General features: G+C 45.0%; 1 protein-coding gene across 1 annotated transcript; it reads left to right on the top strand.

Annotated features, from left to right (window-relative positions):
- The first annotated feature begins 13,945 nt into the window (after positions 1-13,945).
- RYBP (RING1 and YY1 binding protein) lies at positions 13,946-60,962 on the top strand. Its single transcript, XM_055709281.1, has 5 exons — positions 13,946-14,159; positions 15,090-15,215; positions 52,267-52,443; positions 52,553-52,651; positions 56,889-60,962. Exons 1-5 carry the CDS (start codon positions 14,128-14,130, stop codon positions 57,139-57,141), a joined length of 687 nt encoding a protein of 228 aa, XP_055565256.1. The 5' UTR covers positions 13,946-14,127; the 3' UTR covers positions 57,142-60,962.
- The last annotated feature ends 10,041 nt before the right edge of the window (positions 60,963-71,003 follow it).

Here is a 71,003-nt window from a genome sequence, read left to right as displayed (position 1 = left end):
GAGATCTGCTGGAGGAAGTCGTTTGCTTCCCCTGCAAAGCAAACCCTCACTCCCTTTTCCCAGCGTACTCTGGCAGTGGCTGGGCTGCCTTCTGGGCAGGGAATCTTCTCTGCCGCAGGGTTAAAAACAAGAGAATGGATGATGTAAGAGCAGGAACTTGAGTGACAAATTTCAGGGTTGGTTTTTTTTTTAATTATTATTATTATTATTATTACAGACTTCTGCTTTATCTCACCCTGTTGGGGCTGCTGCTGTTTCCTACCTCCCCCAGCCCGGGATGGGTTCCCCCCTCCAAAAAGCAGCATGGCAGGGAGGAGCCCAGCACAAGCTGTACCATGGCACTCAGGCTTGGCTGTGGATTTTGCTCTGGTATTGCAGCGCTCTTTCATAGATATGCTCTATCTTGCTGTAGTGTCCTGTAAAGCATTAATTGCAATATGAGATTTCTTACCCGTTCCAATACACCTTCCATTTCAGGTAAGTTCTGTGGTTTTGTGCTGTTTCAATAATTCCCAGCAAGTACCTTTATTTTCCAGCTTTGGATATTTTCATGTGTGTGTTCGTTGTGGTCCCTTACAGTTTTCTTTAGTCTCATAATTACTAGATGATTGTAAGGAATTGAGTCATTTAAAGGAACTGCCTAGAAAGGGACTAATCGCAAGCAGACCTTGTTAAAATCCCGTTGCCACACCAATTCCCCACACTTACAGAACCTGACCAGAGTGTGAAAATTGATATTTATGCTGAGGAGTGTCAATGCACTGCCTGTGTGCTGTTCCCTGATTTACTGTCCTCTGGGGTTTGAACTCTGGGGCTGCAGTGAGATGCGCTGCTTGATTTCCAAGCCCTGAAAATGAAATAACTGCCCACCTGGGCCCTTCGGCACTGAATGTGATCAGCACATTAAGGCCGCTAGATTCTGCGGATGTTCAGCCTTTAGCTTTTAAGCTAAGTCGCCTGCTTTCTTGCAGTCTGATTCCTGCAAACTTGTTGAACCAGATGCAAACAGTAGCAGAGCAGCCAGATTTTGTGATAGGGATTAAAAGTCTGCTGCTGGGCATGATTTAAATTTATTCCTCTCAGCCTGTGGTCTCCCTCTGTCCTACTGGCTAATGGGGGACAGCTTCAGCGCACTGGTGACAGGTTTCCAAGGAGGCCAAAATCATTGGGGGAAGTTTTTCCAAAGGCGAGGCTACTCTCAGGGTTGTTGGGGACTGGTCTTCCCCTCCCCAGGCAGCACGTCCTGTGGCTGGTCAAAGAGAGCTCCCTCCTTGAGGCCTTGGATGTGTTTCAGAGTTTGTTGAAAGTGATAAAAATCTCTCTTAGTTACCAGTATTATGACACAACAAAATAGAAGTTTTTGTGATATTCTCTACAGTGGAAAAACTCTGTGAAAAAAGTGTCTGTTGGCTTTGAAAGTCACTTGCTCCAATACTCTTAACAGATGGATGGCTGCTTGCAGCGGTGTGCCTGGTCTGCGCTTGCAACCCTTTAGCTCCCATGGAGACATAAATGTTTTGTTAGGAAAGAGCAAGTTCTGCCTGAGATCGTGGCTGAAGCCTCTGGGGCATGGGGGGTGCAGGCAGGAAAGTGGGAGCCTGATACCCCACAGCTGGCAGGGCACAGCCTGCCCTGGTACCTGAGGCACTAGCGTGACATTTACACTCCGCAGCTCTTCCACAGGATGCTGCTAAGGCCTGGGTGGAGCATTTTGCTGAAAAGGATGCCAAGGCACACTCACTGGAGCAGGGGCAATGAGTGCTAAGAATTTTAATAATTTGGGTTTGACCAATAAGGAGACTGTTAACGTAGTCTCTGCAACTAGGAAAGACAGGTTTATTTCTGTACCTCCCAGGAGACAGGCTGAAGCTATTATAAAGTTATTAAGCTATTATTATACACAGGTATTAAGGCTGAACAAAGAAGTCGAGTGTTATGAGGGCGTATGAAAGAGAAACCTCAGAGGTGCACAGGAGAAGTTAGGGGAAGTGATGGTGAGGCCTCCGTAGCAGCAAGGGGCTGGTTTAGCTGTGGGACAACCAAAGCTAGAGAAGATAAACCATAAAACACCTTTTGAGCTCTTGACAAGGTGTGTAAAATATTTTCTTCTGCCATATGGCTGATTTGTGAGGAGTCCTATAGCAAGGTGAACAAAAGACACCAGTGGTGGACCCGGCAGTCCTGGGTTTAATGGTTGGACTTGATGATCTTGAAAGTCTTTCCCAACCTAAATGATTCTGTAAGTCTATGATTCTGAGCAAGCCCTGTGCTGAGGACATCCTACTCACCACCTCCGAAACTCAGGGAAGAGCCTGTCTGGGACTGCACTTGTTACGGGCCTCTGCAAAAATTGTGTTATAGTCTGCAGAGCTTGTGTGTTCAGTGTGAGTGAGCATGCAAAGCCTGTACGGTCCAAATTCAACCGTCTGTCTGGAGGAGGGAAGATTGGCGAGAAGGGAGGATGCTAGGTGGAGCTGGCACATGGAAAGGATGCCTCAAACCCCAGTGTAGGTAGCATCCTGGATCTGCTTAGAGCTTAGAAGCGCTAAACACAGTGGGATACAGCAGCTGGATCTTTTTCTGGCAATCTGAGCATCCACAACAGGGAGCAGAGCCAGGACTGTGACACACGAGTGCAAAACGTTAGTCAGAAAGGACAAATGGAATGTGAAAAACCACCAGAAACTGCCAAAGTGGGTCAAATTCCTTGATGCATCTAACAATAGATGTAGGATGGGAAAGACAGTGTCGGTCTGGTTGCGCACCCCCTGCACCTCCTGAAATCTGGGCTCCACTGTGAGCCTGACTTTGTCGCGGTGAAATTCAAAGCAGGTGGCTGAAATTGTGGAAGCCAGAGGCTCCGGCTGTGCCTCCTCCACCCGGGCCTGCCTGGCATAATATTAGCTTCACGCCTGAGTGAGGAGGACTTAGCTTATTAAACTTGCAAACCTGCCTTGCGCTAGCCCTTGGGTATTTAGGACTGCTGGGTCTCTGGGGCAGAATGCTCTAATGCTACTTTTACGCCACGTCTACCGCAACGAGGACTTCTTAATTGGCTTGTGGTTCCCACCAGCACTGCAAGCAAAGAACAGGCGATGGAGAAAAATCTGCTGGTATCACAGCTACCATTCGGTGTTGGTGCGTTGTTAGTTCACACGTCCTCTCTCTCACCGAAGATAATCAAATTGGGTAGCCGAAAAGGTCTGCGGGGAAGATGCACAGCAAAATCCAAGCACAAGAAATGGGAGGATACGGGCAGTCCTTGCCTGCAGGGCATTCCCCTGCCCAGTCTGGTTTCTTCCTCTCCACTGAGTCCTGAGTTTTCTGTAGCGTGGAGGGAACTTGCAGTGAAATTTTCCCTTTTTTTCCTTTTCTCTATTTTTTTTTTTTAAAAAAGCTCCCCTTCCCCCCCCCCCCTCCCCTCCCTGCTTTAATCACTTTAAAACAAGCCCTGGAGGAGTGAGACTAGGGTAAATAAATGTGGGAACCAGGGGAGTTCTTGAACTGTTAAAGAAATCAATATAAATCACAGAGTAACCTTGCCCTGATATCTTCCTTATCACCTCTGAAGCTCTACCTGCCTTTGTCTAACAACAATCTCAGTTAATTAGATAATTAATCTAATTATCTAATTAGGTGGAATTGCTAATAGCTATTCCACCTAATTAGGCCAGTGGCTGTATCTCTGCAGCGGCGGGTTCTCTCTTTCTGGCTAACCCTCCACCTTCTGCCATGCCTGAAACCAGGCTCTGACACAATTCATGGCTCTTTGTTTGCTTTAACCAAAACCACCTGGAAATGGTTTTACATTTTTACTGAGGCTTTCCCTGAATGAAAGCAAGGTGGCCAACTGGAAAGTAGAAAAGGAAGCTCTCAGCAGAAGATTAAATTTTTAGCAGTGAATGCAGGAAGCCCTTTATTTTTTTAATTCATTCTCCTGGTGTAAGATTAATTTTAGCTCTGAACACAGCAACCTGTTATGAATTGATCCTGGGGAAACATGTTGCTCCGAGGCTGGGGAAACAATATAAGTAGCTTTCTTTCCCCCCCTTATTTGGACAAGTTTAGCTAACTCATGGCTGCAGTCCCAAACGTGGTCTCTTCCCCTGCAGAAACACATCGTCTTCTTTCATTGCAGCTTTCCCAATCCATCCTTGTGCGATGGCATGAGGGAGCTGGCCAGAATTAAAACCAGCCTTAGGCTGTCGGTTCCCCTGGCAGCAGAGTCCCACTGCTCGTCTCTGCAGGGATGCTGTAGCTGGCAGCACAACGACACTAGTTTTGAACTGGTGACGGCAGCACTGCTGTCCCCTCCAGAGCTGCAGATGCCTTTGGGGCTGCAAAGCTACCATACGGCACTTGCGGGGTTTTTTTCCCCTTAATGCCTAAATTGGATTGAAGGGCATTTTTGTACGTTCCAAAACAAATTGGCAGCTGTCTGCAAAACAGGCAGCCAGACTTGGCCCTGAGGAAAGATAGGTGTGCTCACGCTTAGCATTCAGAGCTCTGCTTTCTTGGGATCTCATCTTATGCATCAGCCTAAGCACAGGAAAAGCTATTCAACATCTGAGCAGTCAAAAATTTAGACTCTTCCAGTCCTAGGAATGTTTGATGGCTGATGCCATTGTTATCCATTGCTGGAGAACCTCACTGGAGCTCCTCCGATGCCTACAGCCATGGCAGGCACCACTTGATGTGATGCTCAGGGAAGGAGGCAGTGAGCTCAGAAATCAGCACCTTGTGTCGCAGAGAGCACAGGAACCCTGGCTGGAGTCTAGATGAGGCAAATTGGCCAGGTAGGTTCTGCAAGAGCATTTCTGCAGTAGACCACTTCTCTCTCCTGGAAATGCTTCTTTCCTATGGTACTCCCAGGTTAATCTGCTGCAATAGCATCCAGACCTGTGATCTGGTTCTGGGGAGAGAGTCCTGCTCCTGCCTACATCCTCCTGCACAACGGGGATGATGGGCAACAGATGAATCCATGGCTTTTCATTTTGCTTTCTCTGTATTTTAGGGTTTTATAAATATCTCTATATAACTGAAACACCGTAAAATGTCTCCTTGGGGTATTTTGATTTTTCTTTTTTTCTTTTTTTCTTTTTTTTTTTTTTTAAAGTTATATATTATATATATAAGTTTTTGAACTGCTTGGAGCAAAGTTGTCTCAGCATTCTCATTTTGAAACCCCCATATTGAGGTGTTTATTACAGCATCATGAAAATTCACATTTAGTTGAAACTTGGCAAATGTTTTCTGGCTTGAAGCAAGTTTTCTTTTGAAGGAGTTTACTATTAAGTGTTTAAGGCATTTTTTTTCTCTTTCTGTCTTTTTTTCTTTCCAAAAAGCAACGCCTTCCTGTGTTCAGAAGCAGCAGGCCAGCTCTGCAGCAAGTGTGAAAGCTGTGAGTCAAGCACAGAGCTGCACCATTCATGCTTTTTTCTGACATCTGTTAAGGGAATGGGAGGAAGGGAATTCAGCTGTATGAGAAAAGAGGCTTTTTTGTTGTTGTTTCGGTGAGTCCTGAGTAGCTGCACTCCTACCAGATGCCAGTGATCCTAATGCCAGCTGCACAGAGCACAGCATCTCTGATTGCCTGGAGCTGGTCCCTTCAAATGCCCAGAGCAAGCCAGATTTGCTGTACCTGTAAGAAAATTGAGTGTGTGGTAGGCTTGTTGCTGTTTTATGACTTAGATGTGTATTGAACAAAAACATTCCTGGCAGGGTCTGGGATTGTGTTGTTACAATTCCACTGGAGTAAATGCAGTTACTGCTGGTCTGGTTTGTGCTATGGCCTCACTATCAATGACACAGTCTACACTCTGCTTCATACTCACATGCTTGTCTTCTTTTTCAGGTGTGCAGACCCATCTTTTTCTAATGGGTCTTCAATATGAGAATGTGCGGGTAGATAACTAGGTTTATATAACCTCTGCTAGCAAGCTGCTCATGCCATGGAGCCAAGAGCAGGAGTCATCTACGTGGTCCTCTGCTGGGCAGCAAGCCTTGCTTCATCCCTGCCCTGCACGGAGGTCTCGCTATGAGGTGGCAGGAGTGTGCGCATGGAGCTCTTGCAGGGAGCCTCTTCCACATCTCATATTTCTCTGTGCCAAGGTATGTGTATGTGCAGAACAGCCCAGGAACTGGTGTCTGGTACCAGTGGGAAATGGCTGCTGCTGACCAGCGTTGGGTCCCTGGCTGACCAGGGGAGCCCAGCAGCACAGCCAACCTCCTCTGCCCCTTTTCAGCCTGCAAGCTGTGAGATAGGTGAAGATGAGGATGGACAGAGCAGACAGCCGGTTCTCAGGCAGCGCAGCAGTAGGGCCAGCCTTAATGGCCTTGTGTCTCCATATGGAGGTGGGCAAACATCTCCAGAGAAAGCCAGGACCTCCCTGCTGCCTCAGACGGTTCCTAACCCTGAACCCAAATGGGACATCTTCTGAGATTCTGAAATACTGTAGACAGGGTTGGATTGGTTTTTTTCTTCTACTTCCAGTTTCTAGCAGCAGCCAAAAGTGGAAGTACCAATGACTTGAGAGTGAGCCTGCTTTCTCTGGCTCTATCTTGCAAACTCAGGAAGTTTTAAGAAGTCTGATAATCACCCTTATCCTTGCTTATCAGCTTAGTCTCCATCTGAGGGGGTTCCCAGTGCCCTGCCTGAGGTGGCTCTGCTCACATGGCCATGCTGGCTGGCTGCCACAGCAGTGGTCACTAGAATAGGAAAACATAGTATTGGTACTTCTGGTTCAGTCCTTCTGATGCTCTTTTTATTTTTGCTCTCCCGTTGAAGTTGCCAAACCAGAATTGTGCTTGTGCTGTGAAGATGCCAACCTATTACCACCATTTTGTATCACAGATATGACAATTGCGCTGCAATATTTAAGATGCCTTGCTGGAATACCTGCGGTTGGACAAGCGTGAATTTGGCTTTATCTGTAATGGGGCTTTTCAGCCCCTTCCACAACATGTAATTTACTTAGGTGATTGAATTGCAATGTTGACTTCCTTTTTTCCCACCTCTTGTTATCCCAAATTATATTTTTTTTATTTTGTTACATATTATTTTTTGACACTGTGCTCCCATGTACCATTGCTACACAGATGTTACACAGATCTATTTACCATTTTCCACTTGCCAAGTTTCATTAGTCTGTGCAGCAACTTAGTGTCTTTCCTTGTCGCATGCTTCAATGTTCTACAAACTGTGTGGAGTAAAAAGATCAAGGTACTTTTTCTTGGTTGCCAGCATCTAGCATAAAAGGGGAGGCAGATTTGGAGATGTTGCTTGTTTCTATGGATAATAATCAATAAGACCCATTAGGGAGACAACTACATACATCACTAAACTTTGACCTCTGCTCTCCAGAGCACTCCCAAGATGCCTATTCATATGCTGGTGACATCCAGATTGCGCTACTGCAAAAGCCTCTTTGCTTGGGAAGGGATTACAGATTTAAATTGCACAGCCTTTGCTATCTGTAGAATACAGCACGCAGGATGCTTAGCTAGAGCCTCTAGTTTTTGTTGGCTTTCTTTTTTACTCAGCCGAGTTTTATATTTAACGCTGTTGCAAGCAGAGTTTTTTATGCCTCTCTACCTTTTCAGGCAGTTTTCTACTCCTGTTTGTCTGGCATTTTAAGGGTTTGCAGACCCTGGAGATTCTTGGCACTGGCTGCTGCTTGCATATTGCTCCTCATCTTTCAGATCCTTTTTCTACTTCGTTGTTCTTCAGCAGGCTGTTTCTGATAGAAAGTTTTTTGGCTTGCTGTTTGAAGTTCCTGATAGTCAGCATTTGATCACTTGGTAATTCAGTTCTAAAACAATTTTCCAAAGAAACCATGAAAGACTGTCTATAAATAGATTATATTAAAAAAAAAAAAAAGAAAAAAAGAAAAAGAAAGAAAGAAAACTTTAAAAATGCCCTTATTTTACTGAATAGAGGAAGTTTTAAGTTTTCCAGGAGGAAAATTTAGAAGCAAGTCGGAAATCCCTGGGTGCTTGAGAAATCCATCTCTAGGCACAAAAGCTGGATGAAGAGTTTTCTTCTCCCTTTCCCTTGAGGGAGCATCTACTGAAATCTGTTGGCTGGAAACAAGACAGATAAGATTGTTTAGTGTGGGTGGGTGAGGAGGGAGAGTCAGGGCTCCGATGACAGCAGTAGGGTCTGACCTCAGCAGGATCACAGGGGCAGGAGGGACTGCGTGAGCTGCTCCACTCCATGATTCCTTCTGTAAGCGATCAAGATTCATCTTTACATTGAGTGCCTTTGCTCCTCCCATTGCAAAGATGTTTCTGTTCCTTGTTCCTCTGAAGGTTAGAATCAGATGTCTAGTTTCCAGCCTACATGTCCAGCATAGATCAGTTGTGCTCTTCATTCTTGTCTACTAGCTCTTTTACCGCTGCATGTGCTGCTTCCTTCCCCGCTGTATTTTAAAGAGTGGTCGTATCTCCTCCCAGCCTTTGTTTCCCTAGGCTGAACAAGTTGAATCTATAGAAACTTCTGTCACAGAACAGGCTTGCCATTCCTCTGGCCATCCTAGAAACTCTTCTCCATGCTTGTCCCAGCTTGAATGCATTTTTTTCTTCATCTGGAGAATGGTAATTCCAACAAGATCTTGCCTGTGCACCAGACAGTGCCATTATATGCTTCCCTGTCTCTGTTCATTGGTACTTCTTCTGATACCCTCTGCTTGACATTGCCCTTTTCAGGAGCTAAGTCACACCGGTGGCACAGAAACGCCTGACACAGGTCTTCTCCCTCCTGTGTGCCATATCAACGAGCTTCTGCTCTAAGTCAGAAAGTTTTAGTACAAGCGCCCAGCTGCCTAAGTCAGTAACACTGTATTTCATCCCATTTCCATTTTGCCCTCCCTCTCTCTCGCTCTCAAACTTATCCTCTTCCAACATGACATTCTGCTTCTCATCTTCAGGTTATGAGCACAATCACCCCCCTTTTCCTAATGGGGTCATGAAGGAAAATATCAAGTAATGTTCATCTCCAGGCATTTTTTTGAGGAGCTCTGCCAACAATCTTCCTTCAGCCCCATGGCTCTCCTTGCTCCATCCCTTGCCTGCTTTGCCACGACTGGGCTCCCAGCACAGCTAAAAACACCCCATCTGACCATGCATCTGAGTCTTTACTGAAGTCTGGAAAATGGAACGCTGTGTAGTAACTCTTCCTTATCATTTGTTTCTCTCCCACAATTATCAGCAAAGTCTCTTAGTGTCCCTGTACTAATCTGAGAGGCTTGTTAATTCAGTATGTTTTGCTGGAGCATGCATAAATCTCTATGGTGCACCAGGGCCATCCATCATCCAGTTCTGCATTTACACAATCCCTAACACAATGCATTTCCCCAAAAGCTTAAGAACTCGGCTTGGGCCATCTTTTCAAAGGTGCTGTCAAGTGCTAAGTGCGACTTCCAAGAGCAGTTTCCTCCTGACTTCTCGCTGGCATCGGCACCTGAAGCCGACGGCAGTTAATGCTGTGCTTTGAAAGCAAGAGAGAGTGTGGTTAGCTGGCCACCAGTGTCTGGCCAACGCATGCTTTCTGGTTTGGTATTTTGTTTTGTGGTGAAGGCTTCCAGGCTTTTGAGTATTTCCTCCTGCTTCCCTTGCCAAGGGTGCTTTTATGACATGGCAAACATGCTGCTTTGTGTGAAGTCTGCCGGCCTTCACACAGCCTCTTTTTCTCCCACCCCTTTGTATCTTCTCTTCATCCTGAAAATCTGGGGAGGCCAAACACATTTAATCCCCTTCAGCAGGAGACAGTGAAATGAATGCTGACTGTTAAGGTGCTCTAGTGTAGCTGGTTCACCATTTCTACCCTCAGTTGCTAATTTCCCTTTCCACCCACTTCTATGAAAAGGTGCTAATCGTGTGGTGATACACAACTTTCCTGCCCCAGAGAGCATCATCATCACTTCTGATCCTTTTAAAGCTGTGGCTGAACTAATAGAGAGACCTGTGTCCTGAGCCTGATTCCAACTCCTGTGTAACAAATTCCTTATTAAATCCACAGAAAAGTAATTTACTAGTGGTTAGACTTTGGGCTGTTCAGGGCAGCAGTCACTTCTGAGAAGTTACGCACATTGATGCAAAATTACAAAAATGTGTATTTACCACAGTGACCAATGGGGCTGAGAAGCTCAAGTTAATATTTATATTTGGCATTGAACCCTATGCACAAATACTGACTTTGGCTGCATGCGTAGCGTCCCAGCTTATTTTTACATTCGTTTATACCGACGGTCTAGGTGCATGGAATTATCCCCATGCTTTCAGCACCCCAGGTTTTGGAGATCTTACTGCACTGAACAGGCTGCTAACAGGGTGCTTAGTTCAGGGTGTGCCTCTGAGCATCCCTGGCCAGCTGCTCTGTGGAGGGTACAGACCGTGGGTTTGGACTGTTATGTGTTTTCAAGCTGAAGCAAAGAAGCAGGAGCAGCTGTGATGCTGCTGGTGTGAGGGATGGTCGGGTGAGAGGGATGGGGATGCTGAGCCGGTGCAAAAGGGTAAGGATGCTCTGTCTGTCTCACCCTAACATCTCTGTAACTTGATGCAAAGGATGCACTAATGCAAAGGCAAAGCTTTGCTGCGCCAAGCCATTTGTGCATGAGCTCCCCAGCACAGGCTGGTTGGCCTGAGACGTTTGGGAGCAGCAAGACAAGACAAAAGTCAAGAGAGCAGCCTGCTCTCCCAGCTGCTGTGAGCATGCCTGCCCTGTGCTGTGTCTGCCCTGCTGCCAGGTCTCTTGTCATGCCCTGGAAGTCTCTGCAAGCAGTGTCTTGTCTCTTGACAAGTTTTTTGTCAGTAAAATACATGTGGTGGGGGAATGGGAGAAGTGGAAAGAAGTGGGTTAACAGCATCCTCTTGCATTTGAGAGTTCTCTCAAGCAAGCAGTTGCACACAGTTCGCATCGATGAGAAAGCGGCATCTTTTGTAGGCAAGGGTGGGAATTCCTTCAGGTAGATTTACCACCAGCTGAACAGCACCGTGGAGTCCAAAACGTCTAGCTGGAATGAGTTTGGTTTGAAAACTCGTGCCACAGATTCATGTGCAAGCCTAGAAATTTACTCCTTTCACTTTTCAAATCCAGACTGCTGGAGTTAATGAGAAGAAGTGCTGAATGACTTGCCTAAGTCTGCCTTAGGAGCACATGAGATCCCAGACTCCATTAAAAATCCCCAGATCCTCAGCGGAGTCTACTGCCTGTGCCACCCCGATGGATTTTGAGGCCTGCAGGATAACTCACTGTGCTAACATATGAGTTATGGTGTGAACACACCATGGTGTGAAAGAAATAACCCACCAAGACACTTGCCATTTAGTTTGACTGTATTTTCAGCCCTGATTCCTGCCAATGGTTCTTGTCTTGGTGCATTGGTGTCTAGGGCGGGTCAACAGGGAAGTGGTGCCTGCAGGCTGCAGCATCCCAAAAGCTCTGGCTGGAACAACGTGTGACCCCACCAGCGGTCACGGTGCTCCTCCAGAAACTGTCCATGAGGGCAGAGACACTCAGCTGTGGCTTGAAGGGTGTTTAACAGACTGGGAATGATCATCTCCTATTGCACGTACGTGACTGAATGAAGTCATGCTATACTTGGGTTGCCAAGCTTTTAACACATAACTTTGAAAACTTTATTTGCTGAGGAAGGAAGGTTTCCAGGGGAATTGATAACAAAGGATGTAGTAGGTTTTTGGAAAGAAAACAACTTTCGCTGTGAAAACAGCAACCCTGAAACTTTTTCAAGGAGATAAGTTGCTTTCTAAAAATGAGCCGTAGCTCCTTGGTGTTTCCACAATAACTTACTCTGTGCCTGTGGTGGCTGTCGCTCTGCTTTAATGCAGCAGTGGGGAGCTAAGGGAAACAGCTGTGGCAGAAAACGGGAGTCAGTCCTTGCCTGGCTCTCCTCTTGAGGCAACATTTCAGCACCTTCTGCCTTTCTGTGCTTCTCAGGTTCTCCACTGACCTCATCCCCAAACACAGCATTCTCGTTGCCCCCATAAGCACCATTGCCATGAAGTTCTGGTAGCGATTGCATACCAGGACTCTGCGCTTACCAGACCCCATGAGCATTGCTGAGTTACTGTTCCCACACAGATTCCTGAAGCAAACGCTATTGCTGTAATCTAAAAGAGCAAAAATGTTTGGAAAACAGCAGATGCAATGGGAAAATGACACTTCCTACATGTGATAATTGCACAACCTTAACTCTGCCCTCGGAGTATGTCTGCTTCTCACTGTATTGTTCGGAAACTTGTGTGGCATAGAAAAAAAAGTCATTGGAAGCCTTCGTCTCTGCAAATCGTAGATAAAGCAGTTGGTGGAGGTGCCAGCAAGGGTTAAATTACCTGTGTGGGGATGAGGGGGCTGGGTAGGGTAAGTGGATTACAGCAGCTATTAAATATGGGGAGGTGACTGTCAGCATGATTTGACTTAAAATGGGCATCAGTGGAGGGGAAAAAAGCCTCTGTGGCTTTCGTGTGAGTCCAGATCGCTTCAAAGCGCAGGGCATGGTTACGCTTGCCTCCTGCCATGGTAGGAGCATATCCTGCCTTAAGCTGCTTACATTAGCTTGCTTTTTAGGTAACGCTTTTCTTTTTTTCCCCCTTGTATTCAGCCATAGGTTAACTTTGTTCAGACTGCCCTCGTTCTGCAGCCCTGCTTGCCACGCTGTCAGGCACAGCCCCTGCAGCTCACAGATGTCCCTCCTGCCTGTGCTGGTTCTTGCCTGGGGACGAAGTTTGCTCTTCAGTGGTGGGAGCTGTAAGCTTGGCTTAGTCGCCAGAGAAATTGGGAAAGCACAGTGAAAAAAAAGTCAGCCCTGCAAGGCTTGTGCTCATGCAGCTAGGAGTGGTTGAATCAACTTTTGTCTTTACTCATCGCTCATTTAGCCTGCCCTTCCTCGGCTGTTCGTTGCCTTCATCTCCTCCGGCAGCCGCTGCTGAGGAACCGGCCCCATGTGAAAAGCGGCTCAGCAAAGATGGCAAGGGCTGGCCCTTGGCACATCGCTGCCTGGCCTGCCATGGCAGTGCTTCTGCAGGCCTGACGGGGCTGGGGCGAAATGCGGGGCAGGCCTGCTGCTTTTTGGGAAATGCCACTCTTTGGCACCTCTGGAGTTTTGCAGAACCACAGCTGGTGCTTTTGGTGGAGTCGATGGATTGCCGAGGGCTAGATGAGGACGCTTCTGGGAAGACTGTGGCAGTGCCGTCGAAACACCTTTGGCTCCGTACGGGCCAGTGGCCAGACACAAAGCAGAAAGGATGTCGGCAAAGGCGGCAGCCGAGGTGCTGGCGCTGGCACGGGGAGCCCGTGCCCCAGGACCGGGCAGCAGCAGGAGTTGGCCGCCGGCTGCCCAGCCCTACCGGGTAACTTCCAGCGCAGCCCGGCGGGGCGAGGCAGGCTGCGGCCGCCCTTCCCCTCACGGAGCGGGCCTGCCGCACCCCCGTGCCCCGCTGACCGCCGCCGGTACCTGCCGCCCCTCCCGCCGCCCGGAGCCCGCTCCCGGCTCGCGGGCAGGACGGGGCCGGCCGGCCGCGCTCTCCCCTCACGGGCTCCCGCCCCGCAGCAGGCCCGGCGGCGGCCTCAGCCCCGCTCCCCCGGGGCCGGGCAAGGCGACGAGCGAGCCCTCCGCGGGGGAAGGGGCGGGAAAGGAAGGGGCCACCCGCCACCGCCGGCAGAGAGGAGCCAGCCCTCCCGCCGCGACGGGGTGCCGGTGCGGGGGGCAGCGCCCGCGGCGCTGAGGAGGGGGCGGGAGGCGGCCCGCGGGGGCTCCCGGCCGGGGGCGGGGGCGGGGCCCGGCGGGGAGGCGGCGCGGCGCGGGGGGCGCTCCCCGCTCTCCTCCCCGCCAGGGCCGGCGGCGGGGCCGCCCCCATTGGCCGCGGCGCGGCGGAGAGCTCCGCCCGCCGGAGCGGCGCGGCGCGGGGAGGGAGAGGAGGGAGGAGGAGGAGGAGGAGGAGGAGGGAGGGCGCCGGGCTGCGCTGCGCTGCTAGTCTGGAGCGGAGCCTGGCAGCGGCAGGAGCGGCGGCGCGGGGGTGAGGAGCAGCCGGAGCCTGCTGGACGGAGGCACCCCGTCCCCCTCCCCCTCGCCTCTTTCTTTGTGCGCAGGGCAGGGGCGGCCCCGATCCATGGTCATGGGCGACAAGAAGAGCCCGACCAGGTGAGCGGGGGCGCGGGGGGCGCGGGGGCGGGCGGGGAGAGGCACCTAAGATGGAGGGAGCGCGGCGGGGGCCGCCCCTGCCCCTCTGCCCCGGCGGCGGCGGGCCCGGCTCGGCGCTGGCGCGGCGGGAGGGGATGGCGGTGGGTAGGCCCCTGGCTGGTAGTTGCGTGCGTGTGCTCCGCCGCGGGGGAAGGGGGGCCGCGGCGGCGAGGGGCTCCTAAGATGGAGGGAGTGCGCGGGGAGGGGGGCGGCGTGCCCGCGCCGCCCCGCCAGGTACGCGGGGGGCCGGGGCGGGGGGGCTGCGGGCGGGCGGGGAGGGAGGGAGGGAGGGAGGCAGGCTCCTAAGATGGAGGGAGCGTGGAAGGGCAGGAGGAGGAGGAGTGCCGGTGTCTCCCTGCCCGCCGCCGGTGCCAGGGCTGGTCTGGTGAGAGAGCAGCCATGGCGGCTCCGCTCGCTCGCACTCCCGCTCCGCGCACTCGCTGCTCCCAGACAAAGGGAGGTTTAACAAGGTGGAGGAGGGAACGCGCCTCCCAGCCTTCAAACTCTCCCACCCACCCTCCCTCCCTCCCTCCGGGGGCGGGGGGCGGCCCTCGCCGCGGTGCGGGGGGCGCCGGGGGACGCGGCCGGCCCGGCCCGGCTGGGTTCGGCCCGGCCCGGCCCGCTGGGCCCTCCCGCGGCGCGGGGCCGGGGGCGGAGCGCGGCGCCGCACCTCGCCGGGTGCCGGCCCCGGTAGGTGTTTGTCGGCCGTTCCCGGGCGCGGGGGGAGCGCGGCGGGCAGAGCGGGGCGCCGGGCTTGGGGGCTCGGGAACATGGTCTCTCATGTGTGTGTTTTCTTTCTCTCCTCCTCTCCCTCCTCCTCCCGCCGCCTCTCTCCTCCTCCCCAAACACACACGTACACACACGCTTCCCCTCGCCCTCCCCCTCCTCAAGGCCGAAGAGGCAAGCCAAACCTGCAGCCGACGAAGGCTTTTGGGACTGTAGTGTCTGCACCTTCAGGAACAGCGCCGAAGCCTTCAAGTGCAGCATCTGCGATGTCAGGAAAGGCACCTCCACAAGGTACGTCCGCACCTTTCGGCGTGGCTTTCGCCCCACGCTGGGCTGCGCCGACTTGTTGATTTTTTTTTCCCGCTGTTGCCTGGATATTGGCCGGTCGCGTCCCCCCTTCTCCCCGATGCAGTCCCTTCTGTCCCCACTCAAAAGCTTGTGGATTTAAAAAATTCTCTTTTCAAGCGTTTAATTTGAGCTGGAAGACATGTTTCGTGGATGTGGCATGGACCTGAATCTTGTTGTTGTTCTGTGCTTTTTTGTCACTGACGTACAGTGGACCTCCTGGAGATCCGTGGCCAGCCAGAAGAGTTCTGACCCTGATTTGGGGCAGACTGTTTTCTGTGGTTTAGGTGGAGATTTACCGTGTGTTTTCTACAGGGGTAGGAATGGCTGTGGATTAGGGAGTGAGAAAGGAAACGGCTGAAACTAAAGATGCCATGAGAACAACCACCCCCTTCCTGAGATGTTGATCTCTCGGTGTCTGTTGTCATCCAAAAGGAATCGGCTTTGTGCTCGGTGTGGGAATGATGCGGATTTCTGAAAGCTTTAGCTGTCATGTCTCTCTCATTGCCTTGCGCTGAGTAACTGTGGAAGTCTTTTTGAGATGGTGAGGCTGATGTACAGTAATTAAGTTAATTTAAAAAAGAAACAGCCCAAAACCCCAACCCAAAACCTTGCACTTTCCCGGTTCATGGGTTCAGAAAGTTTGTCCTGGAAATATCAGTTGGCACTAGGAGGCGTGGGGTGCTCTGCTTTTTCTTTCTTTTTCTGATTTGTTCTACCATGTTGACTTCTGATTTTGTTCGTATTGTACCTTCCAAATTTGAGTTTCCATTGCTCTGCCCTGCCAAGGAAGTAGTCCATAAGATTTCCATTGTGAGAGGCATCGTTTTCCTCCTTTGAGTGAAGCCATGTATTGCGATGCTCTCATCAGCAGGCTGTTTGCATGACTTGGCTGTCTTGACTTGATTGACAAAGGAGGCGAAAGCGTGTTCGGTTGGTTATTGTTCGCACTGTGCTTTTAGGCGATGTGAAGCGCCTACATTTTTAATGGGGAGCATGCTTTTGGGCCGTGGAAACTGAGTTACAGTAACAGGGTGCTGTAGTGCTTTTACTGTGTGTTTTGTGATGCACATTGGTTACAAAGTATCTCTACGCTTTTTACAAAATAAACGGAGGTGTTGAACTTCAATTTAAATAGTGTAGTTACAGCATTGAATTAAGATCGAACAGCGGTGTTCTGTATGCACCTAGAGCTGATCCTTCATGTTTTGTTCAGTCTGATTTTGTCATGCAACTAAACCTTCACAGCATGCTTGATTTGTGGGTTTCTGTTTCCTTGGCCTCCCCGTGGGCTCAGGTGAAACCTGGATCCTGCAGTTGCCTGGCCTTTTAATTGTGCTGCTACAGTGCGTAGCCTTGCAGTCACAGCAAGTTCTCCCAGCGTCACGTCAAGCCTGTGCTTGGGTGTTTGTAGGAGGAGAGCCTTAATGCAATGTAGGAGCCCACGTGAGTTGTATCTTGTATCAGACTTGATCATTTTCATTTGGCCACCATGCTGATATTTGTTTTGAGAGCAGCAGCTTGCTTTCACATGCCCTTACTTTTTATTTTTTAAAAAAAATTGTGATTTCCAAACTGTTGAGGTAGTAGGATGTTTTGTCTTTTAAAGGGCCATTAAGAGGGATAGCAGTCGATGATTTCAGGTTAAGAGCTGTAGCCTTACTTGCAGATGTGATCCCTTGCTCTAGAACATTGTTCTTCTGTTTAGCTTTTAATGGACCCTTATGAATGGCTTCTAATTTTAATTCATTTAATTCATCAGCTTTCTATTCATTTTTGCTGCTTTTAAAATGGCTTTTGTTTGTAGAATTTGAGAAAGTATTTAAAATATTCAATGGACCATCATGCCTTCTTGCATATTTATATAATTTATGAATAAATATAACCGAAAGCAGGAGTGATTGAACGTTGTGAGGGAGTGTGTATGTTGATAAGACCTGGGAGGTCAGAGTTCTTTGTTGTGGTATTGCTTTTGAGTGTTACAGTATGTGACGTGCGAGTTGATGCTGGGGAAATTCTTCAGAATTTTTTAAAACAAATGACTGATGTAAAGATACTTAATGAGTTATGATTGATAACGTATTGCATGAAATATAAGGTGTCTGATGTGCTTGACTTTTTAAAGTTGCAATTTGACAAGTTGGTGACACTTTTCCACATTTAAAGCTGCCTTGCCTTCTTTAAGGCTTACTTCAGTAACACTTATCGGAAATTTATCAAACTCAATTTTTAAAAAGACTTAGCAAAGTAGTGAAAGACAGGCATCATAGACATGGTGAGGCAACTGGTTTTTGTCAAATTGTGTGCAACTACAGTATGGCCAGCTTTTTTACTAAGATCTGGTATGACCTACTTTCCGCCCCCCCCCTGCACGGTTAAGCCACTAATTTGATGTAGAATTTGCTTTGGCTGATAAATATTCTCTGATTTGGTAATTAGTTAGGACGTTAGCTAATTCTCACCGTGTGTATACTTTTTTCAGACTCAATGTAGTCTGTTGGTGTGTGGGAGGGGTGGCTGGCAGCAGTTCTAAGTTTTACTTTCTCAGATCCAGCTATCCCTTTTCCCTAGGATCTCATAAAAGGAGCTTCAAACAGTGAGTTTTAGAACTGTCCTGCCAAGTCCAAATTGCTGTAGATGCTAAACAGTTAAATTGCACCTGAATACTTTTTCAAGGGGCTGTTTATAAATATTTCAGTTGCACTTTTAAATAAAAATGAGGTCAAATCCATCTCAAGAGTATTGGGAGTTGTCGTGCAAAGATTACATTAAACCTGTAGTACTTAGTTGAATACTGGATTTGTTACAGTATGTCACTAACTCCCTTTCCTCAACTTTATCTTGCTGTTTTATGGCTAAACTTTATTATGCTCTATTTAGGCAAGTATGGTGAGTTTTTCTACATTTTTTTCTTCTGTGAGGATCATGGCAAAGCTATAAGCTATGTTCAATACAACATTGAGATGAGTGAGACAATGATTTAACTGGCTTATCTTGGGAGTGAGCAATGGTAACGTGTTTGCTGGGGTGTACAATATATTTTTGTTTTCTTTTGTATTGGTGTAATGGCACAGGGAACTGGTGCTGGCCATCGCTTCCACTTGTGTCATGCGGCTCTTCTGGTGGTTTACTCTGGTGTAGCCCCAGCAGCTCCAGCACACAGAGAAGGCTCGAATGAAAACTTCTGCTGGGAAGTTTGCTCCACGGATGCATGTTCCCTTCCAGTATCCATTGCTTCTTCAAATGTGGAATGAAAGTTTACTTTGGATTTCCTAGGAATATGAGGGCAGAATTTGGCCTCGTATTTCCCTTTATGGGGAGCTGTATGTTCCTATTTGAGGGTAGGTGATGGAGCTCTGTGTTTCCATTTGTTTTTTCTTAATGGTGTTCTTGCTTCTTTTCTGCTTCAGTTCTCTGATGGCTTATGTATGTTGTGTTCCTGTGTACATGTCTTCTTGTAGCTTCCTTTCTCCTCCCAGGTGTGACCACACAGAGTGTTTCTGCATGGGGTTGCATTCACGCATCACTGTGAAGAATATCTACCCTCTCCCTCTGATTTTCTGAAGCTTTCCTTCTGGATAAATAGGGAAGCAGTGCAATGTGGTGGAGCTTCTCTGGTGTTAATTTTGCTTTAACTTTAGGATAAATGCTTTCTTGTCCGAACTTCACATCCTGTATCATGAATGTGCCTTGATTACAGAGAAGTGCACTAAAAAAAAGTCAGTGGAAGATGAGAGCGCAACAACTGGGTGTCTGACATGCAAATTAACAAAACAATGGGATTATTTAGTATAAAATTAACAAGTTGTAGTGTGTATGTCCTCTGCAAGACACACATTTAATAAGGTTTTGTTCTATTTGTTGCTAGTACTTGTGTGCCTGAAATGCATGGTTTGGAGTTTGCATCAAGTGGTTTGAACCTGTGTTTCGTTGTGGAGTGCTCAAGGAGTGTATGTCAGTAGTGCTTCACACTTTTGCCATTATTTTTGAGAGGCGGCCAAGCTGAGACTGTTCAAAATGATTTTAATTTTCTCTTGTGTGGAACAGGTGTCTTGGATAGATACTGGCCTTTGTTCCCATTCAGTTCTCCAGAAAATTCCTTTGCATGTTTGCGGGATCTAAGCAAGCGCCGTGAAGGATGTAAACTACTGTCCATGTCACCATTGAAAAGTATTCTCTTGTTCTGTTCTGCGTCCAGGCTGGGCTGACCAGAATAGACACCAGATAGTCCTGCTATTCCTGGAATGAGGAATCAGGCTGATGATCATGACCTCCATACAACTAATATATGCCCTGCTTATTCACCATGTATTTGCAGGACTGTTCTTCTAAAAACACTTGCTTTGGTGTGTAGCTGTGGTGTAGGTTGGAAGCAAAGTGGTTTCATTAAATTCTTTCAAGTTAAATAGCTTTCACCTGCATTAAGGTGGGTTTTATTTAGCGTCATAGCTGGCCTTCAAGTGGGTTATTTTGTATAAAAATGGAGTATGTGACTCGTTTGGGAAAAGCTGTTGTGGAAGGGATGTTTGTGCCTTTACTATAGATTATTTATCTTACTAATTGGCCATTTAGCTGTATGGTTAAATCATCCCTATTCTCCCTGAAGTTAAATGGCAGTTGGATCAGGTGGAGCAAAGCATGGTCGGTACCAGCCTGGAGTTGTGCCAGTGCTCTGTGGGGCCATCCAGGGTTGTGTCCCCTCTGGGGCTGCTTTGTTGGTGATGGATGGGAACAGGTAATTCTGCCTAAGTAGTTCTGAGTGCCGGAATGCACGATGCCTATTTGCAAAATGTTTGCCCACGTGCAAGGGGGTTCTTGAGAGCTCTTTTGTCTTGTTTATCAGCACTGTCTGAAAGTAATTAGCTGTTACTTTCTGAATTTGTAGATGAGGAGTACTTCTGTTAGGTCTGGCAAACCCACCAGGAGCTAAGGACAGGAGGAGCCTTTTGCAAACCTAGCATTTTGCAAGCAGTCAATGATGATGGTTTGCAGCAAGCCCTGAATTCTGGGGTTGTGGTTTGATGATACGCTAAGTTTGACTTCATGACCCATATTGCTGGACCCCAGGTGTCTCAGCCACGTGGCTTGGAGTATTGATCCGTTATAAACTGACTACTGGTACAGATTTGTGCTATGCTTACTTTTTTAACTAGCATAGACCGTGAGACTTGATCTAAGCAGATGAAGCTGCTCAGCTTCAGATCAGCTATTATCTATCATCCTGGTGCAAGCTAACCCTGGGAGAAGATATGCGTCTTGCACTTTGGCTGTTTGAAAGAAATAGAGTTGTGTCCTGATTAGCTCTTTCCTGGTCTTTGGCATTAACGATCTCATTACCATCGCCCCAGGATTTTCCCCAGTCTCAGCACTTCTGGGAAATCATTCACAGCAGGGAGGATCCTCGGTATTGACATGCAGGACCAATGCAATGTGCCTTTGCTATGATTGTCAGATTTGGGTACCTGGAATGCTGTAGGTGACAAACCCAGTAGGTAGTGCAGTGGCTGCTGTGACTCACTTTGCTTTACCACTTTTTGTTCCTGAAGGTCCTGTTAAGGGATGATAGCTATACCTCTTTTGATGCTTTTTTGTTAGGGAAAAAAAAGATCTTTTTGTTAAAATAAATACTAAAATCTTTAATGCGGATAAAGTGTGTTATAATTTTTTTATGTAGATTACCCGTTTGAGTTAAATAATTGTGGGTGGTAGGGTTTAGCATCAATCTCTGATTTCTGTTGGAGACTGTGAAGATCTGATAGATAAACTATGACCGAGCGTGTTAATCTATTGCTGATAATATGCAGCATGGATATTATTAATTTTTCCCTTCCTCCATGGACTTCTTTTCTGGGAGACGAGAATCTAAATCAAAGTATGTATGTGTGTGTAGGAGGAGAGGGCATGCAACTTTTTTTATTCCTGTAAGCAGACGACGTGGCCACTGGGATGCTGACCCATTGCTCTCAGCTGGTCCTCGTGGGGAACTGGTAGGCAGAGGAATGCGGAGCAACCTTCTCTGCGTGCCTTTCTTAATTGCCCTGATTGTTTCATGTTTCCATCAGCTGGCTGCAGAGGGGCTGCTGCATCTGCACAGTTGGCATGGGTATTTGCACCCTGATGTGGCTTGTCTAGTAAGTGGAACCTCGCATGAACTGGAAATAAGGAAGTGTTGCCTGGAGTAATAATAGTTGAGAGGAGGGAAGTGATGGATGCAAAGCGTGCTTCTCTGTGGCCACCCTTAGCTCCTGTGGGATCTTGCCTGACTGTCCTGTGCTGCACCTTCGTGTTCCTCGGCAGCTTGTAGTGCTGTGGGGCTCTGTTTTGGCCAAACTGTTTGGTCCCTGAAAAAATGCACAGGACCCAAGACCCATGCGAAGTGAAAGAAGTCAAGAAATGTGCTGTGGGCTAGGTGCATTGCTTTGGCTGGCTATATCCAGCTTTTGTGCTGTAGCTTGGACACGCCTGCCGTAACTCCAGGCTACTTCGCTGCTGGTCATGAATCGGGTGTCCCTTGTACTCCAGCTGCTATGAGACTTGCTTTGTGTTAGCAATGTGAATTAAATGGCTTTGCTGTTGGTAGGGTCACTGTTCCTTGCTGCGGTGTGGCTGCTTTTCTTCCTACTCTGTTGGGCTTGAATGTGCAGACAGGTCCTTCCAGGGCCCCTTGGTGAGAAACACAGAAGTTCACAGCACTTCTGGGGAGTCCTGCCCATGTGCAGGAACATGGCAGCAGGGCGGGAGATGCAGCTTGCAGAGTGCCCCTGCATTAGGTGAAGGATGTGCTCTGCTTGTCCTTTAATATGTGTATCTCTCCTTGTCTGCGTAGTTCTTCTTACGAGGAAACCCACTGACCTATTTTGTGGGATTTCGGGTGGTTCTGTAGGTTAGTGGGTTCCAGTCCCGCAATGTAGGTCACTCACGAGGTGCGTTAAGAGTTTCATAACGTGTAGCTCTGACCTGAAATAAGATTCATACAAACTCTGGCTGTGGCTGCAGCTGTACTTTACGTCTCGCCTTGCACTGGCTGCCTTCTTCACAAGGTAAAAGGAGAAATCTGGACATTTCCAGAGGGAAGAGGCCTTACAGGAGGGTTTGTGAGTATTTATGTAACTGTGCGTGTTTCAGACAGGTAAGGGCAAGTTATCATGATTGCCACTTCATGTTTGTTAAGGACATGGCAAAAAAGCAGACCAGGAACACTGAGTAACCTGTACATGCTACCCTAAGCAGATGTCCAGGATTACACGATACCACGGAAATAATGTGGAAATGCCTCCATTACATTTATGTAAGTTCCTTTTACAGCTGACATATGCTAAGTACATTGATTGTCTCTTTGTGCAGACAGATTTTCTTTACATCAACCAGAGCTCCTTTCATGCTTTTCTGGTACATCTGGAGGTACAACCAAATCTTTAACATTGTTCTTCCCATAAGCCAGCTATTAATTAGGAGCATGTTCTTTGTAGCAGAGTGCTAATTGGTTCATCAACAAATTCACTGCCTGTTAAACATGGGGAAAGTCTGACTGGCTCAAATATAAATGAGAGGAAAAAGCATTGCATCACTTCTTGCTGGCCTGGTGGGTTTTGTTTGATTGTTCAGTAACTTGGTATCTTCAGAGTCAGGTGAATCTCAACTGCTTCCTAGAAAAAACAAAATGAACTGGCTAAAACTGGTCGTTGTTCGATAGTGTTTTATGATTGGATTGCTGCCTGCGTTTCTGAAAGTTGAAAGTGCACCTACAGACAATCTTCTATTAAGTAATATTGGGAATGCATGAGAAAAAGGGGTTGTGTAGGTATCTAAAGTATGGATCGTAAAACCAGGAGACCTGATGTTGAACCATATGTGGTCTTATTTGAGACACTGGCCTGGGATTGTGGAGTAACCTCCTATGCTACAAGGGTGACATTACTAAAAATTTGTAATTATGTTTTTTACTGCACAAGCAGAAATCTTGTAATAGTCAAATTGATTTTAACCTTCTGACTGATAAACATTTTGAAGCATACATTTTATGGCAATTTGCGGAGAGCTGAAATGTTCCATATTTAAGTAAGCACAGTGTATGCTTTATGTCAGTTGCCATATGGAGGTGCAAATTTCCAGAGACTATATTTACAATTTGCATAGGGATATGGACATGGTGACATGGACAGTGGGATTGAGTGCACCCTCAGCACGTTTGCTGATGACACCAAGCAGTGCAGCGCTGGAGGGAAGGGATGCCATCCAGGGGGACCTTGGCAGGCTGGAGAGGTGGGCCTGTGTGAACCTCATGAAGTTCAACAAGGCCAAGTGCAAGGTCCTGCATGTGGGTCTGAGCAATCCCAAGCACAAATAGAGGCTGGGTGGAGAATGGATTGAGAGCAGCCCTGAGGAGAAGCACTTGGGGGTGTTGGTTGATGAGAAGCTTGATGTGTACTTGCAGCCCAGACAGTGAACTGTACCCTGGGTCGCATCAAAAGCAGTGTGAAAAGCAGTCGAGGGAGGTGATTCTCCCCCTCTACTCTGTTCTTGTGAGACACCCCCCCACACCCACCCCCGAGTATTGCATCCAGCTCTGGGCCCCCCAGCCTAAGAAGGACATGGACCTGTTGGAGTGAGTCCAGAGGAGGCCATGAAGATGCTCAGAGGGCAGGAGCACCTCTCCGATGAAGACAGGCTGAGGGAGTTGGGATGGTTCAGCCTGGAGAAGAGAAGGCTCCGAGGAGACCTTATAGTGGCCTTTCAGTACTTAAAGGGGGCTTATAAGAAAGATGGGGACAGACTTTTTAGTAGGGCCTGTAGTGACAGGACAAGGGGTGATGGTTTTAAACTAAAAGAGGCGAGATTTAGATTAGGTGTTACGAAGAATTCTTCACTGTGAGGGGGGTGAGGTGCTGGCACAGGCTGCCCAGAGCAGCTGTGGGTGCCCCATCCCTGGAGGTGTTCAAGGCCAGGTTGGACGGGGCTTGGAGCAACCTGGGCTGGTGGAAGGTGTCCTTGTCCACAGTGCGGGAGGTTGGAATTAGATGGTCCTTTCCAACCCAAACCGTTCTGTGCTTCTGTGTTCAGGAAACTTTAGTTTGAGGATCTTACCAGTTTGGTTGTCTTTAAATAAAGTGGAAGCAAAAGAAGTCAGTTTTGGGTTCTGTTTTGGGGCTAAATGAGGAATAAATATTTAGATTTGTTTTCTCAAGAAATTGTTCTTTGGGATTTCAGAGTTATGATGGATTGCTTGTAGCGTGCAGAGGTGCTAAGTGAGACAAAGTGTCTTGCCTGAGATAAAGCTGCCGCCTTTAGATTTATGTTGTTGAGTAGACAGACGTGATACTGATAAGAATCTGAAATATTTTTCCCTGGAATAAATTATTTTTGTGTGCATGGAACTATGTCCAGGTAAATCATGTGCGATTTAATATGGTCCAACGGGCGAGCTGGACAGAGGATATGGAAGTACTATGGTTTGGTAGTTTCAGTGATACAAAATGGGTTAGAATGTTACCTGATGAGTAATTGACCATGGGTTGTCCTCTGTGCTCCTGTCCCAAATGTGCAGCATTTTTTAAATTATAAAGGTAGTTCTTAATTCGTTTACTTACTTTTAATTCTTTTATTATCTATGTACTAAATAAATGGAAAGACGTGTTTTCTTTCACTTCTGTTTGCAGGTATAAATGGGGATAGTATGATGTTAGTGTGATTTGAGCCTGTGTAAGAGCCTGGAATTCACCCTTAGCTAGCTAAATATCCTCAAGTTGCCATTTTTAAATCTGTACGATTGTACTCGCTGTGTCTGTGTTAATTTGATCAAGAAATTTATGTCTATGGTAGGTGTTTCATTCCTTTGTTAAAAATGCCTAGATTAGCAGAAGGACATAAATCTTACTTGTCATGGTTGTACAAAGCATGCATATATGTTCAGGTTGTTGGAAATGTGTGTTTCTGCTGAAACATTTGGCTCTAATTATGTATCTTGGAACTCTTATTCTGAAAGTGCTTTCACTGTTTTTTTCGGAAGTGGTACTGAGCACTTTCTCTTCCCAAGATGAGATTTCAGTAAGAGAGGCAATACATTGATGGATGATGGCCCTGTGATGGAGTCAATCAGCCAGTACAGTCATTTGTCTCCTGGGGATACAGGGTAGAGCACATCATTAGCAGCAGAAGGGGAGGTTTTCCTCTGTAATGCTAATAGGGTGAGGAAGCTCTGGCTGGTGCCTGTTTGCTGCTATTGCTCCGTTATTACAGGTGCCTTATGGAGAAACAAAACCGTTTTCATTTGTTATCTGTAACAGTCATGGGTGTGGATCAATTTAGCAAAAATATTTAATAAGGTCTAGGAAATGTTTCCAATTCAGCATAGTATTAGCAATTCATAAACCTGTATCACGTAAAACTGCTTGTCATAAAAATGATTAATTATTGGGGGGGGGGGGGGCAGTTATGTGTGTCTTATTGGTTTTACATGCAAGTAGCTTGGCTTGCGTAGGAAAGACTGGCAGCTGCCCGATGCCAGTGTGGGATTCGAAGGACAGTGTGTCTTAATCAGAGAAGTGTTGAAAGTTAAGCTTGGTGGGCCGGAGAAGTTACTCTAATAGCATCTGACAGCACTGGGTTTCTGTTAAAGCAAAAGGCAAAGCATGTGGTAGCCACGGCGGGTGGCTTGTCCTAGGGACGGCTGGGTGGTGTGCTGTTGTGGGGCAGCGGTAATGAGTTAGCTTAAAGGTAGCTTGGTATGCACCAGCTTTGACCAGGGAGGGTGAGTTAACTTGCAAGCAACTGTTCCTCGATGGCTGCTTTGTTCCGGGCTGGTGCCTCTCCTCAGAGGTGGCGTAGCGGTGGTCCCATCGGGACCAGATGGGGCTTTCCCTGGGGTGGGCAGGAGCACTCCTGTTACGGAATACAGGGCTGCAAACCTCACGTGGTTAATTCCCACGTGACACACAATGGAACTGTAAATGCTGGCAGAAGAGCATTATCTTGGATGGCTGCTGGGTGTTTCTGTGTACCTGGCGACTATGCTTCGAGCAGGGGGCCTCGAGCTGGGACACTGCTTGTTGCAGGGATTTGTTTTCCCCCCTTTTAACTTGCTGTGACTCTGGACAGTTAGGTAAAGCTACGCGCGAGTTACCGGTCTGTAAAGCAAATGCAGTAAGAAGTCCCTACCATACATGGCTTATAGGAGGTAAAGTTAATTCTTGGAAGGTGCTTTGAAGTTCTGAAATGTCTTCTCAAAAACTGCAGGTGAAGTCAGACTTAAAAAGCAATGCTTCTCTTCCTTTCTCTGAACTGTAGAGGTAATCACTTAAGAGCAAAGGCAGCAAGAAAGCAAATGATGTTACATCTGCTGGAATGGTGTGGTGGGTAGACTTTGTACACTTTGTTTCACCATTATGTGCAGCGATGTCTTTGCTCCTAAAAGCACTTGGAGGAATGGCACAGCTGTGTGCTGTATGGGTACTAAAGACATGGGATTGTTAGAGTTGCACAATTTTACATGTGGGTTAGCAGAGTGAGGAACATACTTAATCATGGGTGTGGGAATACAGCACCCTGGCAGCAATTAAGAGTCGTTAATTAGAAGTACTTATTGCAGGATATGACTCAAGTTAGTTGTAAGTTGCTTAACTTCTGAGGTCAGGAGGATCTAATGCATCCGAGACAAGTGTTATTAGTGTCCATGGGACTGCGGGACTATCCACAGGGACAGTCTGTAATACCAGAGCTCAGACTGTGAAATTTTGAGGTTCATTAAATGACTTGTTGACAGTGACAGTTTTGCAAGCTGGGACCACACATTTGCATTCAGAAGTTTAGAGCTACGAAGGGTTCATTAAGGCTTCTAGGTTGCATTGTCTGGGAATGTGCAATTGTGTGCTGGGAATTCACGCTGCTGTGCCGAGAGTCACTACTATTCAACCAGCATGCAAAGAAGTGAGAAGTGAAACTTTTTCATAAACAAAAGCTTCCCTGTCTGTATGAAAAGGATGACTTTTTTTTCCAATTACAAATTAACCTATTGATACAGAAATCACCAGTGCACAGGGTGGTGGAACATCATGCCTGTATTGCTGCATACCTACTCTGTAAATGCATGGGAGAGCATACCTTCGTGTTCAGCATATGTATTTATGATGTAAAACGTGAGGACAGTCTCACCGCTTGTACCTGGAAGAAGCATTTACTGCTGCCAATGGCCAGGCGTGTCAAGCCAGTAATGGGAAAAGATCCGTAATAAGGTACCTGTTACAGTTTTGTGCCAGTTCTCAGGGTTTTTCCAAATGTGCAGGGAAGGTAAAGGATAACACTTAGCAGTAGTTTGGTTTTCTTTCCATCTCTTTTGTTTTACTCTTCTTGTCTCTTTTTTGTGTTGTAAGCCAGACTGACTTTCCCACTGGCACTCTGAATTCAAAGCTATGAAATTGTACAGCTGTGTACTACACTTATTTGTTTTTTAAAGCCTGTCACAAGCATGAGTGGTTTGGGTTTTGTTTGGTGGTCGTGTGTCGCCCCCCCCCCCCCCCCCCCGGCATATAGTGTAAGGAACAGGTTTACTTAGTCACAGGTGTGGGAATATGGACGCTGTGCTAGGAAATTAGTTTAATAACAGTTGATTGCTTTATTTCTGAGTGTGCTAGCATTTGCAAATCTCTCTTGGCTTGACAGATAGTTGATGCTTGTGGAGAATGTGACCTTTTGCTCTTTGCATTGCTTTTTCTGAATCATGTCCAGAGGCTGCAGAAGTCAGTGAAGCAGTTGGTGGTCAGCTGCAAGGGTTGGATCAGGCCTCTGAGACTGATGCATCGAGAAGAAAAGGAATAAGTTGACATGAAACTTAACATGGTTATCTTTTGTGATCTTGCTTTGTTCCAAGACTTTTTTTTCCTAGGGAGATGTTATTGATAGATAAAAAAGAATTGAGAAATGAGTTGTATGAAGACCTAAATGAGACTTGGGAGAAACTTAGTGTGTGTCCATGTAAGCAGGGGACTACTCAGGCCACTTGTTGCTCAGTTGTCCTGGAGCCTCTGAAGCTTAAACAAAGCCTGAGACTGAGAAAACTTTGGATCTGTTTGTTTTTTTGGGTTGGTTTGGTTTTTTTTTCCAAAGTAAGTGTCATAGATCATGACCAAACTTTTTTTGTTTTTAAGCAGAAAGAAACAAAACACCCAGAAGGTCGCAACATATTAACCAAATTTTGCAGGGCTATAGTTCTCAATGTGGCTTGTCTAAAATTTAGCCTTTTTACTGCTAGCTATATAAAAATCTTAATTTTGATGTTAGCGTACATATAATGCTAGTTCTCGTATACCTGTTGCTCACTTGGATCAAAAAGATTATGTTTCTTCTCCATAGAGTTGTATTCGTGCCTTTACTTATATAGCTGGCAGATTATTATTAGTAGGTAAGACAGTCGATTATCAGTGGCTTGCTGCTTTTCCTCCTGCTCTAGTTCAGAGTATTATCGTTAACAGCTTTTAAAGGAAGGTTCTTCCTGGAAGAATTTCTGGCTCAAGGCAGAAAAAGTTTTCTTACCAGTTTTGAACTACCGGGACACTCGTGTTTTCTGAAATCCTATTCATCGCTTCACAAAACTGTTGAAAGTATGTTTTGAATCACACATAAGCCTGAAGAATATCCTGGGGGTAGGGAGACATAAATAATGGTTTAATTGGGCTGCTCTGCTCTGTAGCTTATATCATATTGAGTACATGGGAAGGGCTGATTTTGTTTAGTGTTTTATTTTAACAATTCTCTTAGTCCCAAGCTGAGCATTTATCTTAGTAAATTTAAGGTGGTGTTAAGTAAGGCGTGCAAATGTGTTTTGACTTAAGCTTTTAGTTTGTAAATAAAAATGTTGCAGGTCTCTCACCTTTCACATGTTTAGTAATTATGCTAAGTGAAGTCTTACAAGGAAAACAACATCCTATTGGAGAGAAAAGCTTTTGTGATTACACTTGCAAATAGTTAATAACTATTTTTATATTTCATTAGACTTATGAAAAAACATGTCTTCAGTGGTTGTTAGCAGAGATGGCAAAATTATGAGCAGTAAATCAACATTGTTTTAATTAAGAATACATTGATATTCTCCTAAAAATTCACTTTTGATATCTAGCGCTTAGGCTTAAAATGAATGTTAAACTTAGCTTTTTATACTCCAGGAAAATACACTTTTTTGCTCAAAACATGCAGCAAAAGCAATGCCATGAAAATCAATTAGAATAATAGAGTACAGCCATTGCAAAATATCATTACAATAGTTAAGTAATTATCCCACTGCATGACTTAGCAAGAGGGATAAATAATGCATGTAGAATTGTGTTGGAGCTTGCAAGGAAGATTCATGCTGGTTGAGTGGATGGGAATGGCAAAGGCAGAGCACAGGTCCAAGGAGAGGGTCCGTCAGGTCCGGTAGCTGAGGATCGAAACCTTTCGGTGCATGTGATAATGAAGATGCAAGAGAGACCCAATTTCTGTGGTTGTGTTTTGGTTTTTTCTTACAATTTCAAGACAGCGTTTTAGGAAGAAATCCTCCTGGGTGGATGCTGGGCTTTGGGGCACAAGCACAGCCAGCCTTTGGGGGAGTCACTTTCCAGAGTAGCAGACTGGGCACCCGGCCAGGGCCCAGCTGTGCTGGCGGAAGGGTGGAAAACCCCCAAGGTGACACCACATCAGGATGCCAATCCCCATGGCTTGCTGCCTTGCCTGGCACACTGTTCTTCTCTGTATTTCACCCTCATTCTGTGTTTTACCACTCTGTAGGTGTGGGCTGCTTCTCGTCTGCTGTTTGTTGGGCTGGGAGTGCTGTTTAGCGCATTAGCACAAGGTTTGGAGTTCCATCAGCAGTGTGTCCCAGCCCCAGACTGAGCTGTGAGTCTGGTCAGCAGGAATATTGGCTGGGGTTTTTTGGGGTTTTTTTTTGGGGTTTTTTTGGTGTTTTTTTTTTTTTTGGTTTTTTTTTTTTTTTTCCAGTGGACAGATGAGGGGTTTGATTTTTCTTCCTTTCAGCTAGAACTGAATACTCTGAATCTGTCAGTTGCTGTCAAGAGGATTGTACTTTGGATTAGTGAGCTACTGGAAGCAGTTTGAATGATTGCAGTTAAAAGCATGCCAAGCAGCGGTGTAATTAATAGTTATATAATGTCACCAACAGGCTTAGGAAGCTGGAATGTAACTTGGAAACAAATATAGCCCCATGCAATCTCTGCTTTGCCTGAGGACCACTGTGCAGTTAAAGGATGATGCTTTATCTTCCTGGAACTGCTTATAGTCAGGGCAGGTTTGCTGTTGTTGGTTCCATCACAAGATGTGTGGAAGCACCTTTCTGCACCTTTCCCCTTCCCTTCTTTTTCTCTGATGTCTTTCTCATCAGGACCTGCTCAAAGCCAGGACTCTGCTCACCTTAGGCTTGTTGGAGCTATTCTCTGCAGGAATCTTAAATTGCTGTGTAATTATGGGTGCTACATGAAATAACTCTTCAGCTCATGAGAATAACATGCATTTTTGTTGTTGCATTTTTAAATAGAAATTTCAGGGAAATTATGCAATACCCATCTCTTATACAGTACTAGTAAAACTGTCGGCCCTTCACCACTTTTAGGGAAGCTGAAATAGTTATTGAGATTTCCAAATTAGCTGTTTTGTGACAGGCTCAAACCTGTCTGGAAAAACTGTGTATTTCAGCAAGGTAGTAGATGAGACTGTGCCTGAGACCTCCCATCTTGTAGGTATTGAACTGGAGGTGTAATGCTTTCAAGTTGTTTATATTAACTTTTGTGAATATCTTAAGCGCACAGAGATGGTGATCAAAATTCTGAGGTGTTGCTATAATTCTGGGTGAGTTTGATTAAAAAATTAATGTAATATTCCCTTGCCTGACTGGATGCTTCAGCTGTCTTAAACCCTTACGCTCTACTCCAATATTTAACAATATTTTTTTTTCTTAGTTGACATGTAGTTGTGGCACTTGGGGACATGGTTTAGTGGTGGACTTGGTAGTGTTGTGTTTATGGTTAGACTCGGATGATCTTAAGGGTCTTTTCCAACCTTATGTGAAAAAGGGAGGTTTATGCTGGTACAGAACTTGGTATTTCTGTTTCTAAAAAGGTACCGTAATAGACGTATGGGTGATTAATTAGACAGTAAGTCTCATGTTTAAGAAGAACAACTTTATATTAAAATGTGATACTACTGCTGAGCAAATGTAGGGCTGCCTGCCCTCCAGTTTTGTATCTACGTTGCTTCCTTGAGTGTCAGTTAGCTCAATATTCACTGCCATTGACCTTGCATAATTAAGAAAAAAGTCTGCTGTTCTGGGGAGATAAATGCAGCTTATGTTTGGAAAGTGGCTGATCAGCTCAGTTGTAAAAGTGTAATTTTATGTCTGTAGTTTCTGGAAGGATGGATGCTGCCTTTGCAAAACTCGGTGTCCCTCTTTTCTTCTCCCTGATACCCAGTTGAAGTTGTTGGTGAAAATCTCCCAGGACTCTTAAGATCTGAAGCTTGCAATAGACCTCTTCAATTTTCAGTGAAGACTAATTTAAGCTAGTATGGGCTTCTTTTACTTACTGAATCATTTTCTCACTGTCAGCCTATTTCCCATGCAAATACAAGGCTCCAATTGTGCACTGGCGTGGGGGGTGTGTGTGTGAGACTCGTGGCTGGAGCAGGGGTTGGTGCACAGGGACTTTCCTCTTCTAGAATGGGGTTGGTGTCAGTGTTGGCTGTTGAGAGGTGAAGTGTGCCGGGGCTGCCAGCTCTGTGTGCTGAGGGGTTGGGTGGAGATTAGAGAAACAGCAATGGAGAGGAAAAGCCAAAACATAACAGCAGGGGAAAAAAAAAAAAAAAGATAAGGAAAAGCAAAATTTTTTTCAGCCCTGTGAAAGGACTTTGCCAAAATTTGAAGATGGGGACTGGTGGGCACTAGTGTCTGTTTACCAAATACCCTTGCTCTTTTATTTTTCTCTGTGCTGCCACTTGGACTTTGTTTTTTACTTCTGTGTTTCTTCTCCATGAGTTACTTGGACTATTTGTGACCTGAAGAACATGTTTGTTTGCAGTGCGAGGGCCATTGGTTTTTTAAACATCTCCATGATGATCATGAAGTTTCGTGGTATTTTGGTAGGCTTTTTCTTAGATTAGGTTTTCCACATGAGATGCTTTGCTACTGTATTTGTGCTGGCAAAGTACTCTGTGCTGAAGATGAGTAATAAAGGTGAAGTTGCATTTTGGGATTTCTTGTTGTTTGGTATTTTTTGGGAGTGTTTTTCCTGATTTAGTAAAACAGTCTTAGGACTAGAAGCTATCCAGACCAAAGCATAGCTTTATAAGCATAACTGCATCCATGCTTTCTAGTGTTGGTTTCCTTTTTTTTTGACTGTTGTCAACCTCTTCACCTTCCTTAGAGATGGCGCTGTGGTGGAAAATTGTGTATTATGCCAGGTTGTCTTTTGTTAATACACAGTAGGGCACTGTTCCTGATGGGATCTTTGGGTGCTGATGCGATGTCAATAATTATCAGGAAGATTGGGGATGGCATGTGGCTTTTACAGCCTCTTTGCTTTTGGAGCCGAAGATTTTCAAGGCTGTAGATTTGGGACTTTGTAATCTTCCCCCCTACAAGGTTATTATTTATTTGGGAAATTGCATAATACTTGTTATGCAAGCAGTCTCTTTTCAGCTGCTGTGTAAAATGTATTATAGAAAAAAAGGTGTAATTTTTTTTTTAAAAGCAGGCAGCAAGTGGCACAAAATAAATCCCACAAGTGGAGATGTTTTAATGAAGAGAGGGTTTAATGAAGGTTGTATTCTGTATACAACAGAGGTAAGGCAGAACTGAATGCAGCTCCAACAAATATTCACACCTGTTTCCACAAAGAAATTCAATTTCTACCATGCATCCGATTCTGAAAATGGTGATTGACTGGACAGACTGTGTTGTGGATAAAATTAACATAGGTCTATTAAATTGAAATACATTTTACCTGGAATATTTCCAGTAAACAACAACTTCCGTGAAATCTATCCATACCTTACTTTAGAACATCTCATTTACAGATTTACTGCTTACGCTCTTAAGTTCTAGGTCCGTTTTCACATGTCTGTGCATGTCCTGAAATACCTCGCTTTGCAGACATCTCTCCTTTTCCTCTGCAGGCTGGTGCATAGTCTTGTTTTTGAGTTTTCCTAGAATTTGGTTTTTAAAAAGCAGGAGTTGATAACTGTAATATTACTGGGGTTGTAGGAGGTCACTGGAGCAAGCCCTTGTCCCCTTAACACCTTTTGTGTGCACATGCAGGACTGGCAAAGCTTGGACTCCACCGCGTTAAAATACAGTGTGGCTGATTCCCAGTGTCGGCCATACAGGTTTTACATTCAGGTTTTAGCTGTGTGCCTTGAATATACCTGTTTACTTGAGAAAGGGTTGTTTCATGTAGTGTGTCTGAGTGGAAGAGTTCATCACTTTAACAAAAGAGACTTAAAATGAAGCTATTAATTGTCACAGCCGGTGGCTTTTTTTCTGTGCATTGCTGCCAACTGAGAGCGCTTTAAACTCACATCCAAGGCATGAGAAGACCTGAGTAAGGAAAACAGTCATTCAGTTATTCTCCATAATTAGTGTACTTCAACGGGTAGGCAGGTGTTAGTTATTCAGCCTCTTCCCTGCAAAAGTAAGAGACAGTGAGTGTTTGTCTACCAGTCTTCTGCCATTGCCTCTGTCCAGTAGCCTCAGGGATGATCCTTACCCACTGAGAGCTGTGTAACGGGCTGCTCCCTACAGTTGTGAAAAGGAGAGTTTAAATAAGTACGAAAATCAGTCCAGCTGATGTAAAAATATCTCATCCAGGTTGAAAGGATTTAAAGACGCTGTGATTGCAATAATGCATGAAGTATTTAGAATAACTTGTCCGGTGTTGCATGGATGCCCTGAAAGCAGGCTTGCAAGGCTGAGGGTCTGTCTTTTTAACGTCATGGGGTTGGTTTAGCCTAAGCTTATATTTTCCTGTAGAAATTGCTGAACTTAAGCCAGCACACCATTGTGACCCTAGTACTGCTGTTGCTGCTGCTTTCTGTAAAATGCAGTTACAGGTATTGCAGCATCCAAAAGGTTTACTCATCGCTGAGCACTTGTAACCCAGGCAAGTTGTTTGTGTGCCTGTGTTCAACGTGGAGGGTGTGTGCATATAAGATTAAAACAGTTAAACTGCATGGAGAACTTCATTTTGCTGTAAAATTCTGAAAAATTCTGAAAAAAAAAAGCCTTAGACTGTGTTACTTGAATGACTTTCTCCTGTGAATGGACCAAAGGGGAATGAATGACCTGAAGTTCTTGCTGATGTGAAAAAAACCAAATGCCACAGAGGATTTTGTTGCTGGAACCTGTTACAAAAGCAGGGGATGAGTGTGCCTGTGAAGCTGCTGTGGTGGTTTTATTTGTTTTGGAAGAAGTGAAGAAATAATCTGTGAAAGGCCTGGGTCCTGGTTTTGCAGTGAGCACTGCGTGGGCGTGCTTTGTCTGTTGCTCATTAACGGGCCAGCTTCGTTAGACTTGATGATTCAAAGTTCTTTCTATAAGCTTATCAGGTATTTTATATCAGTACGTGTCAGTCATTGATATGGTAGCCTTTAAGAGACAACTGTTTCAATCCACTTTTCTGTGAAACACCTTCTCTTGGTGACTTCTTTTATCGAATACTTTGATAGGAGTCTGTTTTGGTGAAACTCTTGTTTTAGCTGCTGTTGTAAAGACCTTTACTCAAGAGGACAGGGGGACTGTTGGTGTGGTGGTATGGTGATGGAAGGGTGGTGTTCAGGCTGAAGGTGTGGCCACACAGCCAGTGCACACATGGCTGTAGAACAGTTCCTGATGATGCTGTAGGTGGACCAGCACAGCATCTGTGTGCCTTTCTGCCAGCGTGATTCCTGTTCCAGCCTATGCTGCGTCCCTGACCATCAAGTCCTTGCAGCTCATTTTTCCCCATGTGACACATACCGCTTTATTTTGCTGTGTAAAACACCATGGTGAATGTGGACTACAGCCTGCTGAGCGTGTTGGATGTGCTCAGCCAGCCGGTGTGACTGCTCACCTGTGTTCTGGCTATGGCCACCACTGCTAGCACCAGTGGGAGCACACGCTCACACAGCTTCTGCTGTGGTTGGTGTGGGGCTTTGAAGTCCTGTCCCGATGCCAGATATGTTAGATCCCAGCACTGCTACTGTTAGTCACCTTACAGTATCACAAGTTGTGTGGTACTTTATATACATCGCAGTCCAATTCCTTTTTTTGCTGGCTAGGTGTACCTGAGATGAGGAGAACAATAGACCTGGATTTACACCTTAATGCAAGCACACTGTTCCCAAAGGAAGTAAGGCAAGACTTGTGCTCTGTCACAATACTGGCCTTCTGTGGAAACCCCTGTAGAAGAGCTCTACTGTTTTCAAAATGAGTGTGCTTGTTTATAAAGGATGTCTGGTATCCAGGTTTCCTGCTACAAATGTGTGTTTAAAATGTTCATTCAGCCCTGATTGCCCAGTCAGTCAGTCCTTTGCCTGTGTAAGGCAAAAGTAGTTCACTTGAAGTTGGAATCGGTATCACTGAGGTTAAATTTCAGTGTAGGACGGATAGTCAGAAACACCACCAAAATGCATTTGTCCATAAGCAAAGAAGTGTGATGCTTCCCAAGCATTTGGTGACCGTTCCAGCATCTCCAGGAAATGTCTGCAGCCTCCAGGGAAGGAGCAGAGACTTCTCTTCCAACTTGTGCTGGTGGTTTTTTAACAGTTATGTAAGTAGCATTTAAGCTACATCAAGCTTAGACTGTGTAACTTGTTGGCTATTCCCTCTTCACCTTTACTACATTCTTCCAGTTTAATATGCTACTTGGAAGAAAAAAGAAGTATTTTTTTTTTTAAACAAGCTCTGAGATGGTTTGCTGCCTTTTCCTTTAGAAAAGACTTGAAGCTCCTTCTAAGTTCAGAAGGACATAGCTACCTGTGTTTTGAAGAGCAGCATGGAGCGGCTGTTGGGTCAAGGACTGCTTGTTGGTTTTGGATGGAGCCACTTGCCCTGTGCTGCCCTGGCTGCCACCGGGAGAGGAAAGAAGCTGAATAAACAGGGAAACTGTGAAATAAACAGAAACAAACCAAACCTAGCCCCTGCCTCGGGGCGGGGGCTTGAGTAAGTGAAGCAGCTGTTTCAAAATTACACTTTCTTTTGTTAAAAGGAGGCACATAAAAGCTTTTCTGCTTTTGTTTTTGTGCCATAATGATAATTTCCATGTGTTTTTCTGTGTTATTTGATTGCTTTCAGTTTCTTCTGAGAAAACTTACCTGAAAATTGAGCAGTGGTGTTACTGTAGCATTAAGGTGGTTGCTTCAACCTTTCCTGCCTTGTGTACCCCCAAATTTTCTAGCAGAAGTGACCATTTTCAGTTAGCGAACCTACGTGCTTTTCCAAAATAGAATTTTGGGGTTCCAGGTCAGGCTGCAAATACGTGTGCCGGGGCTTCAGTGTTCACAGCCTTCCTCGCTGCTGTTCACCATGAGCTCTGGAGCTGCCCCTGCGCAGGTGCCAGCCTGGCTGGCTTTGCGGCTGTGTCAAGAGCTGGCGAAGGGGAATAGGTGGGTTTGAGAAGCTGGTGGTGGGAGGAGGCAGGGCTGTCTCATGTGGGCAGCGCAGACGGATGGGGAAGTTTTATGTTGGTTTGAATCCTGGCACTTGGTGCTGCTGCAAGCAACCCCAGAGATTATGAAAAGAGATAGAGGAGCAAATATTTTCTGGTTTTTCCTCTACGTGGTTTGTACATGTGTAATTGCTCACAAAGTTATTCTAGCCCCGAAAGCTTTTGCTCTTTTTACTCCCCAGTTTTGGTGCGTAGCAAGGATATGAGCTCCTTAGGAAGTGGTTGCTCAACTCTGTCCACACCGTTTTCCGCAATGCGTTTGAGTAAAAACAAGGTTCTGTTTTTAGCTTGCTTTAACTTGGAAATTCTGGTGATAAGCAATTAGCTGCACAAATCCAGGAAGAAATTAGAGGAGGAAGCAACATAACATAGTAGAATCTCACGGAGTCATTTTTTTAAATCTCTAGGAGCAAGTAATTTCTCTAATCTAGTAGATGTGTATCACCAGTGTGGTATAGTTCTGGGGCTCAGGAAAATGTCATTTATTTTCCTCTGCTGTACTCATCTTTAAGCAAGCAACTTGTTGTTCATCAGTTTCACCATAGTTAACTGGAAATAAACCAAACCAAGGGGTGTCTTGATAAATACACCCTAGACAGAGGTGCCCGTGATGCTGAGAGCGGGATAATACGCTTAAACTGGAACCAGACCCAGTGCAGTGATTTCCCTTTAGTTCTGTTACTGTGTTTGCTATTATAAAATAATTAGTATGTGGTTATTAGCAAAAAATGTTAGGTTTATAATATGTTGTCTGAACATTCCTGTATTTAGTTATATAGTTGGTAATCTTTATCTTTCTCTGCTCAGATAATTAAAAAAACTCTCTAATCTGGCATCAGATATAAAGTTGAAAATCTTGGTGTGTATGGACAGCGTGTGTTGTCTGAGGAGGTTGGAGAGGAGGTGCCATGTGCTGTGCTTGAGCTTTGTCGTATTTTGTTGCATAGAAGAAGTGAAACTTAGCTGCATTTTGCATATTCTTATCTTCCGTTTCCAAGTAAGATCTCCACCAGTTTCTGTATTTCATTCATCTACAAACCAGTTTCACTTTCATTACACTTTTTAGTGAGCCATAATGTTAAATTTGCGTTTATTTTCTATTTGCATGTTGTGTGGTATTTCTTTTTGTGTATTTATCCTGTAAGAATTTACAGTGGGGTTTACAGGGCTGATGTATTGCCTCACACCTTGAAAGTATCTCGGTATGCCTTTTCATATAGAAAAACGTGCAAGCCTCATCTCTTTCTGCCCTGCCTAAATGCTGGGCGTAGGTACAGTTTAGTAGCAACTGAGTGATAGCTGACTTGGTCACAACTCATTTTTGAGCCTGTATCTCTGAATTTTCACTGTCATTATTTAGTTAAGAGAAGGTGGGGTACGTGAAAAAAGTTACTCAAATCCAGAATCTTGATGTGCAGAATCTGAGTCATTGCAAGACAACAATCAAGCGAGGATGCATGTTTTGTACGGGAAAGCCCTGTGTTGACTCTCCAGCCTTCGGTTAAAGGATCGTGCTGAATGCTGTTGCTCTTACTCTGCACATTCGCCTCTCAGAAAGCAAGCGGTGGCAAACACCCAGACACTCACTTCTGAACCTCTTCTTCCACCAGTGCCGGAAAATGTAGTAGCTGGAAGTTTTGGGAGCCCTCAGCCGTTGCTATGTGGATGCCGTTGGGTCCTGCTTCATCCAGAGACTCTCCAGATGACATAGTGCATTAGGCTGACAAACCCACACGTGTTGCGGGTCAGGCAGGCTGCCAAGCACTCAGCCAGCAGGGAGAAAAAGCATTAGGAATCCCAATAATCCACACATCAGTCTCTGTGTGCTGCTTGGTCAGTGGAGACCGAGTGAGCGAGCTGTGGAGAGATTGTGGGTATTAAGTGGGATGGGTAATGAAAGGCTGTGCTGGCGCTGATGTGAGACTCTTTAAATGGAAAATGACTTAAAATGATGGTGCCAGGGCAGTTGGAGTGATTTGCAGCTGGCACAGGTTCACAGTGTAACTGGTAGTTTTCAGGGAGACTAACCACTTCTTTAGCACCAGAGCACCAGAACTGTTCTGAAGAATTGAGAAAAGAAACATCCCCCCCCCCCCCCCCCCAAAAAAAAAAAAACAACAAACCAACAACCCAAAAACAAAACAAACAAACAAACAAAAACCCAAACCAAACCCAACCCCAAAACTTGTAACTGCATTTGCTTGATTTCCTTCCTTGGGGCTTGTACCAGAATGATGGCGATTCGGGATTTTGGTTGTGTATTTTCGTGTGTGTCTGCAGGTGTAGAAATAAATGCAAGCCATGTGAACGTATGCAAAGCCGCAGATAGTAGTCATCAGGATGGTAACAGGGGAGGGACACTCAAGAATACAATAAAATGAGCATTTTAAGTTCAAGATTACCTTATCTGAGAACTTTTCTTGAAAAATGATAGTTTGTCTGGACAATTAATCATCATTGTTATCTGAGGATCAGAATTGGCTTTGCAGAGGACTCGTAAATGTTTGTTTTAAATAATTATTCCAGGCTTTTTGTTATGTAGGATAGTGCTCTCTGCTAGTTTTGTTGGTAAAAAAGTATTTGTTTCCCTATCCTACAACATGCTGGGCACATGTAGATAACTTGCACTGGTTCTCCAAGTAGGGAACCAATAGTTTATTAAGTAGGTTACTTCTAAGGCTTTCTACTTAGAGGGAGGAAGGGTTTCCGAATTGAGTATTGTAATGTTGTTTCCCAGTGAATTTTGAAACCATCTGGGTCAGTTCCTCATGCCCAGGAGCGTTAATTCTGAAAGCAAAAGTTTCTGTGCTCTCGGGATGTCTTGTTCCCACGGTGCTTGAACAGCAGCTATCAATGGGAGCCCAGTGCCTGGTTTCTCCGGCTTTCCCAGGCAGCTGTGCATGTGCAGGATTGCCATGTGTCGTGCCACCTGGATGGAGCCGGACACCCCAAAATGTCATTTGTACCACTGTGATCAGAGGACACAACAGGGAAAAAGAGCTCCTCTGAGCACATGGTGATGTTTTGAAAAATGTATGTCTGCCTGCTTTGTCATCCTTCAGAGTGTCTTTTATTTCTTGTTGTGTTTAGAAAAGAAACTGATTTATTGAACAGCAAGGCTGCTTCTTAAACCATTGGCAGTGACAATTTCACCGCAGGCTGTGCTGGGACAGAGGTGTGAAGGATTAGGTGAGGTACCATTTACCAGTGCCGGTGGGTGCCGTGTGAGCCTCCCAGGGTGCTGGGGGGTAGCGTCCGCTCCACCTTGCCGCAGCCCTGACGTCTCTCTTAAATTGCATAGCTGCTGCAGGTGGGAACTCAGTCGGGAAAGCTACGTTCCTGGTTGTTCAAGGACTCTTGAAACGTTGCTTTCTTATGAAAGGAAATCCTATAACTGATTTTTAAAAAAAAAAAAATAATAAAAAGGAGGTTTAAAAAAAAAAAAATAAAAAGGAGGTTTTGCTTGCTGGAAAAAACCTTGGTTTCTCTTGTTTAGGTAGAGCCTGCACTGTTGGATGTGACAGAATTAAAATTACTGCCTTACTCAATTGGGCTTCCCCCCCCCCCCCCCCCCCCCCCCCCCCCCCCCCAATGGTCTCCCTAGAGATTTCGGGGCTATTGAGTCTATTCAGCTTCTGTTGTACAATTGGTAGTTTCTCATTTTGCTTCTATGTGAATTTAGACTGGTTGATAAATGATAGAGAAGTCTCTCTCTCTCTCTCTCTCTCTCTCTCTCTCCCCCCCCCCCCCCACGTGTACAGTGTTCCAGTGTCATGCAAGCACAGTGAAATTTTACTCTGATAAACCAGCCCACCCCTGGATTGCTGGGGACTCCACAAAAGAGTTACTTGGTAGAAGTTTCTTTGTTGTTTTTAAGCAAAGCTAACCTGCCTCTCTGTCTGCAGGTTAGGTATTCAGGTTATCTGCCTTTCTCAAAAAGTGTTAGGTACATTTAAGCATTTTGCTTAAATGACTGGAAACCCTGTTAATGTAGTTCTTGCTAGTGCCTATCGCTCCCAGGTTTGTAGGCTGTTTCAGTCCTGTCAGTACTGATCTTAGGACAGCATTGGAGACTGTGACAGTATTTGGAGGGGGGAAAAAAAAATGAACAAAACCCCAAACAAAACAAAAAAACCCCCCGCCCCCCTAAAACTCGATCACTCCGATTTTAAAATCAGAGCTGATTTTAAAACTTAGGTACTAAGTTTTAAATTTTCAGTCTCCAAGTTTATAGAAATTCACATTTTTTCAAAGTTCAAATTTGCCTTCAATTTGCTAATAAAAAGAAGTTATTTATGTTGGAAATATGTGGTCAAAACACAAATTCTGGACCAATGATACTGGTGTGCAGTTTCAAATTCTTAAATCTCATTCAACTCTAGATGTACAACAGGTGATGTTTTAGACTCATTATTTAAATGTGGGGGTTTTTCCCCCCAGGTATAGATTAGACCATATTAAATTTTCTCTTTTTAAAAAAAATATTGGCATGTTCTTTGGGAATGGTACTATATATCCGATGCCACATTATTGGGCATTGTATGCTGATACGTACTCCGATTTGGTGGAGATGCTTGAGTGTGGTAAAAGAGAAAATGCTGTTACAACTCCTCTTCCTATAAAAGTACAGGTTTTTCTTTGTGCTTATTCAATAGCACACTTCTAAGAAGGATGTTTCTGGAAATGCATTTTACTTTTAGTACAAGCTTTTGGGGAGGCGATCAACTTCAGAATTTCACTGATGTCTCTTTTTTGGTATGGAGCTCATTTTCTCAGCATCTCTCCTTTTTCCTGCTTGTATTCCAAGTTCGGTCTCTCTTGTGCTGTGATTTTGAAGCATGAAACTTAACTACCCCCAAACCTGGAGGCAGATGCTTGTGGACAGGACACCTCAAGCTGGATTAAAGGATGGTGTAGACATATCAGTTTCCATTACTACTCAAGATTTCAGTGTTTGAAATGGAAATACATATATTAGCAGCAGTGATAGAGCACTTCTATAACACCAAGTCTGCCATTCCTATTTTTTTAGCTTTAGTTAGTGTTGTTAAAACTATTCTTTTCTTCAGATTTTCATTGCTTTAATTTATAATACAGTTACCATGGGCAGTTGCTTTGGAGAATCCATGTGTTAAATTTTCATCAGGCTCATTTATACCCTCGTGCTGCCAACTGCAGGTTCTTACTCGACAGGAAGTGTTGAGCCTGTTCTCTTTCCTCAGGATTATACATAGCTTAATAAACAGTCAAATAGGAAGAAGTATTTAAGTAATTGTTTTTGTTGTAAATCTGAGTATTTTATTATACGTGTCTTGGTTGCTGCCAGCTTTATGAACTGTTTTGAAATTTTTGCTAGTGAGAGCAGCTTATTTTTGACAAGCGAGTAAAATGCCTTAGTTTTATCATCGTTCTGGTGGTAGCAGGTAAGTAAATTTTGTGCTGCGATCAGTGAATTTTCCATAATAATTTTGTAAGTCATTGTAAATCATGGAACATTTGGTATTTTGCAGTGAGGTACGTCCATAGATGAAAACACCAGAAGCAGCTGCACCACAAATTTCACTGTTTCGATGTACAATCTGCTGAAATACTGCTCTGACTTTTCAGTGGTGGATTAAAATGAAGCTCCGAGTGGGTCAGCAAGTGGGTCAATAGCATGATGAGGGTGGTTGCAATAAATGTCTAGAAATGAAGCTTGTGCAGCACTTGTAACATATGACTGAAGTTTATCGGTGACCAAAGAAATTCACACACCTAAGAAAAATGATTTTGTAATCTCAAGGCCATCTTTTCAGGTTTGGGCTTGGTGTGATCTTTTACATTTATGGTTTCATCCCATTTCATAAACAGTTGTGGATTTTGTATATATTAACAAAATTTTTCTACTGCTGAAGAACTTTTTCCTTACAAAATGCAATAAATGAATAGGAAGTGGGTTTTTTTCTGTATGCGTAGCTGTGAACCTAACTACTACTGGTGGTAAGCAAATGCTTAGGCAAAGAGCAAAAAGGGCAGCTGTAAAGTTGTTCTTGTTCAGCTGGAATTTAGGATGATGTTGGAATTGGGAATTGAAGCTGTTTTAATCTATTACATATTGCAAATGTTGTTTCAAGCAGGAGAGATGTGTTGTGCTGTTTTTTTTCTTAATTTCTGATCATTTTTTTAAATGGACCATTAAAAGAATCTTGAGTAGAAAACTATTTTTTACATAAAATAGCAGAGCAAGAAAGCATCTGAAAAACTGTAATTCTGGCCATGTACTTTTGTCTTAGATTATATATATAGTCATGAGTCCAAAGTAGCTTTATAATATTTGTAAAGCTTAAAGAAGCTGTGATCATTGGACAGTTCTGCTTCCCCATCAAACAAGAGAAAACGTGCTTTAAATGTTGTGAGCTTGGTGTTTTGCCAGTTCTTTACTAATTTTACATCTAATTAGAAGTGCGTTGAACTCCTTATTTAAGGAAACATGCTGTGAGGGTTTTGGTTTTTTTTAATGAAAGCAGAAAAAGCCTAAATCAGGCTTTTCCCCATTCTAGTCCTTAAAAGATGTTCCTATTGTAAGTAATTCCAGCAGATGAACACGGGCACGATCCTTGCTCAGGCTACACAGCTCTTCAACACAGCCTTGCTGGGGTGTGCGTGTGTGTGTATATGTATGCACACACATACCCACATACAGCCGCCCACGAGCTCCTGCAGTGCCCGCGGATGGGGAGCTGTGCAGGTTGGCACCCCGCAGCTGGTAAGGACAGGCATGGGGCTGCAGCCTCCGCCTGTAGCTTCAGGGATGGAGCCGAGACCAGCTGGGAGCAGTCGCTGTCATCGGAGCGGGCCTGTTCCAGGGATTCAGACCAGGCGGAGGAAGCAACTGCAGGGTGAGCATCTGCTGGACAGCCTTGGGGCTTTCGTTGGCACTTGTGGGCTGCTGCAGGTTAGATATGAAATTATCTGCTGTTGCAGCTTAGGTGATAGGGTTGAGAGGATGGGTCAAACTGCCAGCACTGTGTGACCTTCCAGGCAGGCTCTTTCTCTACAAGGAGAAACAGAGCAGTATTTCTTCCAAACCTTCAACATGACTTTTGTTTTGCCTCTTGCAGACCTAGTAAGTTAAATTTTGCGGTACTAGTGGTTAAGTAAACCTCAGGCTCTCTTCCAATAACTGGTATTTTGCATTGTTATGCACCATCACTGCTATTTTTCGTCCATGCTGTGGTATCAAAGAAGCCTAAAGAACGATGTGTGTTTAACTCCTTTTTTTTTTTTTTTTTCTTTTTTTTTTTCCCCCCCCCCCCTGTGATTTCAAATTAAATAGCAGCAAAAGGGGAGAGTTGTTGCTCTTGAAGTGCTGTTTTTCAGGACACCTTATAGGGATGGCTCTTTGCTCTCCATAGTGTACAGGAGCTTTTCTTTGCTGCTGTCTTACACCACTTGGTATCATGAACTCTCCAGAGGCCTATCAGAATAAACCTGTAGTCCAAAACATGTGCATCATACAATGTTAGGCATCTCTTTTTGAATTATTTTTATAGGGTTGTGTGGTAGAGAAGGACAAAGACCCAGGGCAGTGAGGGAAAAGGAGCCCGTGGGACTGGGTGGAAAAGACCCAGGTTTATGATCAGTCTCAGTCTCAGTACTTTCTCGGTGGAAAGTCCAGTTTGTGATTCATCAGTTTCCATTGGGGGGGGGAACAAACAAAAAAAACCCCAAACAACAAAAGAGAGAAGTTTTGTACAAGTCCCTATACTTGCAAAATACAAACAGTGGTGGTGCTTCACTGAAAGTTTTCCAGCAAATTCCCAAATAGCCACGTTCTCTGGCTTGGGGCTCCTTTCCTGCTGGTGGCCCACCAGGTCCTAAGTCTGGCTGTGCAAGGAGCACCATATACGATGTTCCTTAATTTAAAAGGAGGTGAATGGTCCTGACTTGGTTTCACATATGGATTTGTGGTAGTGCCTGCAAATGGTATTTGCAGTTTTCAGTTCTGTACTGTGTTAGAACAGGTGTTTTGAGGAATCATGTGACTAATCAACTTTGGGATAGAAAAATTCTGGTCTAGCTGCTTCCAGAAACATCTTAAGGGCCTGACTTCAGACTGTGTTGCAATTGGGATTATATGAAATAATGTATATTTAAAAAGAACCATGAAAGTTTTGAAAAACCTATTACACTGTGCTCTTTAACAGCCATACTGAAACAATTTCCTCGATCGGTTCTAGGACTCTCTTAGTACTGGTTTTTATTTTCACTAAAAAAAACCCCCAGAAATGTGAGCTGCAGAATCTGTGGAGTGGCAACTCTGGGAATAAAACTCAGTGATTTATACACTTTGATTTGTAAATATGTCCAAATAATTAAAAGTAAGCAATACTAAGGTTTCTGTAACAAATAGGAATTGAGTATTCTTTTTATAGGCGTCATTCAAAAAGCCTCAGCTAGCTGGTAGTGGCACAGAGGCAGTGACCAGCTGCTTTCCAGCAAACAGTAATGCCTGTCATGTTGTGTAAATGGGGGTGACAGCTTGCATTTAATTTAATAACTTTCCCATTCTTAATTTGACTTTACAAAAGAAAGGAGGGGGGGGGGGGGGGGGGAGGTGGAATTGAAGAAAAGCAGGGAGCTGGCAGATTTGTGAGAACACTAAATATTAAGTACTGTGAATGTTAGAACTTTTTAAAGTTTAAAAACATAAGTACTGTGGAAGGTGTTCAAGCTGTGAGAAATAAGCTGAAGTCTGAAAACTTCTGATGGCCAAACACAAAGTTTAAAATACTCTTCTGAAATCTGAGTAGCTCAAGGTTTGTTGTCAGGGCCAGGAATAGTTATTGGGAAGCTGAGGCTCCTTTATCTCTGCGTTGCCTATCCTTGGCTCTTCCAAGGAGATAGGAGACAGTGGGCTGGATGGTTGAGAACGACATTGAACAGTTTGTTGGAGGACAGTTTGTTGGAGGCTTTCTGGAGGTGGCTGTACAGTTTTAGATGTACTTAGTTTATTTTGTGGTGAACAATTGTTTTGTTTGTGTGAAGCTGTTAACTTTCTTTCATGTTTTTTCCAAAATGTTCAGACTTAGCTCTCAGAATCTTTCAAACATGTTGCTGTGCCTAACACCTGTAGCCCAGAAGTGGATGTTCCTTAGAGTAACTTACGTATTTTTAAACATCTGTCTTCTAAATGAAAACACAGCATTAACGCATCAGTGTTAAAGGAAGATTCTTCTCTTTCAACAAAATACTGCTCGGTCACATATTTCTTGCTGTTCATCCAAGTCATCTTTTACTGTTTTGTAGTTGCCTTGTGGTCTTGTATTACATGGAGAACTTCCCAGATAAATGTATACTGCTTCCATACTGCTTTACAGTTGTACACTAAGGACAATTTCTCCATTAATCCTTTCTCTTGTTGCTAAAAAGGACTGTGTGGTCATCACAAATGAGCTGGAAAATATGCATGCAAGAATGAGTGCTCATCCTGTCATGTTTATGGCTTAATTTCTCCAAAGCTTTGGTAGTTCTTTTGTAAAACTCTTTTAAGGAGATTTTTTTTTTTATGGGTTAGTTTCTAACCTTGCTTTAAACTTTTTGCTTAACATAAGAAGTATGCTTATTGTGTTATTGTTCTGGCACTAACTGCTTTATAAACATATAAATACTTTTAGTCTTATTTTCTTGGTTTTCTTTGAGCAAAGATATATTCATGTGTGACTAGGATTATTACAGTAATCATGTACTTCACACTGCACAGTGTATGAAACAAATTTTCTCAAAGAAATGGTGAGCCGTGCAGAGGTCTGCTGGTATCACCACTTGCATCAAAGCCAGAACAGCATGAAATTATCCAAATCCTCGGTACTTCATGTTACAGGAGGCTTTTGACTCTGAAATCCCACTCGATGCCACTTTCATTCTTCTGATAACATAGTTGTAGGGAAGTAAGAGCAATTGTAATTAGATCCACATTTCTGGGGATTGCTGGAGTCCCTCAAGGTCTCTGTGTTGCTGTGGGTATAAAGCCAGCCGCTGTCTCCACTCCGCAGTGTCTGCAGGAGGCAGGTGGCTGGTCTTTTCCCAAGGCAGCCGGGACCAAAGAAATCCCAAACAGATACAGAAATTAGGGTCACATGACAAATGTGGTGCAGCTTATCCGCCTATATCCCTGTTGAAATCCAGGTCTGAGTAACTACCATGTGTTGGATGTGTGGTGATTTGCGCTACTCTACTCCTAAGCCCAGTTGCAGGGGTTGCGAGCAGAGCAGCAGAATTCCTGGGTTGTCAGTGCTCTGGATTTGGTCCTGAGACAAGCTGTAACGGGAAACGCTGAGATACAGAAGAAAACGCAAGCTGTGAAATAGTGCAAGATGCTTGCCAGAACCTTAAAAGTACAGTTGGTTTTCGTTGGATTTTTTTAAACTTTTATTTTTTTATTTCAAGAGCACAGTAGTATAGGCAGTGAGCCCTTGAGGAAATGTCTTGAGCTTATTCCGCTTCCCATGAGCCAAACATCCCAGTGTCACTTCATATGACAATCTGAGGGTATAGTATTTGCAGGCATAATCTTTCTGTGCAGGCCTGTTGCTAAAAGGTAGTAAAGAGTGGTTATGTACATTGTTTATGATAGTTGGTGATAACGACCTAAGTGCCACAACCATGCTCCTAATAGAGAAATGTGTTTCAGCTTTTTTACATGTTGGTATGTCCTTGCTGCAGAGATCATTGTTCCGCAAATATCTGCTCCTGTGATGTAAACTACACTCTAAGTAATGTGAAACAATTTACTTGGCTGAACATAACTCGGAAAGCACAGTTTAGTTTAATTTCTGTCAGTTTTATAGTGGGAGAAGACAATCCTGTTCATGTTGAAAAAAGGAGGAGGAGAATGTTTATTTATTTGTCACATCAGTGTTGGATCTTGATGGTGGAGTCTTTACCCAGGCTGTTGTTTCAATTAGGGGGGAAATTGTCTGAGCAGAGCATAAGTTCATCTTAATGTTCAGATAGAAGGAAATGACCCGATTTCAGGTACTTGCATTGAAGATTGGTTCTTACAGTGTTCCTCTGCTGGCACTATCAGTTGGTGTGTGTATTGCACGCTCCTGGCTTCTCTGTGTTTGAAAGCACTCGCCCGATACTGAGTGCAGGAGGCGTAAGTTAACGGTGCCACCAAGGTGTCACAGCACATCTCAGTTTGTAGGGACACAGGTTGGAGGGGAACCAAGCAGTCTCTTTTATAGGAGACGTTGGGTGCCACTGCTGTTGGAGGGGTCCCAGCAGGGACCGGGGAGCAGATAAGGAAAACATGTGTCTCCTTCCTCTTGTCGGGAAGACCCAGTGGCCTGCAAGAAGCAGCAGAGCGCTGTGGCTCAGCATTTGATACCTGCTTAGGAATTCAAGAACCAAGTATGATATTAAGTATTACATCTTTTCAAATAATTTTTTGGAAGTTGAGACTTGTTAGCTGTGGTTTGGGTGTAATGTTGATACTTTAAACCTTCTAGTAAATGATGATACAGTTGTTCCTTAAATGTGAGCGCTGGTTGGACAGCCTGGAAGAGGCTGAGTTGGGGTTTGATTTTTGTCACTTAGATGTAGTCTTTGTTTGTATGAACATTTTAACGTTACAGGAAGAAAGCTGATGAGTGGATTTGGAGGTAAAAACCAGTTAGTACTTGTTTTTGTGTCTGTTTATTCTTACAAAAAAATTTAGAAGTGGTCCAACTTTCTGTTCAGGTGATTCTGCTGAATGATAGCTTATTTTAACATAATAGCTGCATCTTTGGGTTGAAGCATGTTCTTTGGAGACTGAAAAAAACCCCATACAAAAAAAAAATAATTAAAAAAAAAAGCCAGTTGGAACAAAATTAGGGACAGGGAGTTCAGTCACATTGTAATGTTCAAAAACAGAAAAAGGAAAAAAGCATCTTTCTGTTCTTATGACTCTACATTCTGTAGTAGAAGCCAGAGCATGTTAAATCATTGTAGCCCAAGTGGGAATAAGGCTTGTATCTCTCCACTGATACTTTTTTTTTTTCCCTCTCTCCTTCCTTGTTCACATTCTGAAAGGGACGATGACTAGTATCCACTGCAAAGCATTATTGAATTTACTTTTTTCCTTATTTCTAGAAGGCAGTGCAAGCTACCCGCTGCCACAGCGGGAGAGGAATTCACGTGCTCATGAGGAGGGTGGCTGCTTTGGCAAACAGCGTGACTAGGATATGGCACGGATGGCTGTAGAGGCAGGAACAGTGTCTGGAGGGATGATCTGTGTCGGGGTGCTAGATGATCAGTGTTAGCCCTTGAAGTGTATTTTTGGTAGGCTGGGAAACTCGGAGCAAGTTTTGGATATTGCAGCTACTTTATTCGATTGTGGTTACTATGGTCATGGTTTGCTGTGGTTAAAAATGCACTGCTCTGCTTGCTTTGCTTGGCTTCTTTGTAAAGGGCTTGTAACCAGTGTGTCCTGGCTGTGCTGGCAGCGTGGACCTTATTTGAAGGAGTTTATTACTATTAGCATGCCAGGTGCTTAACTTACCTGTTTTTTAATCTTCCTAAGCTTGCTGCTAGCGAGTGAAATGGCGAAATTAGGAATTGGAAAGCAATTGGATTATTTGTATTATTTTAAAAAAATAATATCTGTTCTAGTAACACAGCAGATCTTGAAATATACTCGGTGTTGGCCAAAATCTCAGCAGCTTTCCATTCCCTTCCTTGGTGTGGCAGGACAAACCCCATCAGCAGGGCTGGCCCCCCTTCCTGCAGGTCCCCTGCCCGCACACGTTGCTGCCTGCTCTCATCGCTTTCAGTTTTGGATTTGCCCTTACCCGCCGCAGTGGCTGGCTGGGAAGAAGAAATATGCAAATGTGGCTTTGGAAGAAGTTGTGCTAGTTATGTCAGTGGCTGGCCAGAAAATGATAAAGTTTAATAAATGTGGTGTGCTGTCACAGGCACAGATAAGGAGTGGGAGCGCACAGGGCAAAGTGTCTCTGCAGGAGCACTTTAATGCTGGTCTCTTTTGGATTCCAACCTTCTCTAGGGGAATGCATGTGACTTATTTATATCGGGGTTTATTTCAGTTTAGTTGAAGTTTCCATTTTAAAATTTGCGTCTTCATTCAAGCAGTGCAGTACTCCAGCAACAGGAGCGACAGCTTGATAGCTGCGGAGGCTGGACATAAGGCTTGGAAATAACATCACAAGCAGGCACATCGGTCTCATGCAAAGTGGAAAAACTTTGAAGGTGCTCTCAGATTCCTGAATTGGGATTTTCCATGAATGGCTCAGTTTTCTGACTTAGCTGGTAGTGTAAACAGCACATAACCATAAGTCTGGGCAGAAGTGGCAACTTCAAGCAGTGAGGTTAATCATGTATAATCATGTATGGAGATGGTATCTGCCCTCTCTTTGAACATGTATTGACGCTTTATCTCATTTTTTTTTTTTCTTTTTTGAGTAGGTGATTAGCAGGTTACTTGACACAAGCTACTGTTGTCAGCTTTTAGTGTCATTGCATCAATCTGAAAATCCCATGTAACCAAAACACTTTTTCTTGCGTGCTTATTCTTAGTCATACAGACGGAAATTGCTGTATATGGGATTTTAAATGCAAGGATGCTAAATATCTTTGCTGTTCTATGGAACAGGTAACTGCTTGATCTGATCTGCAGAACGTTTCAGCATCATAGTTATTTAAGGCTGAAGACCAGTCATCTGTTGTCACTCAAAAATGTATGCAGGTTGTAGCATAAAATGAGTTGTAGTTTCTATGTTGGGTGAAAAATCCAAATGCCAGTGGTGCTGAGATGGGTCAGGGGCCTAATTACAACCTTTTGCATAGCCTTTATAATAAGCTGTGGTAGTGAAATTAAATACTTGGGTGTAACTGGCTTCAGTAAGAACATCTTGGTACCATTATGCAGAAAACCAGTGCCAAGAGGGGCTTAGTAGATACTTGGATTTTCCTGTGACAGGGAGTAGAACTTCTCTGGGTGTTTCATAGTGTGTATCATTGCTAAATACAGATGTTACATGTGAATGATTAGTGGTTTGTAGATTTTTTTTTTTTTCTTAAACACATGAAACCACTGAGTAGCTTCTTAAAGTCTCTCTAGATGTTTGTAGTAAAAACTGGGCACAGGTACAGAGCTCTGCAGTTGGGTTTCTGTGTGCCAGTTGTAGACTTAATGATACTTGCGCATTGCTTTCATTGAAAATCTGTTATAGTCTGATATATGTAGAAAATTTGAGTCTTATTTATGACTAATAGCTATAGACAAGCTTGAGCAACTATTGCAATTGATACTAAGCTCATAACGGACGACTAATGGAGTTGATAACCAGGTTTTCTCCCGCCCCCCCCCCCCCCCCCCCCCCCCCAGTACTGTGGACGTAGGGAGCATAGATCTTTCTGGCAGGCTGAAGGGGTTGAATCGATCATGAACAGGTAGAGTATTCAGTGTATAAACCGCGCTGTGATATGCCGGGCCAGGAGGGAGAAGTTTTGAGTTGTTAAGCTGAGAAGACGTTAGATATTGGATGAGGAGTGTGAAGTGGTGGAGGTACAGATCTCTGCAGCATATATGAGGACCAGTAACCAAGGTATTGGTTATGTGCGAAGCTACTTTTTTGTGTCATTCAGAATTTGAAATGGAAATAGTCTTTGAAAGACAGCTTGCTTGTGTATTTTGCCGGAGCACCATCGGGGACTGCAGACAATGGTGTGAAGATGGTGTGTCGGAGGCTGGCACGGCTGTTGCCCCGTGGAAGCGTGAATGCCCGCTTGTCTTCTGTGCTGCTGCCAGAGAGCTTCGTTCCTAGCCCTCGGGACAAAGTCATCTCAGTTACCTTCTCTTGTTCTTTGTTAGTGTGAGGTTTTGCTGCTTCAGGGAACCAGAAGCTCATTTGAAAAATTAAATTGAAAGATGGGAAAGAGACCGATGTTTATCAGGAAACTTATTTTTACTCTCTCTGTTCCTTCTCTTAAAGTATAGCCACAGTTCATAGCTGGCAACTTCTTGAAAGCTGCTTTTTCACTATTGTCCCCCCAAAACTGGCTGTAATTTCATGACATGGATGGAAGAAAGGGAGCATTATACTTAAGAACGTTAGATAAGGCTAAAAACTGACGCAGTTTAGAGTATTCCTTAATTTTACGATTTCTATCTCATTTGGTAGCAGCAGTAGTACTTCGCATTAAATAAGGACATCCATTTGGTTCTTTATAAGTGGAGTATTCTTCCCTGGTTGCTAAAATAAATCTTCATACTGCTTTTGGTGCAGTTATTTTTACTGTGTAAAATTGACTATAGATCTCTCTTTTTATTGTCATTATAGAAAACCTAGAATAAACTCTCAGTTGGTGGCACAACAAGTTGCCCAGCAATATGCAACCCCACCGCCGCCTAAGAAGGAGAAGAAGGAGAAAGTGGAAAAACAAGACAAAGAAAAACCTGACAAAGAGAAGGAGATCAGTCCCAGTGTTACAAAGAAGAACACTAACAAGAAGACTAAGTAAGTTTGAAGGATGCGCTGTTAAATGTGATTTCAGTAGCACTGTGCATTGATTAATTGTGCAGTTAAACTAACATCTTACTCTACTTCTTCCCTCCAATTCTTACAGACCAAAGTCAGATATTGTGAAAGATCCTCCTAGCGAAGCAAACAGTATACAGTCTGGGAATACTACAACAAAGACCAGCGACTCAAATCACACTTCAAGGTAACTTTAGTATAAAGCTGTTGGTATCTGAGCACTAGATAAAGAACAGAGACTTTTTTTTTTTTCTTTTTAAATGGACAGAGGCAGAGTACTGTCTAACCCACAGGGTCTGCCAGTGTCAGTATGGCAAGACCATCAGTGGCTATGAGCCTTCTCCATGTACAGGCACTCAAACAATGCTGGTGAGAAGAGATTCAGGCATTGGAAATATTAGTTCTGTTGTCCACTCAGTTTTTGCTTCTCTGCTAAAATAATGGTACTGTCAATTGGCCATTAAAGCCACAGTGGGGGGAAAAACATTAACCAGCAATTGTGGTGGTCTTCATCAAATTCTTAGCATCACTTGATAGCAGTAACAAAGGTTACTTTTTCAGTTCCATATCCATAGTTCAGTCACTGTAATTGTCAAGATAATTTTCCAAGTATACAGGAATTCAGTCTGCATGAACAAATTTGCTAGAACATTGCAATCAACAAAAAGCATGAATGGTTGGGTTCCTATTTGTCCAAGTTTCAAATGAGTGGCTGTCTATGGAGAGAGGTTTATTCCTGGCCTTGCCTATACTGCATGCTTGTTTTCTTTAAGCGGTGTCTTGTGCTCTGTTTCTAAAATGAAAAATTCAGCATCTAAGAACAGTTTTTATATTACTGAACTTAGAGAGCTACAAGAGGCTGAATTCAACTGGGTGCTTTGCCTATAGGGGCTATATGAGAATTGCATCTCTTTAAAATGGGCTGTAGTAAGTATTTTACAGTGAAGCCACATGAATTGAAAAAATATTAGTTAGCTGCAAACATTTGTAAAGCACATGGGAAATATGGTTAACACTGCTGTTAGCATTCAGTTTGGCAAGACATGACTCTACAGAAAACTGTTACCTTGGTAGTTTTTAAGTAATGGCATGAAAATCTTTAATAAGAGTGAATATCCTTTATACAGGAACTTGCTTGAATGTAGCGAGGGCAGTGTGAGACTTGCTGTGCTAGAAGACTGAGCTGTTTGCCGGGACTACTGTTAACTCTTCCTCAGCCCCCAAATACTGAAGTTGCCATTCCTGATTTGATTAGAGAAATACAATGTTATTGCAGTGTTGGTTTTTTTGGTCCTGTTGTGGTTTTTTTCTTTTTTTTTTTTTTAATGGGACTTATTTTGAGACTTAGGATGCAGGGTACTTGATGCACTTGACTAATGATATAATAATATTAAATTGATAGATTACATAAAATAATTGTTTTTACTCCTTTGAAGGAGTCACTCTGTCTACTGCAGTCTTTTAGTCCATGTTTTGTGGCAAGCTTTTGTCATTCCTTATTAATCCTTAATAGTATCAAGTCTGATTGGGTATTTTTAAGGGATACATCATCTCCTTCAGTTCCTAAACACTCTTTTTAAGTATTTAGTTTAGTGGAACCTTACTTGCAACTCACTGCCCTCAGGAGTACTGTCAAGAGTCTTTTTAAAGGATCTGAATTTTACAGAGTCACATCTGTTCAGATTTTTTTCATGCCCAGATTTCTTAACTGTTTGTTATTTTTGTAAATTGTCTTTTAAGGTTCTCCAGATTTTTAAGAAATCTGGTTTGGGCTTCTTGAATACTATGCCTATTTCTGACAAAATATCTTGGTTTGTTCCATGCCTTCCTGTGCATGTGTTCAGATTGATTTTGAAACATATTTCTTATTTGGCCATGAACCTTTTTAGCTATAAATGTGAAGCATCAGTGTTTAATTTTGCAAAATAACATGAATGGGCCGATCCCTTTGCCTCCTATAGGAAGCAAAAAACATGCATGTGCTGAAGAGACTGTCTGGAGACCTCCACCTGTGCTTAATCAGCTCTTTGCACAGGGGAGACCCCTAAAACCTCCTGCAGAAATGGTTGGAGGGCTCAGTTGTAAAACTGACATTGAGAATGTGTTTGTGAACAGGACTGTGGACAAATCCTGCACCTCAGCTCTGCTTCCCCCCAAGTCCTTCCATGTTACTTTGTCATGGCATTTAGGGATGCATGGGCAGTTTCATTCAGGTGCTCAGTGCGTGGCTTGTCTCAAAGGCTGCTGGTAGCGGGAGCTGTTCTGGGCAGAATGTAATGCAGCTTAGGCCACATCAATTCCTTTCTCTCTTTCTTTTTTTTTCTTCTCTCCCCCCCCCCCCCCCCCCCCCCCCCAGTTATGGCTATCAGTACTGGCTTTTGACAAGCAATAGCGGGAGTGCGTGTTCAACACTACAGAAAGGTGGAGGCAATAAGGTCTGTTCCGGTATCTGGGCCAGCATTTTTTGGCTGTTTCTGAGTACAAGAAAAAACAAATGACCCAGGCAAATTACAGGAAGAACTGGGTTTCCTAGAGGAACTCGGGGCTTAGGGAGGAAAATACGTACGCGTACTACGCTTCCGGGAACGCTTGTGCTGTGTTTGCTGCCGATGCTTTGGGGGCAGCCTGCGTCTGCTGAGATGCTATCTGAAGGCCAACGGAAACCCCAAAACTCGCTGAGCTAGCTGGCCTTTCTTGTTGCCCACAAACAGGGTGACATCATTTAGCCTAGCCTGGGGTTACGTGTTGAATTTCCCAACTCCCGTGAGCACGTATGTACAACACATACGCGTGGGTGTGTGTCACACTGCTGCGGGAATTCACGAAGCACGGCTATGGGGCTGAAAAGGCTGGTCACTAAACGAAGGGGCTGTTTTTCAAGTAGGAGGTTTTACTGATGGTTATCCCAGTGTAGCAGTATTTTAGTTGTATTTTCTATCTATTAGAAATGCCTTTGCTGTGGTACTTGTTAAAAATTGAAACAGTCTCCTAGGTTAGATGTGAAAATACTATTTTCAGTGTGGTAACTTCATTTTTGGTAAGGAGTCTTGCAGAAATACCATTGTTCTATTTTTGAAGCCGTACATCTGTCCCTAATACTTTTTTATATTCTGTCCAGTTCTAGAATACCACTTGGATGCCTACTACTTAAGGACTGTCCCCTTAACTTACCGCTGCAAGCCACTGAATATGCATGGCCGATACAAAGTCGGCTTAATTTCCTCTTTTTTTTCGTTTCGACCACACTAGCCTAGCTGCAGATGAGGAGGAGTAAAGGCAGATTGGTTTAAAAGCTGGAGCTTGATCCCAAAGTAAACTAACCTTCCCTCCATCCCTTGGAATAAGGCAGTTTTCAGCAAGCTACTTTTCACTGATGTATAAAGACTCTCCTTTTTAATTTCCCTTTTGGGAATATTCTGCTGCTTAAGCCTGACCCTTAATTAGGAGTAAAAGCTGTGAATTGCAGCAGTTGCTGTGGATGACTTGGAATTTGCTGGTAGCTGAAGGAGTGTCCAAGTTTTGTTGTATCAGAGCTTTGGACCAGCCCCTGAAATGTGCATGAATGTTGGCTTCCTAGAGTCTAGACCCTTATTAGCTACATTACTAATTGAATGATAGCACAGCATGCAGATTACTGAGATAATCCTGAGCAATAAATACCAATGTGTTCTTTTCTGGTGGTTTTTTTTTCCCTTTTAGTCTTTTTCTCCCTTCCTCTAACCAAAAGCACTAGCTGCAAGAAATACTGCTGTACATACTGGATTTTATTTACAATAACCTTGGTTCCAGAGGGAACATTTTAAGCAATTTTATACATAGGCTGATTGGGCATCTGATTTGTATAAGCTCAAAGCAGTTGCGAGAGAAGCCAAGTTGTCCCAGTGCCTGTGTTGTTTGCAGCTGCAGAGTTCCAATATGGGAATGAAAGAGCTGTGGTCAAATGCTTTCATGTGGTTTTGTATTGCAGAGTCACAGCCTTGTCTCATAACATCAGGGCACATGATGAGATGGTGAATTTAGATAAGAGAACTCTTTCATCTGCCGCTTGGGGAGGAGATCCTTCGGTCTGTCTGGCTCCTGGCCGCTTGGCTCTGCTGTAGTGTCCTCCTTTCTGGCAGAGTTGGATTAGGGATAAGTCTACAGCAGATGCCCTTTGCAGAGCTCTGCAAGACAGGTCTTTCCTCTGGGGCTGAGCATGCTGCTGCAGCCCTGGCAGCCCGGGCTGTCACAGGGAGCAGGTCAAACCTTTGTCCTCTGCTGTGCAACGCTTGCCGCTGCCTAGGTTCTCTTCCCAGTTATTGCCATCTGTGCAGGCGACTGGAGGACGAGTCACACTGAGTTTGTTGTCAAATGCTTTTTCTAATAAACTTTTCCTTTCTTGTTTGTTTTTATCCTTCTTATAAATGTTTTCTCATTTGTTTTAGACCCAGACTGAAAAATGTGGACAGAAGTACCGCGCAGCAGCTGGCAGTCACAGTGGGAAATGTCACAGTAATTATCACAGACTTTAAAGAAAAGACTCGCTCTTCTTCCACGTCGTCTTCTACAGTGACCTCCAGTGCAGGATCAGAACAACAGAATCAGAGCAGCTCAGGCTCTGAGAGCACAGACAAGGGCTCGTCCCGTTCCTCCACGCCAAAGGGGGACATGTCGGCAGTCAACGATGAATCTTTCTGAAAATTGCACATGGAATTGTGGAAACTATGAATCAGGGTATGAAATTCAAACACTCCACCTGCCCATGCTGTTCAAATCCTGGAGAGCCTCTTCTGCGCTTGAACACACACTTTCTTGGACATCAACCTCTTACCGATGCAACCAGGATATAATTTCTGCTTGCCGTGGGCATCTGGCCACCAAGGAATTTCTCACCCTAACAATTACTCTTGACACTTTTATGTATTCCATTGTTTTATATGATTTTCCTAACAATCATTTATAATTGGATGTGCTCCTGAATCTACTTTTTTATAATATCTGCTGTGCACAATTTTCCATGAACATTACAACTTTTTGTTTTGGGGTCGGGAGTGGGTGGGGAGGGAAGGGAGCTTTATTTATTGCATTCACAAACTCCATCCTCTTTCAACATATCCTTTTTAAGTTCAGTTCTTCTTCCAGTTATACTGTGTACTATCAGTTTTGATATAAATTATATATAAATATATATATAAATAAATATATATAAAGGGTTATTTGAAACCAATACATGGAAACGCTGGTGCTTGAAACACTGTGAAGTGAAAAAAAAAATAATTGAACCATTCAAGATCTGGGACAGTCCCCTTCTGTGAAAGTACTGAAACTGAAATGGAACTGGTCTTAGGTGAAAAGCGTTCCTGAAGGTTTGAACCTGGATGGGGATCCATTCTCTCTATTGTTCCTTCCCCGTTTCTTCCCTAGGCAATGGCTAAAATGTACTGGACACACAGTTTTGATTTTTATAGCTTGGGATCTGAAATGAGAAAAGATTTGCTCCAGGTAGCTTGTATTTCCAGTAGGGTAACTTGGATTGGTGATGTGCAAGTTCGTGCCCGGCTGGAGCGTAAGCGTTCGCAGCCAGACTGGTGTTGGCGTGCCACGGAGTCATGTATTTTGGTAACGTGAGCATTGCTATGTTGTGCATAGCCAGTCCCACAGATATTTGGTGGTTTTAGATTTAATTAATTTTGTCCACCTGCATCAGTAACCAAGGTAACTAGAACTGGAGCGGTTTGAAGGCAGCAGGGAGCCGTAGGACTGGGAGCGAACAGGCGCTCACTCCAGCCAGCGGCATGTGGGTCGGTGGTCGTCAGCCCCCTTCTCTCTGTCTCGGCCGTGCTGTTGGGGTGGCTCTTCTTGAAGTCCATCTGTATTCCATTTCTGAACAGCATCTCGTCCAGGGATGATGTTGGGCTTGTCAGCATTTGGATGCTTCTGGGTCTCCTGCTCTATGGGAGCAAAAGTAGGGAAAAGCTTTTATGCTGGCAAGTGAGCGACATGCGTGGCTCATGCTCATGACCAGCATCTCCATTCTTGCTCTAAAGCTATTCAGACTGTAATTTCTTTTCCTGGCCTGTTAGTGTTGCTTTGCAGTTTACCTTCCATGCATTATCCTGCTAAAACACTAGGCTGAAGAGGTGAAACAAACTTCTTTTTTAAAAAAACACACAACAAAACCCGAACCTCTTTGGCTTTTCATCTTTATTTAGTGGCCCCAGGGTGCTTTGTAGTAATTTCAGGCGCAGAGGCTGTGGCATTCATTTGACATCAAATGCATAACTTCTGGGCGTGAGGAAAGAGGGCCACATTTTGACAACTTTGTGCCAGCTTGTTATATTGTGAATTATTTGCTTAGCAAGAGTAATTTCTCTTTGTGGAGGCAACTGATTTAAGATTTCTTTTAAAATCTGTGTGGTTTTGAGTAGCAGACATAGGTTCCTTTTACACTGCTGACAGAAACGTGTAAGGGATCTGTTAGAACTGCTCGAGGGTACGTGCAGTGGCAGGGCCTTTGCAGCAGTGGTTTTATTCTGGATACGTTAGCATGGGCACCCCGACTTAATTCTGCTTATATTCACAGTATAGGCTGTCTTTACCTTTTTAAGCATTTTTAAAGTATTTATTAAAGAACCAAAGGAAACCAGATGCTTCCTATGAGCATCAAGACAATTTATTATACATAGTTTTAAATACTATGAATTTCTCAATCCACATTTTAACATTAGTGGGATATTGCAAAGACATTCCTTTTCCAGTTTTTACTATTCCTTTAAGGGTCTCAGGGAGGGTAAACTGGTCAGCCATATTTATTTATTTTACTGAAATGTATTGGAATAATTTTTTAAGAGAGATTTTTTGAAGATGCCCCTGAACTTGTATATTTTGCACTGCTTTATAAATGATCCATTATCAATTAGGCTTGCGTGCATCTTGGCCGCGATCCAGTGAAGAGTGTGAGCGAGCGGCGAGTCCCTCTGGCTTCAGCAGGGCAAATTCTGGTGCTTCAAGTCAAACCGCGCACTCACCTTCTTCGTTGAATCTGGGAATTTGTGCAAAAAAAAAAAAAAAAAGCATTGTGTGTACCAGGAAATTGCTTCTTTTTCAAGTGAAAATGGACCTGTAGATCAGTTGAAAAAGCTTTAACGCCGTAACCAGCTACTCATGGCTACTGGTAAAGTCAGTAACATCTATCTCTTTTGGGCGTGCCTCCTCAATAAAGTAGCTTGCTATAAATAAGTAGGAAAATTTCTTTGGAGCAAGTGACCTGTAATTCTGCATTCAATAGAAATTGCTAGCTAAGCATTGAACCTCCCCAGCCTCATCCGTAGCTGTTGTGTTGTGGATTTGAAGGATAACGTTTGCTTTTACACTTGATTTCTGAAGTTAGCATACTCACGGCACGCGTCCACGGGTGGGATTCCCTCCGCGCTGTGTCTGTGGGATACCCCGCTGTTGGTGGGGAACGTGTTTAAAAGCCAAACCAACCAAAACACTAGTGTAGGGGAAGGACCAGATTCGTGGTGTTCAGTGGCACAGAAAGCAGGTAAGTAAAGCACAGTGTTACATTTGCGAAGTTTCAACTCTTACACAGACACACAGACACACAGACAGACACACACACACACACACACACACACACACACACAGAGACACCAACACAGCTTGCCTGACTTGCTCAGTTTGACGTAGTTCTGCAAAGGAAAAATGACAGCGTTTTACACCACCAAGCTATTTATTTTAATTGGAACACTTTGCTTGTTTCAAATTGGACAGATCAAAAATGTGGCAGCAGCTTCCGTGAGTTTATTTCCACTGAGATGTTTTCACCTGCCTTACCAAGATCATTCTCAGTCTACTTTTTTAAGCTCTACCATAAACTTAAATTATTGAAAATTTATTAATTGCTGACTATATAATAACCTTTGCTTGTATGTAACCGAATGGTTTTAAGAGCCAACATTTAGAGTATGACAATGGAGCTGAACAGTTTTTAATGCGCAAGCAGTTCTGTTCTTGTGTATGACTTGTAACCTTAATTTACTGTGTAAAGATGGTTACATTATTTCCTTAGCTTTGTTTGTTGGAGACAAATATAGAATGCTTGTTTAAGTATGTCAAAACATAATCTTATCTTGTGGATTTTTATGTTAATGTATTATACGAGCTATATTTTTCATTTGCCCAGAAAGACAGCTTGTATAACGCTTTTGAAAGTTTTTCCGCTCTGTAAAGTCTTTAGAGCTGACAGTCCTGTTAGGTTTGTTTTAATCTTCATGCTAAAGTGTCAATGGTGGTTTTGTGAACTGGTCAGAAATTCACAGGTCTTAAATGTTTTTGGGAAATTTATATTGGACACTGCTCTTTGTCTAGCAAATAAAAGATGTTAATATATTCCTGTTACTGGCATGTGCACGACTGTTATTAGAAGCCACTTTATCATTTTCCTGCTTTAAATAGAAATGTCTATTTATGAATTCTGCTTGTAGTTTTTTCACAAATAAAATAGTAAAATTTAATTACATCTGAAAGCTCTTTTTTGGGAGATGCCAGTACTGAGAAGAAGTGGAGAGTCTTGTTGTTGAAGCAGTTTGTCAGTCTGTACGTCTTGCCCGTGAGCCACCGCTCGAGCACCCAGTTCTGCAAACACTGGGTTGTGCACACAGAAAACTTCAGTCGAGTGAGTAAACCCAGTTTGTTCGCTGGGACTGACGATGTATGGAGAGTTTGTGGCACATGTGTCTGCAGAATTTGGGTTCTGACAAATCTTTTTTCTCTTTTCTGTAGCTGCAGAAAACGGTGAGGCTTAGTGCAGAGGGTTTCAGTGAGAGCCCTTGGGAGTTCCTTCAGCTGTCTTGTGCTAATGAACTCCCATGAGTAAAACTAATAAAATTTAATTGAGAGCCTAATTGTATTTTTGTAGTGTAAAAATACTGGTATTTTGCAGGCAGTATGCTGGTCCTCTGCCTAGGAAACAAGGTGATGTGAATTACTATGCCTTTTTTTAAGTTTGTATTTCCCCCCCACCCACTCGAGACAGGAGATGTGTGACTGAACTGTTCACATATGAAGCTGAAACTTGAAAAGCAAGCAATAGGTGAAATGCATAGGGGAAAAGAAAAAGTATCTTACTCTAGAGCTTTTCTTCAGGAACATGAGGACAGTGCCTAAACTAAAAGCTATTTGGATATTTTTGTGTGTGCTGGGAGAAGCATGTGTTACAATTAGAGGTTGTTTAAAAAAACCCCAACACTGTGCAAACAGACTCCTAAAGGCTTTTAACCTCAGTTGGAAATGATTCAGAATCCTTTGTGCCAAGAATAAGAAGAAACAGGAAAGGTAGTGGTTGTTCTATAGACCTGAAAAGCACTTGCTTGGCATGCCGGACGGGTGAGTAGGGAACTAGTCCTTGCCTCGGAGTGTACGGTCCCTGTCCTCAGCCTACAGCAGCCGAAGGTGCCGGAGCCGCTGCCAGGGTACGGCAGCAAGAGTGGAGGAGATGGGCATCCACCTGCCTCATCACCAGGTGGAGGCTTGAATGCAGCCAGCAAACAAACTCCATGGAAGGTGCCCGCTGAGCCTGCCCAGTCACCACGTCCCTGGGATTTCGGTCGATCCGTCTGCTGGAAATCCTTTGCCTTAGAACCGTGTGCGATGCTGGAGCTGCGGTCAGCGGAGGCTGCAGGGATAAGGGCACTGAGGCTGCTTCAAGGTGTGTGCTGGACTTGGGTGTTGTGTTGGGGGGGTCGTGTTTGTTACCTGTAGGGAATACAGAAGGAGCTGGGGAGCTCTGGATGGGGAAAACTAGTTCTTGGCTCCTTAGGGTTTTGCAAATTTATTTCTGGGCCAAACAGCCAATTGTTTTAAGACTTAAGCTATTTTTATTTAAATCTGAGCTCTTTGGCACAGCAGTTTGGGGGCAATTAAAACAAGAAGAGGCTACACCCCGCAGCTTGGAAGGAGCTTTAGGAACCCAGGCAGGGCTGTGCCTGTTCCTTACCTGTCAGCTGTGCAGCCCTCGCAGTAATTAGCTGTGGACGTCCAACTGCATTTTATTGCATTTAGGTCCCAATGGGAGTTTCCAAAGCAGAAAGTTGTCTGCAAAAGACTCTACAGATGTGATGAACAGCCGTGCCAGTCCAACCGCATCCCACCAGCATGCGACTGTGCAGTGCCATGCTGAGGCAGCCAAGTGCCCTGGGACCCGGCTTGTGTTGGATCCCAGCTGTGGGCAGGCTCCTTCCCATCTCTCAGAGGCAGCTCCCTCAAGAAGAAACTGCATTTGTGATCGCAGAGCTGCTGCCCATCTTTCCTTGTTTGCATGACCAAAAGTAGAACCACCAAAAATCTGGCTGGAAAACTGGGGGCCACTTGCTGTGGGAGAGGGGTGTGAAGATGATGCACAGCTCTGCTTTTGTGGTTTTGAGTGTGGCTTCCTCCAGAGTGCAAAGGTTTGGCTTCAGGCAAGTGTGTTACCTTGCAGTAGGCTGGATGGACTGCTGCAGCCTCATTTATTTGGCTGTTTAAAGGTAAACCTGAGTCTATGATTTATTTTTTTTAAAGAGAGCAGAGCTATGAAACATCACTTCTGATTCACAAACTGAAAAACTAAAACCAAAAAAACCCACCAACCCCCCTAAAAAATCACAAGTGTATAGGTCTCCTCATGTGGATCCTTGTTTTGCAGACCTTTTTTCTTCTTTTTCCCTGTGCTGCTTTCCCTTCACCCCCCAGAAAGGAAATGAAGTACACGAGCATGGTACAGGTTGCATTTAATGCATCTCTGCTCCTCTCTTAAATCCCCTCGCAGTGCTCGCTGGCAGCCTGGGTTTTGTGGGGCGGACGCTGTGGCTGTGCAGGCTCGTGAGCTTGGAGCCCGAGCGGGGCTCGAAGCCTTTCAAAGGGAGCCACAGCGGAGCCAGCATGTCCCGATTGCTTGTGGAAAACCAGCAGGATCTGGAAGGAAGAGGGAGAAGGGCTGCAGTTTGCAACACCCGGATTCTTTCATGGCTTTTGGAGTGGTAATAAGGGCAAAGAAACATTAGGTCTTTCTGCCTTTCTTTTTCTCAGCTGTTTCTTTCTGGAATATTTACATGCATGAGTCTTGTCATTTTGCTCTTGCTGTCAGCTGGTGCAGCGAGGCTTGTTTGCTCTTTTCCATCTTACGAGGGCTGATTGCTCGGTATTCGCACGGAGCCCTTTTCCAGACAGGGTTGAGGCTAATGCTGAACCCGTCTAATCAGAACACATCAGAAACTCCTGCAGTGCGCTCTCATTGTTTATTTGGATGTCTCTGCAAAGAAAAAGCTGCACGCAGAAGTCACCAGTAACATCAAAAGGCTGTTTGGGAAATTCCTAATCAAAGCATTTCAAGCCACACCAGTGCAATTACCCCACTTGCAAAACTTCCCTATGGCATAGCATAGGAGCCTGTAGCAGCAAAGAGCACTCTGTTCCTGACTCTGCTCTTCACCTAATATTAATACTGAAGCTAGAAAATAGCATCTTTTTGCAGCCAGATCTTGTTGTGCTGCAGCCTCACAGTACCTGCCTGAAGTCCTTTGTTGCTCCTCAAATGGGGATCGCTCCTTGCAGAGCAATAAATGAGCTGGCAGCCCTGGCTACGCAGGAAGCACGGAAGGCACAGGCTGGTCATGCTTCCTAGATCGGGAGTCAAGGAACAAATACTTCTTTGTTCTCTTTTATGTCTTCCATACAAAAAAAAAAAAGGAAAAAAAAAGAAATTCCTCTCCACCATGACTACTTATTATTTCCAGGATCCCAAAGACTTCATGACTTTCTAACATTTCTAATTTTTTCCAACTTTTTTTTCCAGCATTAGGAGTTGTCAAAACCATTGTGACGTATTTGAGAGGCCGTTCCAGCATGCACATTGCCTCCTCCAAAACCATTTGGAGGAGGACTTAGAACTGCACAGTAGCTGCTGGGGACTTACAGTGTGAGGATCCCCTTCGCCCTGCCTCCCGTGCTCTGGCCATCGTCCCTTCCTCCTGCCAGCAGGTGAGGCAGAGGCCTTCAAAGCCTGTCGGGCTGATGGCCTTCGCTTAAATGCTGTGAAATTCCCAGTGTAATACACACTTGATAAGAGCACATCAAAAGCTCTTACGAAGTATTAATTGGCCACAGCTACTGGAGCTGGCTGGAGTTGAAGGGAGGAGGTCTGAAATGTTTAATCTGCTATAAGTTGCTCTCAAGTGTTGGGAAAAAAAAATTTGGGAGCTGAATTTGGATATGAAACATCCCCGTGAGCAGGAGGAAGTTGGCATGCTGCAGAAACAGCACATAGTCGCCCAGGTAAGAAGGGGAATGAATAACACCGATTTCTGTTCCTCCTCAAGCTGTGCTGTCGGCCTGTATGATTCACGTTGCCTGGGGAGTTTGGCGTGGAGTTGGCAGGAGGAGTTTTCCATGTTTGTATGTGTATTTTAGGGATTAAAGCTTAGAGCAGTGTAGGCAAGCAGGAGAGCCACTGAGACAGCAATTCTGCCTTCACCCAGAAATTAATACTTGTCTAATACGTATAATATATAATCTTAAGTATGTTAGAATTTATGTAGGTTTTAGAGATGTTCTACGTGACAGGCTAAAGATGTGGTAAAGTTTAGAGGCATGACTTGTCAAAAGTTTTCTCTGATAAGGGTTGACTCTTGTTGACTCTCTCGAGGAATTGGCAGCATAAGCCAAGTACGAATAGGGCCAATGATCCCTCCCGCCCCTTTGAGGTGGTTGTTACTGTCTTGCTCTGCAGATTGACTTCAGCAGCAAGTACATTGTCTCTCTCTCTGTTCATATGCTTTACTTCCCAATGGTGTTTATAAAAATAAGATGAAGCAAGAAAAACATATCTCTCCGTTAAACTAATTTATTCCTGATCCAAGAAAGCCAAAATTATGGAGTGGCAGAGGGAACCTGGTTAGGGCTGAAGGCTGATGCTACTCACTGGGAGGGTCAATTTATTTATATACCCAGATTTTTTGCCCCAGATGTGAAGAGATGTTGGAAGAGGCTTGTGGAGACTGGATGGAGAATCCTCTGTGGTCTCCAAATCTTTCTGTGCAGCCTCTGTAAGAGACTGAGGTTTTGGCTGAGGGCTAGAGCTGCATCCAGGCATTAACAAGCTTGATAGCAGAGAGCCAGTGAAAAGCCTGGCAGCAGCCCTGCAAGCCCAGGATCTGTGCTTGCTACCAGGAGACCGAGGGGATGGAAATGTATTTAGCTGCTCCTATTGTTCTCCTTATTCATCCGAAGTTTTGCTGGTGTGAAGCTAAGGAAGGAAAATGTGGACTGGAATTGCGGAAATGCTCCCTGGAAAAGGAATATAGTGATTCCTGGGGGGCTGAATTGTGACTGCGGTGCGGGGCGTGATGAGTGTGTGACAGCTGACAGCGATCGAACCGGGAGTCACCGCGTACAATGGCACTGGGACAAATGGGTGATGGGAAACTCCCCTGACTGCAAATGCTCCCAGACTGTGACGGCGCTCGGGGGGGCAGGAAGCCTGGGCCGGGGGCAGGAGAGGCGGGTGCACGGTGAGGGTGATGAGGATGCCAGGATTTGGGAATTGCGTGCATGCTGGTGGCTCTGACTCAGCCTTGGCAGCTGCCTGTGTTGGCTGCCTCCGCCTGCCCACCGCTCCCGAGGGGTCTGCTGTCCCCCTGGGCCTCTGCCGTGTGGGCAGGGGGGCTTCGAAGCAGCAGGAGAGGAGCCTGAATCCAGCGGCTCTGCACTGCAGTGCTGCTCCAGCAATCGCAGAGCAGGAATGGCCCCACCGACCACCCTTCACCAACAGATCTGCCAACCCTTACACTTGTTTCCTGCATCAGTTTATCTGACCAAGCAGGACCAGCGGAGCTTCGGGCCCCCCCAGGTGGGTCTATCCTCTTGCAAGCCCTATTAGAGATGCCAATCATTGTTTTCCTTCTGTGCAAAGGTATAAATCCCACAGATTTATACAGCCAGAGTCTTCATTGGTCAAAAGATGGAGTTAAAGGCGATGAGGTAGAACAACTGGGAGGTGACCCCAGGATTCCCCTGCCCATGGAGCAGCTGCAGGGTGAGCAGGCTGCTGTACCTGCTCTGCCCTGTGCGAAGCAGGGGGGTCAGGGCTGGCTCAGCAGCGCATGGATTGAGACAAGAGCAGTGACGAGCCAGTATGCGTTCTCATACCGGTGGCGATTCCCCTGAGCTGGGCTCACTGTGCTCTGCCTGTCAGCCAGACAGCTGTAACCAGTGGAGAAATTTTTTTTTTTTTTTATCTGAAGGACTGCAGGTTGGTAGCCCCTTTCCACCCCAAATTCATATGCCGGCTGGGGAGCAGGAGCTGGAAGGAGCAGGACATGCAGCCAGCCGTTAGACCCCTGGTCTCCTAGCTGAAACCAGGAGAACCTGGACTACCATCGCTCCCAGTCTTGGGGAGGAGCCTGTGATGAGTTACCGGAGTTATTCTTGCTGATGTGTTGACTAATGTATTTTACACATGGTTAGGAGTTATGGCCAGGAGTTATGTCTCTGTGCAAGAAGGGGGTCTGCGCCTTGACCTACCGGACAACGGGAGGTGTTTTCCCAACAGCAGATTAACAGCTTATCTGTAGTGAGTTAATGACTCTTCTGGTGTTTAATGGGTTCTCCTGCAAGTTGGGTTTCCCAGAAGGGTGGTGGCATTCATGAAAGCTGGGATGACAGAGTGCCTCTCAAATATCACTGGATTTAAGTGTCCGTTGCGTTTTTTTTACCCCCTCACCTTTGTCCCAACACTAACGGTACTCCTAACATCTGGATTAGGGTAAATGGTTGGGATTTTTTAACTTAACCTCTGTGTTTGGTTGATTTCCAAGTCGCCGGCAAAGACTGAGGCCATCTGTTCCTGTGGGGGGACAGACTGGGGAGCCCGGAGCTGGTGACACCACTGTGAATTCCCCCCCAAAGCGGAGGGTGAGCAGGGGCGACTGCCTCTCCTCTCCAGCCATCCCCAGGCTGTCATGAGTGTTTGGACCTTGAGATGCTCCTACTGAGGCTTCCACAAGCCGTGCCCTGTGATTTTTGACCAAGGCCACATGGGAGTCTTAAAGTGTGCTGTGCTGTCCAGGGAGGAGCGGGAAGCAGAGCTCAGCCTGCCAGCTCCGTGTGCATGTAACCACACTATTCAATGGATTAAAAAAAAAAAATAATAAAATAAACAGTAGTGCTTTTACCTCAGGCTATCCATTAGGAGTGTGATTTAGTGCAGGGAGGGCTATAAAGGCAGCTGATAAATCTTTCGTGCAGCACAAATAAAATCTCTTGTGGGAGGAGAAAGGGCCCTGGATAATGGGGGAAGGAGGGAACAGCCCTTGCTCCCTCGTCCAATTAGGCTGTCCAGGAGAAGTTAACAGAAAATAATAGATCTGGAAAGACCAAATCTTCACAACCTTAGGAAGGACTTCATCCCCTTAAATTATGAGGCTAAGACCTCATTCAACAACACTTTGAAGGAGATCAACTGGCAGCGCTATTCACGGTGTCTAAGGGCTTGGGCTCCGGCTCTGTGTGATTACGGTACCTTCTGAAGAGCTCGCTCCTATTCCCGTTGAATCCTACTATTTTTATCCTCCTTAAATTCTAGAAGGTATTTCCAAGTGGGAAGCAGAGCAGAGAATAGCAGATCTTAACTCTGCTCCGTGTTACAGTTTCTGTAAAAAGGAAGGAGGAATGTTTGAAATAGCTTATATCTATTTTTGGTACCACCACTGTGGTAGCAAAGCACGTGGGAGGTGCCTGCAGCCCCTGGCACCCTGTGGGTGGTGGGACATGGAGGGGAGTCACTGCTGGCGCTTTCTCTCGTGGGGTTCACGAGCTTCTGCCTCTCTGCTTGGAGCCACAAGCACCCAGGGATGTCTCTGAGGGTAATGGTGATGCTGGCGGGGGAAAGTGTGGGGGGTTCTGGCTGACACGCCCTCCCAGCCCAGGAGACCCCTCTTGTCTCACCCTTCCTGGGGCCCTGCTTGCCTTTGCAGCACGGTGGGGAGCGCTTTGATCCTTTCCCCATATGGGAGACAGAAGTGCAGAGGGACTTAATTAGGTGCAATTACCTCACCCGCCGCAGCCAGAGCTGCGTAGGATATCTACAGCCCACCGGGGCCAAACGTGTGTGTCTTGGGGGAGGCCTTAGCCCTGGACTGCAAAAGGCTCGAAGCCTTCCAGCAAAACATCCCACAAAGGCCGGAGAGCTCGGGGCTGAGCATCGCTGACCCCTGGATCGCTGCTGGATCTGTGGGGTGAGGGGAGCAGTTTGGGCAGAAGGCGAGACGCGATGGATCCCAGCTGGAAAACGCAGCCCGGGACTGAGCATCCTGCAAAGGGGCAAATAGGGACCGGGGTCTGGGAGATCTCATTTCAGTTTGTGAACCTGGCCCTGCAGGTTTGGATGTTTAGCAGGGCTTTTACCTTGTGCTTACTCCCTTCTGCAGCCTCAGCTTTTACTTCTGTACATGCCCAGGTTCCCCAAAGCTGCCGAGCGTGGTGTTGGCATATACAGCTTAGTCTTGAGCTGGGCAGAAGCATCCTGCTTCACTTGAACATGAAATATAAATCAGAGATCGAGTGAATTATTGTGCCATGCTGCTGCTCGGGCAATAGGGAGTCTTTAAATCAATCAGCCCCCAAATAAATAAATAAACGTGCAGCAGACATGCTGGAGTGCATGTCTGATTTTTATCAGAGGCAGTAATTCAAGTCAGATGCTTGCAGTTTCCCTGCTTCCCGGCCTGCGTTACCTGGGCTGCTGAAGTCGCATGAGATAGAAAGCAAAATTTTTTTTCTGAGCTTTCATTATTGTTGCCAAAGAAACCATTTCATTTGGTTGCCACGTGTGCAGCGAATCAGGTTTGATCCATCTGGATGTCGAGGGCTGAAGGAAGAGGGCTCTGGGGAAGGAAGGCTGCAGGGTGCAGCCACCTCGGTGCCAGTGATGCTGACTGCGCGGACGGGGCCGGGAGCCGGCAGTGGCAGGGTGGGTGCTGCTCTTCGGGAAGGCTTGAAGGCTCCCGGTCTGCTTCACCTGTTTGACCTGCAAGAGCATCCTCATGGCAGCATGGGCACCTGGGTGAGCCGAGGAGCTCCTCATCCCTCAGAGACCCTCCAGACATCGCTCTGGGGAGCAGTGCCGCCGGCTGCGAGAGCCTGGTTGGAAGATCCCGCTAGCCTCCCGCACTTAAAAGACTTTACTACTTTTCCTTTCAGCCCACGCTGGCGCTCAGGAGAGAAACGTTTGAAGCGTTTGATCTTTCTGGGCTGCCGTCTCCCTCCCACAGGCAGCGGGCTCTGGAGCACAGCTCCCTGAGGGTCTGCCTCTGCCGGGCATCCTCCTGCTCCCTCCTTGGCCAGGCTGGGGGCTTGCTGGCACGGGCTGAGCGTGCCCTCCGTGCAGGACAGCCCAGCGCAGGGAGGGGGTCAGGTGCTCTGGGTTACTGTCCCAGTTGCTGCCCAGCCCTGGGGATGGTTCCAGCCCCAGCAATGGCTTTGGGCAGCCTGGGCTGGGGGTCAGTCAAAAGCCACAGGGAGGACTGGGGTGGCCCAAGCTGTGCAAGCCAGGAGAGCAGTGGCTGTGTGGCCGACTGTGCTGCTCCAGGAGGGTGGCACTGGGGGTTAGTCCCTTTTCCAGGGCAGCTTTGGTCACTCCCAGGTGGGCCTGGGCCCCTCTCACCAGTCCCTAAGGCTGGAGGTGCACTGCGTATTTGGATCTCACTAGCGCTTTGCTTGCAGCTGCAGTGCTCTGCCCTTGTGCGTGTCCATGGGCACCAGTGCTTTAAAGGTAAACGAGCCCTGACACCGATACGAGGCTGCTGGCATGGCAGGGTTTGCTCTGCACCATTTCATCTGTCATGAACAGACCTGGCAGCATCTTTCCAAGAAGATATTATTTCACTGAGTCAGATCCTCCTCTTCCTTGAGTTACTCTAGGAGTGTGTTGGCACTGAACCTTGGACCAGTGAAGCTGATGTTTTCCTGACATCTTGCAATAGAAGATAAAGCAATTGCAACACTGGGGCTTCAGCCTGGGTTTTCAGAGCTTTAGTCTTGGGGGAGTAGTGAACTGATGCATGGGTAAGGTTTTTTTCTTCCTAAGCTTCGCTTGTGACCCCAAAATAACAAAGGTCGATCAGTTAAATCCACTCAGCATGTAATCCCGTGCCCCTCTGAGTTAACACAAACTATATAACAAGCAATGCTCGTACACATCGTCATCCTGGATATACATGTTCTTTACCCAGCCCAGACCATAGCAGGTCCACCTCTCAGGGCTGCATGCCATTTTGGTGTGTTCCTTCTCCAGCAGTGCATCCCAGCCCTGGATGGTGAAGTAAATCCTTCTTCACAAATCACTGACCCAATAGGTCATAAAAGTTCCTTTATGGTCTGTCAAGACAAGCTAGGTTCTTTACGTGCACCCTAAGTCAGCACAGTAAAACTTTTATGATGTTTTTAATAACAAGAGCTACTGCACATGAACAGCAACTAATTTTTAAAGCCTTGGTATTTCAGCTGAGATGTTTTGTTGGGTT

The sequence above is a fragment of the Falco cherrug genome, chromosome 4 (genome assembly GCF_023634085.1).
Source record: "Falco cherrug isolate bFalChe1 chromosome 4, bFalChe1.pri, whole genome shotgun sequence".
NCBI classification, from domain to species: Eukaryota; Metazoa; Chordata; class Aves; order Falconiformes; family Falconidae; genus Falco; species Falco cherrug.
This window is presented reverse-complemented; position numbering and strand designations above follow the sequence as displayed.

What these genes read in the sequence shown, in the direction of transcription:
- RYBP (XM_055709281.1), top strand. Translation starts at nt 14,128, where the DNA reads ATGGTCATGGGCGACAAGAAGAGCCCGACCAG. An exon ending in AGGAAAGGCACCTCCACAAG is followed by an intron (nt 15,216 to 52,266) that starts GTACGTCCGCAC and finishes TTGTCATTATAG; the next exon opens with AAAACCTAGAATAAACTCTC. An exon ending in GACTCAAATCACACTTCAAG is followed by an intron (nt 52,652 to 56,888) that starts GTAACTTTAGTA and finishes CATTTGTTTTAG; the next exon opens with ACCCAGACTGAAAAATGTGG.